This window comes from Narcine bancroftii, chromosome 11 (assembly GCF_036971445.1).
Source record: "Narcine bancroftii isolate sNarBan1 chromosome 11, sNarBan1.hap1, whole genome shotgun sequence".
Classification (NCBI taxonomy): Eukaryota; Metazoa; Chordata; class Chondrichthyes; order Torpediniformes; family Narcinidae; genus Narcine; species Narcine bancroftii.
Window position 1 is genome coordinate 41,151,561 of NC_091479.1, and position 72,089 is coordinate 41,223,649.

The 72,089-nt window shown below is 42.9% G+C and overlaps 2 protein-coding genes across 5 annotated transcripts; one reads left to right on the forward strand and one right to left on the reverse strand.

The window, feature by feature from the left end:
- Nucleotides 1–14,313: 14,313 nt before the first annotated feature.
- LOC138745737 (uncharacterized) lies at nucleotides 14,314–16,994 on the reverse strand. Its single transcript, XM_069903010.1, has 2 exons — nucleotides 15,059–16,994; nucleotides 14,314–14,725 (listed from the first exon to the last, which is right to left on the reverse strand). Exons 1-2 carry the CDS (start codon nucleotides 15,647–15,649, stop codon nucleotides 14,645–14,647), a joined length of 672 nt encoding a protein of 223 aa, XP_069759111.1. The 5' UTR covers nucleotides 15,650–16,994; the 3' UTR covers nucleotides 14,314–14,644.
- On the forward strand, nucleotides 16,538–50,891 carry LOC138745736 (uncharacterized). 4 transcript variants are annotated; one of them, XR_011346462.1, is made up of 5 exons: nucleotides 16,538–16,835; nucleotides 17,551–17,653; nucleotides 34,253–34,393; nucleotides 46,786–46,847; nucleotides 48,969–50,891. XR_011346462.1 is itself a non-coding variant. In XM_069903009.1 (2 exons), the coding sequence occupies exon 1, from the start codon at nucleotides 45,432–45,434 to the stop codon at nucleotides 46,377–46,379; it is 948 nt and encodes a 315-aa protein (XP_069759110.1). In that variant the 5' UTR covers nucleotides 45,179–45,431; the 3' UTR covers nucleotides 46,380–46,847; nucleotides 48,969–50,891. The 4 variants fall into 4 exon arrangements, 1 of the variants encoding a protein (XP_069759110.1); XR_011346461.1 differs by having other exon boundaries at nucleotides 16,538–17,653; XR_011346463.1 differs by lacking the exon at nucleotides 46,786–46,847 and having other exon boundaries at nucleotides 16,538–17,653.
- Nucleotides 50,892–72,089: the final 21,198 nt, after the last annotated feature.

The following is a 72,089-nucleotide window of genomic DNA, read 5'->3' on the forward strand; positions in this document are numbered from 1 at the left end:
TCTCTCACCATCAATGCTACCCCACTCCCTTTTCTTTCTTGCCGATCCCTCCTAAATATTGTATACCCCGGGATGTTAAGTTCCCAGGCTTTCCCACCTTGCAGCCATGTTTCTGTAATCCCAATCAAATCGTATTTGTTTGTCTCAATTTCCACAGCCAATTCATCTACCTTGTTCCGAATGCTTCTTGAATTAAGAAATAAAGCCTTCAAATTTACTTTTTTTACCTTCCCTGCTCTTTCTGATATTTTTACTTTCACTGTCCAACCTAACTTTTCCTATTTTATCTTTCCTGTCCTTTGCCCTATTATACAGGTTCCCATCCCCCTGCCAAATTAGTTTAAACCACATCCGATGGCTGTACCAAACCTAGCTGCCAATATATTGACCCCTTTTGGGTTTAGGTGTAGCCCATCCTTCTTGTAAAGGTCATGCCTTCCCCAAAAGAGATCCCAATGATCCAAGAAGCCAAAACCCTGTCTTTTACACCAGCCCCTCAGCCACACATTCATTTATCTTAACCTTCCATTTTTGTCCTCAGTTGCACTTGACACAGGTAGCAATCCAGAGATCACCACCCTGGCGGTCCTTTTTCTTAGGTTCCGTCCCAGCTTGCTGTAATCCTTTTTTAGTACCTCCTCCCTCTTTTTATCTATGTCATTGGTACCCAATGAGGCATGTACCAAGACATCAGGCTGCTAACCCTCTCCTTTCAGAATACTCTGGACCCGATTTGAGATGTCCCGTACCCTTGCACCAGGGAGGCAGCATGCCATGTGGGTATACCTATCTGGCTCACAGAATCTCTTGTCTGTACCTCTGACAATGGAGTCCCCAATGACCACTGCATTCCTCCTCACCTTTTATCACCTTGATCCTGAATGTTGAATGTGTATGTTCATGTAATTTCCCCGTCTCTGTCGGTTTCTCCCTCCTAATTAGAAGTGTAGAGGCTTGCCTAACATATCAACCCTGTTGTCCTGTTTCCATCCCCGAAATAAATGTGTGCTTTGTACCTCCGCTTTGGTCTGGTTCTTAATCTGTGGGACCCACACGAATCTGACAACAATGGAGGAGGGAAAGCAAAGTATGTCAAAATGTGTTATTGCCAATGAACAGAGGCAATAAAATATTAAATTTATGTTATACAGAATATAAGGTATTTTGAAGTCGCTACATGGAAGAAATTCTTCAAACAATTAAACACAAATACAGAGAGGCAAGTGGGACCTTCTTCTGTTTTCTCCTGCTTAGATCATTCTTAAGAGAAAGATAGGGACCAACATTGACTGCACCTAAAATTAGTGAAATGGAACAAAGAGTTGGATGGGAAATACACCCAAAGTTATCAATGAAATGTACGATGCTCTCCAGAGAGAAAATCCAAAACCAGGATAGCAGAGATCAGGAGAAAGATGGGAGTCGGGCTTGGATGTGACGATTTCAGAAAGAAGCTGTTCAGAGTGGTGTGAAGATTGAAATATACAAATTCAATAAGAAATAGGGTCAGGATTGTGTCAAGAGTGTTACAAATATGATTAATGCCAGATATAAAAATTAAAATCTCCACATCAATTCTGCTATACTACATATAAATTAAATGGACTTATCTCCAATTATTCCGAGAAATGTTTTCAATGTAATCAGGTGATTGAGACTTTTCTTTCCATTTGGTTTGGACCTGTGTAAAAGTGGAAGAATTTCAGTATATTATTAGGACAAATTATGAAGATTAAAATACAAAAGGATGTGAGAATATTTCTGCTTGGTCAGAGATATGAAGCAGATACAAAACTGAAGTTGAATAAATATCAAACACACTTTCTAAGTCCAGCCATAACAGCAGTGAAGAAATGTGCAGCATGAATGTGGAGAGCAGAGAGTTGTGTAACGAGAGATGGGACATTGAAATTAAAACTGTGTCACCATGTAACCATATAACCATTTACAGAGTGGAAACAGGCCATGTCGGCCTTTTGAGACCACTAGATCAATCCTCCCGATTTCCGCCAATATCCCTCCAACCCCCTCACCTCCATGCACACAACCAACCTTCTCGTAAATGACAGGAGGGACCCTGCCGCAACTAGCTCATTTGGAAGATCATTCCATTCTGCCTCCACTCTCTGAGTGAAGAAGCATCCTCTAAAATTTCTCCAGAAGTTTTTCCTCCTTACCATTAACTCATGGCCTCTTGTTCCAACCTTCCCTTCCCTCACGGGAAAGTGTCTGTCCCTGTCTCGTCTATCTATTCCTTTCATAATTTTAAATACCTGTATTGTCCTCTCTCATTCGTCTATGTCCCAATGAATAAAGTCCCAGTCTCCTTAATCTCTCCCTGTAATCTAGATGCTGTAAGCCAGGCAACATTCTTATAAATCTTCTCTGCACCTTCTCCACCTTATCTATATTCTTCCTATAATTTGGAGACCAGAACGGAACACAATGCTTTAAAAAGCTGCACTCTAGCCTATGCTATGATTTATGAAGGCCAGCATGTCATATGCCTTCTTAACTACCCTGTCTACCTGGGAACCCACCTTCAGTGAACTCTGTACCATAACCCCAAGATCCCTCTGTTCCTCTTCATTCCTCGATCCCCTCCCCTTAACTGCATATGTTCTATTTATATTATTTTTTCCAGAATGCAGCACCTCACACTTGTCAACATTAAATTCCATCTGCCATCTTTTCCAAACAAACCAAATCCTTTATTCCAAGAAAATCTACCTCACTATCCACCACTCCCCCTATTTTCATATCGTCTGCATATTTGCTTACCCAGTTAACCACACCGTCCTCTAAATCATTAATATTAATGATAAACAACAAGGGACCCAGCATCGATCCCTGAGGCACTCCACTTGTCACAGGCTTCCAACATGACATACAGTTGTCCACCATGACTCTCTGCTGTCTATCTCCCAGCCACTTCTGAACCCATCTCACTATCTATTAATCCCTAATGACTGAACCTTCCTAAATAACCTTACAAGCAGAACCTTATCAAAAGCCTGACTAAAATTCAATAGATCTCATCACCCACCCGACCTTCATCCACTTTTCTTGTCACCTCTTCAAAAAAATCAACAAGATTCGTCAAACATGACTTTCCCTTCACTAACCATGCTGGGTGCCCTTATCTATCTCTGCCTATCCAGATATTTGTACATACTATCTCGAAGTAAACCATCCATAATCTTCCCCACTCGGAAGTCAAAATACTGGCTGATAATTACTTGGCCTACACCTATTGCCTTTTTTGAACAACAGAACTACATTTGCAACCATCCAATCCCACGGCACCACACCCTCCTCCAGTGATCTTTGATAAATCACTGTCAGTGTCCCCGCTATTTGTTCCCTGACCTCCCTTAAAGTCCTGCGAAAAATCAAATCAGGACCAGGAGACTTATTCACTTTAATTGACACAAGAAGCTCCAAACCTCTCACTTTACTAATCCTTATCTTTTCCATAACTAAGCCCTTTGCCTCTCTCATTTCATATAGCCCAATGTCCCTTTCCCTCGTGAATACAGATGAGAACAAATTGTTCAATATTTCTCCATCTCATACGATTCCTGACATAGTTCACTGGTCCCATCATCCAGTCGACCTATTCTATGTTTAACCTTCCTTTAACTGTTCATATATCTGAAAAAACCCTGAGGATTCACCTTTGCCTTATTAGCTATGGACACCTCATCCCTTCTTTTTGTCTTTCTAATTTCCCTCTTCAGGTTCTTAAGAGTATGTCAAAATGATCACTGGATCCGAAGTTCTCCGTTACGCTCACCTCCGTCACCTGCCCCATTGCATTCCTTTTCTTTCTTTTTCAATCTTTTTATTATTATTATAATTTATAAACACATACAGTTCAAAGAGATATAAAAAATACATGGTAAGTAATGAATTAATACAGAAATATTAAACAATAATATTACAGAATAAAAATATATCATTAAAAAAAAAATTTAGATCAGTTTAGGGTGTGAACTATCTCTAAAAAAAAGATATAATTAATAACAATATAGGAAAAAAGAGAAAAAAAACCCAAAAAAGAAGAAAAAACAAATCTGAATTAAAAAAACTTAAAAAAAAACTTAAAAAAAAAACCTACAGATATAGCTAAACCACGCCAATCACTCCGATCTCATCTTACAGCCTAATTATCATACATAATCATAGAAAGAAAACAGAGCCAGATCAACTCACCACAAATGAAAATATTGAATAAATGGTCGCCAGGTTAACTCAAACTTAGAAGGGGATTCATAGACAGAGTTTCTAATTTTCTCTAAATTTAAACATAGTATAGTTTGGGTAAACCATTGGAAAACAGTGGGAGGATTAACCTCTTTCCAATTCAATAGTATAGATCTTCTAGCCATTAGTGTAAGAAAAGCAATCATACGATCCGCAGGAAGAGATAAATAAGTCAAATCTATCATAGGTAATCCAAAAATTGCAGTAATGGGATGTGGTTGTAAATCAATATTCAAAACAGTAGATATAATGGAAAAAAATTCCTTCCAATAATTCTGTAAAGAGGGACAGGACCAAAACATATGTGTAAGGGAAGCTATTTCCAATTGACATTTATCACATATAGGATCGATATGAGAATAAAAGCGATGGAGTTTATCTTTAGACATATGAGCTCTATGAACAACTTTAAACTGTATTAGTGAATGTTTTGCACATAGAGAAGAAGAGTTTACCAGTCGCAGAATTTTATTCCAATTTTCATTGGAAATATGAAGATTGAGTTCTCTTTCCCAATCATTTTTAAACTTTTCAAAAGTCCCAGAATTTATTTTTGTAATTATATTATATAATTTAGATATCACACCTTTTGGAGGGAATTTTGAATATAGTATATCCTCTAAAACAGTCGTAGTCTCCCGATTGGGAAAAGAGGGTAAAGTCGAAACTAAGAAACTCCTAATCTGCAAATATCGAAAGAAATGAGATCGAGGTAAATCATATTTCATGGATAATTGTTCAAATGACATGAAAGAGTTATCCAAGAATAAATCCGAAAAGCATGTTATACCTTTAACTTTCCAGAGTAAATAAGCTTGATCAATTAGAGAGGGATGAAAAAGGAAATTTAGTACAATAGGAGTTTCCAAGATAAAATGACTTAGGCCAAAAAATCTCCGGAATTGAAACCATATACGTAGTGTATGTTTAGCCATTGGATTATCAATTTGTTTATATAATTTAGTAAGAGTAAAAGGGAGAGCAGCTCCCAAAATAGAGCTAATTGAAAAATTTTGTATCGGTTTAATTTCTAAATTTACCCAATGGGGATTTAGAGATAATTCTGAATAATTCAACCAATACCTTAAGTAACTAATATTAATTGCCCAGTAATAAATTCTAAAGTTGGGTAATGCCAACCCTCCCTCTAGTTTAGATTTCTGTAAATATTTTTTCCCCAATCTAGGATTCTTGTTTTGCCAGATATATGAGGACAATTTAGAATCGACCTTATCAAAAAAAGATTTAGGAACAAAAATAGGTATAGCTTGGAATATATATAAAAATTTAGGTAAAATCATCATCTTAATAGCATTAATTCGGCCTATCATGGATAGGGATAATGGTGACCAATTGGTAAGTAAACTGCCGATCAGGTCCAATAGAGGGAAAAAATTAGTCCTAAACAAATCTTTATGTTTTTTAATAATCTTAATCCCTAAATATATAAAATGGTCTCTAGCTATTTTAAAAGGCAAACTATCATAAATAGGAACCCATCCATTAAAAGGGAATAATTCGCTTTTATTTAAGTTCAGTTTATATCCCGAAAAATTACTAAATTTGGCTAATAAAGATAAAACTGCAGGAATAGAATTTTCAGGATTGGAAATATATAACAATAAATCATCTTCATATAGTGATACTTTATGAATATCCCTGCAACGAATAATAACAGTCATATTGGGTGCTTCTCTGATAGCAATTGCCAAAGGTTCTAAAGCTAAGTTAAATAATAAAGGGCTAAGGGGGCACCCTTGCCTGGTGCCCCGAAATAATCGAAAATATGGTGATCTTTGGGTATTAGTAAAAACCGAGGCAACTGGGGAATTATAAAGAAGTTTAATCCAAGATATAAATATCGGACTAAAATTAAATTTTTCAAGAACTGTAAATAAATAAGGCCATTCTACTCTATCGAAAGCCTTCTCAGCATCTAGTGAAATAACACATTCTGAAGACTTATGTGTAGGAGTGTAAATAATATTCATCAATCTTCTAATATTAAAGGAAGAATAATGATTTTTAATGAATCCAGTCTGGTCTTCAGAGATAATATATGGTAATATCTTCTCTAGCCTTGTCGCTAAAATTTTAGAGAAGATCTTAGAATCAACATTAAACAAAGAAATAGGTTTATAAGAAGAACATTCGGTCGGGTCTTTATTTTTTTTCAAGATTAGAGAAATCGTAGCTCTGTAAAATGATTGTGGTAGTTTACCCAATGTGATAGATTCATCAAACATCTTAATCAGCCAGGGAGAGAGAGTAGAAGAAAAAGCTTTATAAAATTCGACAGAATATCCATCAGGACCTGGTGCTTTCCCCGAATTCAGTGAGAAAATAGTATTATTGATCTCTGAATCTGTAATGGGTTTACTTAATTCTAAGTTATCTTGAGGTAATACTTTTGGGAGTTTCAAATGTTCTAAAAAAATTAAACATATTACAAAGGTCTTGAGGGGATTCTGTACTAAATAAGGATGTATAAAAATTTTGGAAAGATTGATTTATCTCTTCCTGGTTAACAGTCAGTTCTCCATTCTGTTTGCGAATCTCCACAATTTGGCGTCTAGCTGAAATATTCTTCAGATGATTAGCCAACATTTTACCCGATTTCTCACTATGCACATAAAAATCAGATTTAGATCTTATCTTAATATTAGGAGCTGCCGTCTGAAGACATGGGGGTAGGTTTAGTATTATCTCTTCTTTTTTCTCTGATCACTCTCTGGTCAGATGGGGGGCTTTGTGGGTGGGGGGTGGGTTTTGTTTTTCTTTCAGGGGTTTTTATGTTTCATTTTCTTTCGTTTTTTCTTGATTTTTCTTTAAGAACTACAGATATGGCTGACATGTCGTCATTTCCGGTCCTTCCTTATATCTTAATCCTTCTTCCTGCTTTGGTTAACCCTTTATATACTGGAGGGTTGACCTAAGTAATGGATCAAAACATTAAATTTGTCTCTTGGAATGCTAATGGTCTAAACAACATGTTTAAAAGGAGGAAGGTCTTTAAAGTATTCCAGAGACTGAAAGCACAGATTATTTTTTTACAGGAGACTCATGTGAGGAAGGAGGATAATCTGCGTTTTTTTAAATGTTGGAAAGGCCCACAATTTCATGCCAACTCATGCTCTAAGACTCGAGGTGTATCTATTTTTATTGATCCCTCTATTACATTTGTTCAACATGACATCACTGTAGACCCTAACGGCAGATTCTTATTGGTTACTGGGTTATTATTCAATATTAAGGTTGTCATGGTTAATGTTTATGCCCCGAATGTAGATGACCCTGAGTTTTTTAGATCTTTGTTTACTATTTTACCCAATCTAAATGAATATCATTTAATAATGGGTGGGGATTCTAACTGTTGTCTGAATCCCCTGCTAGATAGGTCGAAACCTTCACAGCTCCTACCGAATAAATCGGCTACATATATTAACTCTTTCCTTACTAACTCTGGAGCTGTTGATATTTGGAGATTTCTTCACCCGACAGATAAAGAGTTTTCCTTTTTTTCTCATGTATACCATTCATACTCGAGAATTGATCACTTTTTTATTGATTCACGTTTTATTCCACTTGTAACTGCTTGTAAGTATGACATTATAGCCATTTCGGATCACTCTCCATTACAACTCTCTCTTAAATTCAAAGACTCTGTTTTGTACTATTAAGCACTGGCGTTTTGATGTTACATTATTGCAAGATTTAGACTTTGTTAAATTTATGAAAGAACAAATTAACTTTTTCTTTTCAACAAATTACACTACGGAAATTTCTTATGGAATATTGTGGGATACATTCAAGGCTTATATTCGTGGTCAAATTATTTCTTACTCAGTAGCTTTGAAGAAATGCATCAAAAACAAGATTCATCTATTGGTTGAGAAGATTAAAGACATTGATAAGAAATATGTGACTGATCCTACTGAAGAACTTTACAAACAAAGAATTGAACTGCAGATGGAATATAATTTGTTACTTACATTTTCGATTGAAAACCAGTTAATTAGATCTAAATCTGCATTCCCAAACAACAGATCGAACACTGCTCCCACTCTAGTTGGCGTCTCAACATATTGCTGCAAAAAGCAATCCTGAACACAATGCATAAATACTAAGCCATCCTGCCCTTTTACTGACTGTGTTTCCCAATCGATGTTTGGAAAATTGAAATCCCCAACCAACACCACCCTATTTTACCTGCATACCTCACCTATTTGCACATTTGCTCTCCTAGTTCCCTTTCCCCATTTGGAGACCTATAATATACCCCATAATAGTAACTTCACCCATCTTATTTTTCACCTCTACCCACACTGCCTCTCTTGACGAGCCCTCCAGTCTATCTTGCCTCAGCACTGCTGTAATATCCTCCCTGACATGTAATGCCACACCTCCCCCTCTTAATCCACCAACTCTGTCACATCTGAAGCAGCAAAATCGTGGAACATTCAACTGCCAGTCACAACCTTCTTTCAACCATGTCTCGCTAATGGCCACACATCATAATGCCACATGTCAATCCACACCTTTAGCTCATCCAGCTTCCTTACTACGCTCCTGGCATTAAAATAAATACAACTCAGGGATCTCCAACATCTTACCTTCTGCATATCCTCCTCTCAACCATTCTCACAATTTTCACTGCAACATCTGTTTACTACTTCCTGCTTTTCCTCCCTCAAATTATTTAAACTTGTCTCTTTCCTTATCCTACTAACCCTCACCCTACCGTCCTGCCTAACTTGAAATCCTGTCCCCAACCATAGTAGTTTAAACCCCTCCTGACAGCCCTAGCAAATGCCCCCGCCAGGAGACTGGTCCCTCTGGGATTAAGATGTCACCCATCATTATGGTATAGGTCCCAGTTGTCCAAGAATTGAAACCCAGACTCTGACTCCACCCCTTGAGCCACATGTTTAACCTCCAGCTAATCCTAGGTGCTCGCTGGAAGTGCTAGCTGCCTGATGTTACTCTCGGAATAAATGAAACAGGAAGGACCACAGTGCTAGCCTGAAAGAAAGAAGTTATCATCTGGAGAACCCTGAGGGGTCAAGTTTTATCAGCGACACATTGAGCTGACTAATGGTGGAAATCCTGGAACAATGGCAGTTGTGAAAATCCTGGAACAACAAACCTCTCTCTGCAAACCCTACAGAACTTTCCTGAGTGGCAAAGCCTGGTGAACTTTATACATGTTCAATTCCATGCACAGTATCAGAATTGCCTACAACCAATGAACTTGGAAGAATGAGAAGTGAGATTGAACTGTAAACCAAATAACTTTTCTTAAATTTACACACACATCATACACGTGCACTTAGACTTAGAAGGGGATTAAGGTTAGTTAAGTTAATAGAGATAAGTTAAAGTTTGATTCTGTTTTCATGTTTAAAGATAATTAAAAACAACTTATCTTTATATAACTACTCGTCCTGGTGAATGTCTATTGCTGCTGGGTTTTGGGGTCCTTTGGGCTCATAACACCATAGTCTGGCGATGTACATGGACCTCCTTCCCACTCCATCCATTTTGGATCCCCACATGAAGAGGGAAACTGCTCTGGTAATAGCCAGGGCAGAGTTGTGTGGGATGGGCCACGCCTGCATCACACGCAGCAGTACCGAGAGCACCTTGCACCTGATGACCAGGTTCTTCCCCATTACTGAGAGGGAATGTCATTCCCACAGACCCAATTTCTGGTGGACTTTTACAATCGGCTCTGACCATTTTTTTGTTGCATGCCTCGGCCTCTCCAAGCCAGATCCCCGACACCTTCAGGTAGTCAGATCTGACTGTGAAGAGGACAGCGGACTGATTTACCAAGGTGCATTCCTCGCTTTTGATCCAGTTTACCCTGGAACATAGATTTGTATACTTCCTGGTCCAGCCACTTACAGACTTGTGTACAACTCAGCCGTTCTCCCAGAACTGGGGGGGTCTCTGTGCTGCTCCCTGTCTCCTGGAGCTGGGGGTCTCTGCACTGTCCCTATCTTGCAGATCTGGGGTCTCTACACAGCTCCCTGTCTCCTGATATTGTTGTTTTGTTCTCCACCAGTCCCACAACACAACCCTGACCCCTGGACGGAATGTAGAGGTACAGAGGGATCAGTGAAAATATGGGTAGTTTTGCCAGGGTGGGGTCCATCCAGGAGCCTGATAACAGCAGGGAACCCGTGGAAGTGGATGGAGGGCATTCGATGGTGCACCAGCAGGACACTGCTGAGGGCGCGGATTCCCTGGGGCTCTCGAAGGTAGAAGGCGCAGGTTATTCCAATAGTTTAGGTGAGGCAGGATCCAAATTAGAGCTGGCGCAGGTCATCAAGGGTTGAAATAACAGGTGCCTGGAACTGTCATGAGGATACTAAGGGCTGGTAGAGGTAAGTAAGGAGGGGGTAGTTGTGTTCCGACGAGGGATTGCTGAGTGAGAGGCCACATGGATGGGACTTTGAGACAAGGGGCCTCTGATTGTACAGGGATGGGGCCTGTAAATAGACCCGCAGACATCCAGTACACAGCATCTTTGACCCACTACCATCAGGAAGGAGATATGGAGGAACAAAATCAGGCTGCCAGACAGGGAAATAACTTCTTCCCACAGGCCGTGAGATTGACAATGTAATGTGAGTTGAATGGGTCCGTGGAATGAAAAGGTTGACAGGGATATGGACTGTTTGCAAGCAGCTTGGCCATCAGAAAAGACGGGCTGAAAGGACTGTTTCGGACTTGTCTATCTGGACCAGTCTTTTGAGTTGAATCCTTAAATAATTCATGACAGGCTGGACTATCATTTTAGATGGAGATTTTAGATTGACACATGCAGCCCAAGAACAGGCCCTTTCAGCCTATGAGCCACAACCACTCAATTACACCAATGACCTACAACCCCCTGTACGTTTTAAATGGTGGAAGGACCAGGACCAGCAGACACGGGAATAACGTACAATTCCCCACAGACAGTGTCAAATTCAAACCCGGCTCAATGGCCCCTTAACAGCGTTGTTCAAACCGCGACGCTAACCTTGCTACTCTCAATGATTCCCAGGGTTCTTCCTCCTACTTTCCATGGGCTGCGATTGCTTCCAATTCCAGTGCCCTTGTTTCCCTGAGACTCTAACCCCTGCCCAGTGACTCTGTCCCTAATGCCTCTCCCTGGACAGATGATCACCAGTCTCTCCTGGCTCTCACCCAATCTTTCTTACCCAATTCCACCACCTACAACCCCCTCGTCATGGCCCACCCACTCGCCCACAGGGTCAAGGGTAACAAGGTGGGGGGAAGGTCCAGCCTGTAGTCACAAAGCTTGTCGAAGAACAGGTGAGAGCAGGAGTCCTGGGGAAAGAGGTGAAGGGCAGTGTGTACTGTAGTATCCACCTTCACAGGGTCACAGCCTCCAGGGTGGGGGGAGAGAGAGAACTGGCTCAGATGGGACAGATGTCCCGGTGCCAAGGGTCAGCGAATTCCCCAGCTCAGTGAAGGTCTGGGACACTGCCACCGGCAAGGAGACTGGACCACTGTCCTCCCCACATCTCCACCATCTGGGGGTCCCAGGAGCAGCTCAGGTTCCAAGGCCTGTCAGTGGGGGAAGGGGGGAGGTTCGGGAACTGGGGTGGGGCAGTTCTGAATGGTGATCGAGATGATCGGTCCAGTGGGAGGACAGACATGACAGACATGAGGGCTGGGGCTTCAGGACAGATCCCGTGGGGAGGAAGGAGCTTTGGGGACCTGACGGTGGGGGACAATGGCTTTAGAAATGGACCTGGTGGGGGTCAGGGGCTTTGGGGAGAGACCAGTGGGTTTGTGGGAGGACCTGTCAGGCAAAAGAATTAGTGACAGACCACGTTGGGAATGGCATTGGGGATGGACTCAGCAGGAGATGGGATTTTGATGGACCCGGCGGGGATGCGTTTGGGAATGGATCTGGTGGGGGATGGTATTGGGATGTATCAGGTGGGGGATGGTATTAGGGTTGGACCTGGTGGGGGACAAGATTGGGGATGGACCCAGCGGGGGGTGGGATTGGGGATGGACTCGGAGGGAGACAGGATTTTGGATAGACCCGGCGTGCACAGAATTGGGGATGGACCCGGTGGGGGACGGTATTGGGGACAGATCCAGCGGGGGACGGTTTTGGGGTTGGACCCAGCAGGGGACGGGATTGTGGATGGACCTGGCAGGGGATGATATTGAGGATGGACCTGGCGGGGTCAGTTTTGGAGATAGACATGCTGGGGGATGGACCCGGTAGGGGACTGCCCATTGATTCCGTCTTCAATGCCTCACACCAGCCGGATGATCACCGCTCTCTTTCCCAGGTCTAACCCAAAGTTTCTTACTCCAATTCCACCACCTACAAACCCTTGTCATGTCCCACCCACTCACCCACAGGGCCAAGGGTAACTAGGAGGGGGAAGCTCCTGGCTGTGGGCACACAGCTCGTTGAAGGACAAGTGGGAGCAGGAGTCCTGGGGAAGAGGTAAAGGGCAGTGTGTACTGTAGCAGCTAGCTGAACTGGGCCACATTCTCTAGGGTGGTGGGGTGAGAGAGAGAGAGAGAGGACTGGCTCAGATGGGATAGATATCTGTGTGCCAAGGGTCAGGGGATTCCCCAGCTTTGTGAAGGTATGGGGCATTGCCAACGGGAAGGAGATGGACCACTGCCCTCCCCACATCTCCACTGTCTAGGGGTCCCAGGATCAGCTCAGATACCAAGGCCTGTGGGTGGGGGAAGGGGAAGGTTAAAGAACTTTGGTGGGGTAGTTGTGATGGGTAATCGATTGGAGAGGGTCCCAGTGAGGGAACTGGTCTGGTGGGAGGACAGACCTGATGTTGGGCCTTTGGATACAGGTGAATTGGCATGGGGGACGGGGACAGGGACTTTTGGCTGGGCATGTTGTGGGACAGGGGCTTGTTGAAAGCCCTGGTGGAAGACAGGAGCTCTGGAGACGGTCCAAGCAATGGGTGGAGCATTGGGGATGAGCCCAGTGGGGAATTTTGCGGATGATCTCAGCAGGGGGAGGGGTTTGGGACAGGCCTGGTGGGAGATGAGGGCTTTGGAGAAGGGCCGGGTGAGTGACAGGGGACAGTATTGGGGAAGGACCCAGAGGACAAAACCACCCCGGAGCTTTGGTTTACCTCTGGTCACTCACCTTGGCCCACGGACGTGCTTTGATCTGCGGGAACCTGAATTCGGTGCAGTTTGGGTTCATCTCCCGGATCTGCTCCCTGGTTGAGGTCCCCAACACCTGTTGGGACAGAAACCACCTTCCCTACTGGCTCGAGGTGGGGGGAGCAAGAGGGAGACAAGGGGAGGGAATGCAGTGTATGCCTACCAGGTCAGGGACATGGGACAAGCCCTAGAACTGGGATAGTGGTGAAGGCTGAAACCTTAGGGGCATTTAAGAGGCTCCGAGTCACGTGGATGAAAGAAAAATGGAGGGTTATGAGGGAGGAAGGGGTTAGTTATTTTTATTTTGGTAGGAATACATCGGTCGGCACAACATCGAGGGTCGAAGTGCTTGTAGTGTGCTCTCGTGTTCTATGTTAAACGTGTCCTGTCAGTCTTTCAGCAAGCGGATATGTCGGGGAGGGACCGCTGCCGACTGGCACATTCCAGGCTGCAGGAGTCATGCTGAGGGATGCACGGAGGCTTGGCGTAGCCAACACGAAGGCACTATGGGGATGGATCATAATCCTTCCATAACTGTGCACTGAGAGGCTGAGACCAAGGGGAACTCCTCCAACAGCAGAGGGGGGCAGTAACCACAGGGTATCAATGTGGTGGCAATGAAGGTAAACAGAGACGTATGCAGCAATGTGCAGTGAAGGGAATATCTGGATACAACAGGAGGAGGAGAAAAGACTTGGAATGGTCTTCCTCTTTGAAAATATTTGTAAATAAAGTCAAGTTTGCGGGGTTGGGGGGAGGGGAAGAGAAAAGCCCTACTCAGTCAACTTTGCTTCATGAGATATATTCACCGATCCAGAAAATCTATTCTGCACCCACTCCAAAGTACAAGGTCAAATTTATTACCCTTGGATAGCACAAGTATGACCTTATAAAACAGAGTTCTTGGGGTAAACACACGCAAACACACAACCAAGCCCTCACACCAACAGACAAATGATACATGTGCAGCACGTCCAAAAAAATTACTCGATATTGATGAATAAATAGCAGAGTGGAGGAGTATTTGTACGAGCAGCTCATCAATCATTCCACGTTCTCCCTGCCTGGAGGGAGAAGCTGTTCCTGGGCCTCGAGGTACCGGCTCTGAAATTCCTGGATCTCTTTCCCGACGGGAATAGCTGGATGATGCTGTTGGCCAGGTGAAGGGGCCCTCGATGATTTTGTCAATGATCATAGTGGATCACATTGATATTTGGGGTGGTGGGGGGCAGGAGGGTGTCCCCAGTGTTGCTCTAGGCCACTTTAGGTCCTGTGGATTGACCTGATATTTTGAAAAAAAATATTTATAAATAACATCCTCAAAGAATTCACACAATTAATAATAACACAAATCAAATATAAATACACGTGTCATAGTTAAAAGAAAGAACAAAGAAATCCCCCCCCTCCCATAAACCATCCCATCTCCCGTCCATCCCCTTGCTAAAAGAAAAAGAAGAAAAATGAGGACAAGGGACCCCAACAGGAGAACCGGTTACTTTAACATTCCTTTTCAAAAACTGAGGCCTTAAGGAGAAAGGGAATGTTAGAACCACCCTTTGTAAATATGGGGTCCATTTTCTTCCACAATATATGGTTGTAGCGGCTTGCTCACCAGGACGAAAGCCAGTACACAAGATGGCTGACGAACGTGGTGACTGCACAGATCCTGCGGGAACCAATCATCTTCGTCCCAGGTGACATCCCGCATGGTGGGAAGCAATGAGCAATGGTGAGAACACCCACCAATCCGAGGCTGGCTCTGCCGTCTCGAAAGACCTGTCATCAGTAGCGGGAGAGTATATAAGCAGAGCTGCCAGTTTAACAAACCAGTCTTCGACTTCGACTTCATTGGTGTGTATCGTTCATTCCACACGTCACGGTGAGTGTGCAGGATATTGGTGCGAAGGAAGAGACTTTCACCATTGACTAACTCAAACCAGCACATCTGGACATTAGCAAACCGGACTCCACTCAGCCCCCACGACCCAGATATAGGTGACCGAAAGCAGCGAATAGCGCTCCAATCACTGCTTCTAGGGAGGTGGGGGATCATGCTAACTGGGATGCCATCCTGTACACAAGATGGCCGGTGAATGTGGCAACTGCACAGAGTCCACGGGGACCAACAACTTTCATCCCAGGGGACAATGCGCACGGCAGGAATTAAGAAGGAAGGGAACACCGACCAATTGGAGGCCGGCATGGATGTGACATCACTCCTGTCGACAGCAGCGGGGAGAGAATAGAAGCAGAGCAACCAGTGTAATAAAGGAGTCTTTGACTTTGATTTCTTGGGTGTGTGTCATCCTTTCCACCCATCACAGTAGCGCGCACGCTCCAATTTCACATCGAATGGTCTTGCTCATCTTACATCAGGAGTCATGTGTACAGTTTCCTTACCTGAAGCGTGATAAGTGCACAAAGATCGTCAGACTTGTTTCTGGGGTGTTTTAAGTGGGTGATAGGAGGAAAGTTTGAATATGGATCTCTTGGTCGTTGGTAAAAAAGGAGATGACCTGACAACATTATGAGAGGACACAGCAGCACGGATCGAGAGAGGATAATGCAAAGGAGCCGAACACCAAGTGTCACAATTTCCCAATAACCGATCGGCTGCTTGGACTTTAAGAAATGTCTCCAATGAAAATGTAATATCCTTGGAATTCTCTACCCTGTTGAAGGTTCATTTGAAATTGGGATCCATGGACATGTGATGAGTTTATTGCCATGCACATTCATAGAGGGATCATATGCATTGAAAAAAGTAGCTGACATTGAATTGGAAGCGGTAATAAATATGAAGGAAAGATTGAGAATAAATAGTCTCCCTTGCAGTTGGGGTACAATGTATTGCTTGAGATCAGAGGAATCCTGGAGCCAGGACAAAGTGATCCTGTGTTTCCCAAGGATTTGATTGTTGTTGGAGTAGTAAAAAGTGGAAGGGCCGAAGGGTCTTCTGCTCCTTCGACTGCTTGATTTCTGTCTTCTGATGCTGATTGGGTGCGCCTGTGTATTCGCTCGCTCGCTGATTGGTTGCTTCAGTTGCGCGAGCCAATGGGTTGATTCGGTGAGGCCGCTATTGGATTGGACGCTGAAGTCGGGTTGGATTGATGGGCGGGTTCGCGCCCTGATTGGCTCTTGCTGTAAGGAGGCGGGACATTTGCGGCGGCGTCGTCTGCTCGGCTCTGTCGCGTAGCCGCTGGTCCAACGGGACGAAGTTGGCGGCGGCGCCGGGACCTTCCTCAGCCGCGCGGTTCAGGGAAAGCGGGCGAACCGCAGCCCGCCGGGCCCAATCCGGGATCGACCGGCACCGGCGCGGTGTTTGGGTGGAGCCGAGGCGTCGGTGCGAGGCCTAATGGCGTCGACAGGGCGAGGCCGGAGGACGCTGAGTAACTGGCAGCGGGAAGGGGACGGGGGAGGGGCAAAGAGGAGACTTGCAAATCTGTTTTCCGCATGCGCGGTGGGTTCGCGACGGATTTCGGTTCGCGCATGTGCGGCTGATACGCATGTCCAAACTGAGGGCCACGAACCGAATCCTTTTTGCAAGCGCAAACTGACGACTCGCGCATGCGCACAGAAATTAAGATGGCTGCCCCCAGCCGATGGAGCCCAAGACGCTGAGTCACAAAGTCAATCCGCACATTTTGGGTTTTACGTGTCCTGTGTCTGTTCTCGTTTGTCAAATCATTTGATTTTAATAATAGGCACTAAGACTTCAGGGCTCCTCGCACGGGGGAAAAACTCCGACTTGCGTCCATTGTGGGATCTGACTCCATTACGTTCGCAAGTCGGGAAGGACCTGTCTTGGTCATTGGGTCGCTTAGGAAGGGAGGGAAAACCAATCCATTTTTCTTTGCTTCCCAATGCTCATAGAATGTGTCTGATTCCATCCGTTGTTCCTGTTGTTGTATCACATTCCTCATAAAGTTAGATGTTATTTTTTAAAGTTGACGTACCATGTGTTTAAAATGCAATGTTTCTCAGTTACTTGTCCGAATGCCTTGAAAAATATAGGGACTTTGGTGTTAACAATACAGAGTAAAGATTTCACCAATCCTTTTGAATTTATGATCTCTGGGATTTCTGGTTATATTTTCTATTTAGGTTGGTGTATCTTGCAGACCTGTTTGGTTGCAGCAAGTAAGAAGGTATCGTCTTGTAGCGTACGCTGCTGCAGTGCTACCAAATAAAGAGATGTCCACCCAAGGTGAGTGTAAAATAAAGACGGGCTTTACTGTTTTAAATTCCCCATGTGTGCTCGCTGGCCCACCCACTTCTGGTGACATATGTCCCGACTTCAAGCAGTGACATCATTGCGTAGTGGCATCACTCTCTGGCAGGCTGGCCGCTACGCAGAAGTGTAGGTCTCCTCAGCTCATATGTGCTGCTTGGTGCGGGCTCCTTCTCAGCAGTGAAGGGGAGTCCATCCCATCTTGGACTGTCCAAGTGTTCCTGTGATTTGGCCTTTTTTGCTTGCCTGGTTGCTTGACGCGCTACAATCTCAGCGTTTATAAGGGGGAAATTCTTTCAATGTTTCATTCAACTTTATTACAGAATTCTTCCTTGATTATCTGTGTAACATTGAATGTTATGGGTTTTCATGAACTGGGATCATGATTTTACTCATAATTAGGTGAGCCAATGAATGGGACATTTTTTGCTCATGCCCCATGGGAAAATAAAAATGAAGTGACAAAATTAGGAAGGTTTGTTGACTCTTGTTTTTAAGCAGGATGTCAGGGTGATTTTCATCATGCTTGCTGAAATTAAAATGTGATTTGTCAGTTCTAAATGGCAGCTGCCACATTGGCTTTGAAAGGAGAGATGGGAACTGAGTCAGGTCCTTTGTGGTCCCAGTAATGCAATGGAGAAAGATGTCATGGGGCTGAATGTTGTTTAGGGAGGGAGAGGGTATTCATTTTTAGGAAACATATGTGGCCAGCCACCCATCAATATTTTCCTCGAATGGAAACTCCTGCTGGTCGAAGCCATTTCCTACTTTGAACAGGTCCAATGTCATTATCTAAGCACATATTGTTATGAGCCCAAAGGATCCCAAAACCCAGAAGCAATAGACATGCATCAAGACAAGTGGTTTTTAAAACAAGTTATTTTTAATCAACTTTAAACATGAAAATAGAATGAAACTTTAACTTAACTCTATACTTATCTAATCCAAATTAACCCTCTTCTAATTCTTAGTGAACAGGTTTGTAATGTGTATAAATTTAAGAAAACTTCTTTGGTTCACAGTTCAATCTCACTTCTCCTTCTTCCAAGTTCTCTGGATGCAGGCAATTCTTCTGTTGTGCACAGAATTGAACGTGTATAAATTTCACCAGGTTTTGGTCCTCGAAAGGTAAATGTTTACCACTTAGGATGGTTCTTGTAGGGTTTTTAGAGAGAGATTTGTTGTTCCAGGATTTCCACAACTGAGGTACCACATTAGTCACCTCAATGTCTCAGTGATGAAACTTGCCCTGACAGAGTTTTCCAGATAATAACTTCTTTCTTCAAGCTACCACAGAGTTCCATTGCTCTTATTCCAAACAAAAGGTGTTCTTTCTTCTGCTCAAGCTGTTGTAAGATAAACAAAACCCAGGGGTGACTTTCCTGTAAGCATCCTGGCTCCTTTCCAAACAATGGTCATTCATTTTATGACATCAGTTCGATTAACACCTACTTGTGAATGTGAATAACATTCTCCAGAGATCTTCAATATTTCTTCAGTCTTTCAAATAAGATCTATTTTAAAATATGTATGCAACCTACTCTAAATCTTACCAAAATCCCAAGTATTTCCAAATTCTCCAAATATATTTATCCATTACAATATCACATAAAGAGCATTTAAGAGACTCTTAGACAGGCATATATGGGTGAAAGAAACACAGGGTTTTAGTAGGTGCACAGAGCGGTATTCACAGACATTTCCTGACACATCGCGGGCTAACAGTGCGGGGTGCCAAAGTACTGCGAGTGGCTCGTACCTTTCATTAACAGGCAGGGAACAAAAGGTCTGTGTATGTCTTCAATAAACCAGTCTTGAGATGACTACCTTTCTGTGTGTTTGCCTTTATTTAGTAGAATCTCCCGCAGTAGCCGCGACAGGGTATTTTTATTATTTTTTTGTTAGAAATATCTCGATCAGCACAGCGTCGTGGGCCAAAGGGCTTGTACCGTGCTGTAATATTCTGTTATTGCTTGACTTTGAATATCTCTTGTAAGCTCTGTGGGACTTCAATAATGTAGCAAATGTGCACAGCAACATTGCAGTCAGGAGTTTGTATCTCCTGGTTGACTTGAGCTTTTCTCTTTTTTACACAATGCTTTATAGTTCTGGTCAGTAAGAAAAGAAATATTGTGCATGTTGAATATGTCATTATGATTGAAAGTAACACTGGAAAAGAGTCAGTAACAACAAGGTAATTGGCACCCTGTAGTGGCTGGTGCAGTTTCCTGATGGGCACAAGTTATCCCTCAGTGGCTACAGTGATGTGAAAATGTGGATAAATTATTTTGTATATGATTTATACATGGAAAATTAGTTGTTGTTTGTTCCAATTTCAGATAGATGTGGTTGCAAAGTGGGTAAGGAGAGAAAATAGTTGGGGATCAACAACTGGGGCTTGCATTTGATGCTGTGTAAGTCAAAATGGATACTCAGAATAAGGCTAATCTGATTAGGCAAGCCACTGGCTCTTATACTTCCACCAGAAGTGAATCTAGAATTGAGTTTTGAGTCATTTACGGTGGGTAACTTCAAAGTCTGTTGATTGTAAGACTAAATTAAGAGCCCTTTTGCCCCTGGCTGTGCTGAAAGATTGTTTTGTTTATTAACTAAATCTTTCTGAGAAGGAAAATGGAGTGAATCTGCTTTCCTACTCGTTGATGATGAATTTTGCAGTAAGATCTTTCAACTAATTACAGACTACAAATTCCTCCCCATCCTTCGGCATTTTCTCCTGCAATCTGCATCAGTCACCACCATCCAGGGACATAAACAATCATTCACATTCACCTCCTCCAACCATGTCCATGCCCTCTGTGGCAGGAAACCGAATGCATAGTAAATGACAGATTGGTTGAGCACCTGCACTTTGATCACCATGGAAATCTTGGCTCATGGTCACAAGCCGTTTTAAGTACAATTCCCATCCTGACCTTTGTCTTCTGCTTCCTCCATTGTCAGGGTGAGGTCAAATCCAGAGGAACCATCTCTTATTGCACTTGTGACTTGATGGTATGAATATAGAATTTTGCAAGTTCATGTAACTTGCCCACCACCCCCCGTCCCAACTTCCCAGGTTTTACTCTCCTGCTCATTCATCCAGTTCCCCTTGTATTCTCCATTCCAAACCAGATGACTTATAAATATGGGCAGAGAAATGGCAGATGGAGTTTAATTTGGACAAGTGTCTTGCACTTTGAGAGGACTTGTAGTAGTGTTGCAAAGAGGGATCTTGGGGTCCAAGCACGAGCTCTTTGAAAATGGCAACACAAGTGTAGGGTGTTAAAGAAAGTATTCTTCATTGAGCAGGGCATTAAGTATAAATGTGGTTAGGCCACATTTTGAGTGTTTTCTGCAAATCTAGTTGCTGCATGACAAAAGAAGCTTATCAGGGGGTTACTTGGGTTTGAGCATTGGTTCTGAGGAGAGGTTGGATAAATTTGGATATTTTTCTCTGGAGCATTGGAGGATGAGAGATGACCTGGTTGAAATGTATCCAATTATTTTAGTCCTTGAGAGGGTAGATTTCTTCTTCCCCCACCCCCCCCATGGGAAATGTAAAAATACTATGATGTCTATATTGAACATGAGAGGGGAAAAGGAAAGAAGTGAGGCAGGGTTTCGCACAGTGTGGTGGAGGTCTGGCCCATGCTGCCAGGATAGTGGTGAAATCACCACGATTTAAGAGGGATTTGGTTGGGCACATGAACAAGAGGGAATGGGTGATGTGTATGGACCATGTGCTGACAGATGGGATTAATTTAAATGAGCATCATGGTCACCACAGACATTGTTCACCAAATGGCCTATTCCTGGGCTGCTCTGTTGGGTGATGATTCATCTCTTTTCAAGGATTGTTGCCAATGGGCAGTAAACTTTTCACAGAGGTCTATCTCCAATGAATGTATTTAGAACATTTCCATGAGTTAATTCCCTATAGAAACACCAGTTTATCATTCAAGCTGTGTAGCCACAGCAATAATGCAAAGTTTGAAGGCTTTCATTACTGAATCCATTTTAATCAGCCTTCACCCTGTACAATGTTCAGTTGAGACAAGAAAATCAAAATGCAACTTTTAACCTCTAGGAAAGATGAGTAATCCTCTGTACCACAGAATTATTGCTGAAAAAATATTTGGAAAAATTTGTGAATTCAGCTTCCAAAGAGGGGATGAAGAGGATCCACAACAAGATTTAAAAAAATTAAACCCAGAACATTTATTGGAAGATGTTTATCACAATAAACATGTTCAGGTTCAGTAATGATCGATTCTGGAATGGCATGTGGCAGTAATAAAAGGAATGCAGGTTAGATATATTCCAAGGAAAAATAAATGAATGATTTGGATTGTGGTTTAAATGGTTTTGTGGCCAAATTTGCAGAGGTCACCAAGATAGGGGACAGAAGGAAGTGTAGAAACCGTAAAGTTGCAGAAGGATATAAAGAGATTAGGAAACTGGGCAAAATGATGGCAGATGAGATTTAACACCGAGAAATGTACAGTTGTACATTTTGGTAGTGGAAATAAACAGGAAGCATACTATTTGGATGGGATGAAAATTCAGACCTTGGATGTGCAAAGGGACCTGGGTATCCTTGTGCAAGGAAACCTAAAAGTTAACGACCAGGTAAAATTGGTCATGAAGAAAGTGAATGCTATGTTGGCATTCATTTAAAGAGGAATGGTGTACAAGAGTAAAGCGGTGTTGATGAGGTTCTATGGGGTACCGGTGAGACCTCATTTTGAGTGCTGTGTACAGTTTTGAGCCCCCTATCTGAGAAAGGATGTGATGTTGGAGAGGGTGCAAAGGAGAATGACTAGGATGATTCCCAGAATGTTAAAGATAACATACGAGGAGTGTTTGACAGCTCTTGGGTTGTATTCATTGGAGTATCGGAAATTAAAGAAGAAAGCTCATGGAGACATTTTTTATTTTGAAAGGTTTAGATAGGGTGGATGCGGGTAAGATGTTTCCCTTGGTGGGTGAATCAAGGACAAGAAAATGAGAGGTTATCCATATAAAACAGAGATTGGGAAGAACTTCCTTAGCCAGAGGGTCATGGATCTGTGGAACCGCTGCCGCATACAGCAGTGGAAGCCTGATCCCTAGGAGTATTCAAACAAGAAATAGACAACTGTATCGTTAGTGAGGGCATGAAGAGATTATGGGGAAAAGGCTGGAAATTGGAAGGAGTGTAGAGTAGCTCTGTGTCGGTTTATGAAGCAGACTCGATGGGCCTGGTGACCTGGTTCTGTTCCTTTGTCTTGGGATCTTGTTCTCATTTGAGTGACATTATCGAAGGCAACAAAAATGGAAACATTCAAGGCAGTTGTTGGAGTAGGTTATTAGTTTGGCATCTCTATGTAAAATTCCAAAACTATCTGTCACTTTGGAGCAGTGCCGGTCCCTCTAACCCCTGAGGAACATAGACTTTCTAATATGTCATGTGTTCTTTCAGCTACAAATGGTTCTCTTATTCAAACATGGCCAGAGGTCACTCGCGTTTCATTTCAGCTTCACATCGTTTTGGGTGGGTTTTCAGTTGTAAATGTGGCAAATGCCATTTTGGGAGTGGATTTCTTGTCACATTTTTGAGTGATGTATTTGAAAAAATGCTGTTGTGTGGACTGCAAGTGTGTTGCATTTGTTGTCCTTCCAATGCCATCTGCTGCCTGACAAGCCTTCAACCTGGCTCCTGCCTTTTCCAAGCCTTGCTCAAGTGTTTCCCTCTTCTTGTGACCCCATCATAACAGTGCACAGACATGCAAAAAGCCACTATATAAAGGCAGGGTCAATGAAATGCAGGCTGATAATACCCCCAGATTTTCTTAAATTTGCAAAATTGGATTGGCAAGAGTTGGCCGAGGTCCACAGATCTGATAGATGCTGGGCTTCACGATTGTATGTGGATCTGAAATAAACTCTAGATTGGTGGCCTTGCAGAGATAATCGTGCCCTGAACAATTCAACCGTGCCTGACTGATACAATATTCCAAATTTACAAGACTTCTCAGCAAACCTCCTCGGCAAATATGCATTTGCCAAAATAGATGTAGTACGTGCTTACTATTAGAATGCATTTGAGTCTTTGGATATCACGAAGACAGCAGTGATGCTCCCGTTCGGCATGTGTGAGTTTCTGAGAATACCATTCGGTCTATGGAATGCAGCTCAGACATTCCAGTGGTTCATGGACCACGAACTCACCGGCCTTAGGTTTGTTTGGTGCTTGTGTTGAGCGAGGAGATTCTGGTTGTAAGTGTGGATGAAGAGGAGTACAAGAGCCACCTTATCTCATTGTTTCCGAGGCTTGAGGAATGTGGCATCGTGATCAATCCCAGGAAAGTGTTTCTGGTGCTTCTGATCTTGTATTTTTGGGAACGAGGAATTTTTATTGCTGTTTCCTGGTGAATGCCACAGCATCTCTATTACCTCTTGCTGAATGACTCAAAGGATCTGATGTCTGCTTCAAAAAGACCTTAACTTTGTGTATGCTCTTCATGATGTGAACACTGTTCTTACAAATGTCACTAAGCTTGTACATCAAGGGTCCAAGGCCTTGAACTCTTACCACAGATGCATCTGTCAGTGCTGTGGGAGCAGTGTTCGAACAACGAGTCTGTTGGCAATTGGAACTTCTGGCATTTTTTTTTCAGCCAAGCATTCACCGGTTCAGGCAAAGTATAGTACATTTGGGCAAGAACTCTTAGCTATCTATCTCGCAGTGAAACATTTCATCTTTAAAAAAATATTTTTAATTTTGTATACAGTTCAATATAATAATAGAATCGTATTCAAATGATACTTTAAATGATCAAAATAGAATAAAAAATAAATGGTTGAACTGTACATAAAAGTGAGAAGAGAGAAATAGTAGAAAAGAAAAAAATACAGATCTAGGTGCAAAGCTCCTGTGATAACTATTCCCTCCCAAAAGGAAAGGCAGGATATCAATAAAATAGTAGAATTAAACCAACATGATAAGGTTCAACCATTAAGATTAAAGAAAAGTGGTGGTGGGTTGGAGAAGTGAAAACATTAGATATCCAAACACATATCTAAATATGGTTTGCATATTTTGATGTATATATCATAACCATTTCTAATATAAAACATCAATTTTGATAAGGGAATACAATTTTGCATTTCCCCACAATCAATTTTAAGATGGGATTCAGATTTCCATGGAATTGCTTTTCAACTCCTGGCCACTGCCAAAGTGACTTTAAAAAATACTTAATTGATTTTTTGAGAACTTGAATTAGGCTTCTAAATCATTTACATTTCCCAAAAGTAAAAGCTCAGGTGTTAATGGGAAACATGTTTATAATTTGTTCCAAACACTTACTCACATCTTTCCAAAATGATGTCACCTTGAGACATGACCAGAGAGAATCTATATACGTACCAATTTCTGTGCCATATCCAAAACATAAATTTGAAAAATTTGGAATAAATTAATTGATGTGGTATTAAGTATAATTGATGAATAAGTTTATAATTAACTTATCTATCGAAAACATTAATTACTGTCCCAACAAATGTCAGACCAGCAAAATGGGTCAATTTCAGTTGTCAAATCCAATTCCCATGTTTCTTTTGATTTATTCTTGTCTGGGTTTGGAGATTCCTCTTGAAGTAGAAGATACAATTTGGAAATGTTTCTTTGTAATTCCCTCATGAATCCCAATCTCCAATCCAATATTTCATCTTTTTATTGGAAGGTCATCCTTTGACCATTTATACAGACCACCAGCCTCTTATGCATACTGTAAGTACAAGCACACATCTCTACTTGCCCAGAGAGATTCTGCACTTGGACTTCATCCTCCAATTTTCATTGGACACACAGCACATCTGAGGAAAGGCAAAGGATGTGGCTGGAGCCCTATCCAGGCATGACATTACATAAAATTACTGCCATCGATTTTTCTGTCATGGATCATGCACGGCATACTGATCGCGATTTGATACGGTGTAACCAGGTCAACTCTGGTCTCCATCTTCAAGATGTGACCCTGGATGAATTGGGTGAAGAATTGGTCTGTGATTTTTTTCCCCCAACAGGAAGGACTATGCCGTTTGTGTGGGCGGCTATGAGGCAGGAAATTTTCTCTTCACAATCTATCTCTTTCAGGTAGAACAGCATCAATCAAACTGGTTAAGGGACATCTTACCTGGCTTTGTGTTAAGCAGAATGTTGGATTATGGGCAAGGACTCGCTTGCTGAGTCAACACCCGAAAGTCACCAGGCACATGAAATTCAAGCTGGGGGATTTTGTTGTTGTGGATTCCCATTTCCAGCACGTGCACCTTGTGGCTTGGCAGGTCCACTTCCACCATCTCGACAATGTACTTATCTGCTCATGTGTGAGGACAGGACAGCCAGGTGGAAGGATGAAATTCCTATCATCGGCATCTCTGTAGAACAATTGCTTGAGCTTTTGTGGAGCATTGGATTCGATCTTTTGGTGTTCAGGGCCCAATTATAATAGATCGAGAGTCTCAGTTCGAGTCAGCATTGGTCCGAGCTTTCACAGATCCTCTGGGCACTACCGGAATTACGGCTAAGTATTTCAGGCCAACAGCTTCTTTGAGCATTTCCATCGTGGGGTGGGGGAAGGGGAGCTCCACATTTTTCCCACTGTTCAAAAAGTATGGGCGGGGTTGAAGGTCAATTGGGAGGCACAGGTTTGTGGGCCTAAAGGGTCTGTTACTGTGCTGTAACTAATCTTAAAGTATCGCATTGACTCTGATATGTCACTAATGTAAATCTTGGTAGTAATGGTGTGTATGATTCAGCTTTGTCTTGATCTCTGCGGCTATTGGCCTCGTCTCTTATGTGGAACCCTATAACTTGGGTGTTTTGGAATTACTTAGTTGTGAGCAGTATATCTGAATGAATAGCTTCACTAATTACTCACCATGTTCATGTTTAAAGTCCATCTATCCTTGTCTGCCAGGTCTGGACAGGAAAATTGCAAATGTTACTCCACTCTTGAAGAAGGAAGAGAGGCAAAAGACTAAATTTTAGACCATGTCTTCACATTAAAAAAATAATTATTAGGAAAATTATGTTATCTTTTCCAAACAAATACAAGCTTTCATTTTGCCAATGATTCATATTTAAATCCACATAATTTTTCCACGTAATCGCAATACATTTCCCAACCAATGCTAATGCAAACCGAATAAATTCAATTTGAGATTTATCCATTCTTAAACCCATTGTTAAAGTTGTAATATACCCCATTTAAAAAAAGCAGTGGATCTAACATTAAAGAAGTCTCAAATAAATCCACCAGAAACTCATTAATTTTTTTCTCCTAAAATACTTACTTTATCACACAACCAGACTGAATTGAAAAAAAAAGTATCAATTTGAGTCCCACAATGAAAACATAAATCTGAATGACTAAATCCATATCTTTTTAACTTTTCCGGCGTTTAATACAATTGATGTTGAAAATTATATTTCACCAAATTTAGTCACACTATCTTCACACATAGTTGTCCATCCTTCTTCGGATAATTTTAAGGATAAATCATTGATTTATCTAAATCCAGTTTAGCCATTTTCTCTTCCAACAAAGAATACATTTTTGAAATAAATCGCTTTCTGCCACATTTACAATTAAATTTTTTAATTTAGTTAACTTGGGCATCTTCAATTCCTGCCCAAAATTTTCACGACTGGAGCACGTACTTTAAAATATGCAAACAAAGAATTTAAAGGTACCTCAATTTTTTCCCCAAGCCTATCAATGTGTGTGACATTCCATTGGAATTGCGTATTGGCTTCCATTGCACAACCCATTATGGGTGCAGATTTTTTAAGGTCCCATGACTTGCTAGTAGACGTGAGGTGGAGGAAATTGGTTCATGCTACCACTTTTCAAACATACCCACTGGTCTGCAGCAAAGGGAGAGTTTCCATCTCGGGGTCCAGACCCTGCACAAAGATGCCTACGCTGCCCTGCTTAATGAATTTCCCGGTATTATCTCTCCGAAATTCAATACCTCCAAAACAGTACATCGAGGGCCATTGCCAACATCTCACATTCTTTAGCCGTCATTTATGGCCATTGGAGATGAAATATCGTGCATTGTATCGAGCCACACGGCACTTCCAATTTGTTTTGGAGGGTCGGCATTTCACTGTGTTCACAGACCACCAGCCACTCATTTTTGCCTTCAGCAAAATAACGGATCCACGGTCAGCAAGACAGCGGGTGTTTTAGTTTCTGTTGACGGTTCTGGGGGTGGGGGGATGTAGCAGTTGTCTTGTGGGTCGAGTGGACAAGGTTCTTTGGCAGACGCGTGAAGTCATAAGACAGACAGCTGGGAACTCATTCATTTAATTGACTGCCCACACGTGGTGCTGTGTGCTGAGGAATGGCACATTGATCTGTGGATTCTCCTGCCGAAAGGCATGGGACACTCTCAGGGCTTAATTTAAATCTGTGGTCCTGTGGATTGGCAGCAAACTCATGGAGCCCGGGACATGCAGTAAATTAAAGAAGGCTGTAAAGTCTGAATAAAGCAGTCTTGTGTTGACTAGCCTGGTGTGTGTGTGTGTGTTTTGCTTTAGTAGCTCTATCGAAGTAGCCGCTACATACATAAATATTTGGAGTCATTATTGCACTTATAGGATACTTTTCATCCATCTCAGAGCCTGTGGGAAGAAGCTATTCCCCAGCCTGGCAGTCCTGATTTTGATGATGGACGTGGTTAAAGATGCTGTGCACTGCACGGAAATGGTCTTTTTACTGTTCCTTGAGCCCTATTTGAACAACACTCCCAGTAAATGTCATCTACAGAAGGAAGGGACATCCCAGTGATCCTCACAACTCTTTGCATCATTCCTGACTGATGCTTTACAGCAACTAGACCATCCAAAAGTGTAGCCAGACAGGAGACTCAACTGCGCTCCTGTAAAATCTCAGGATGAGAGGCGTTGGCCTTGACCTCCTCAGCCTCCTTGGGAAGTGTAGGCCCTTCCTGACCAATAAGGAGGAGTGATTGTTTTGTGTATTAATACGTGTGCTGTATGGATGGGAATTTTATGTGATTGTATTGTTTATTCTTGCTCTTTAACAATCTTTAGTGGATAGAAGTAGTCATTGTACTTTAGGATGTACAATCATGTACAGATTGTCCTTAAATAGCCATTTGGCCCAGATGTCTATTCAGTCCAAGAATACTTTCCATCACAGGCAGATTTTGAACAATAACCCCATTCATTCTGCAACAACTGCCACTTAATTTTGCCAGTTGTTCAATGGTAAACTATATGGGGAAAACACCACTGTCAACTCTTCTACCTTAAAGGAGTAAATATATTCAAATGGGCAGTAGATCAAGAGATGGAAACAGTGAAATCAGACAGAGGTGAGTGGCTGCTTAAATTAGAAACATTCGTGTTCATGCTATAGAGTTTAAGGCTGCCCAGGAGGAATATAATGTGTTTTCTTTAAGATTGTTTGCCCTCACCCTGGTGAGGGATGGGGCTAACAGACATGTTGCGGGAAGGGTTCGAGAATTAATATGGTGGGTCACAGGAAGCTCAAGTTTAGATCCACAGAGCCCAGGTGTTTAGCAGAATGGCCACCCAGTCTGTATTTGGTTTTGCTGATATCGAGGTCAACTGAGTCATCCAAATGTAGGAGATTAGGATGGATGGGGTTCATGTGAAACTCTGCCTCAACTGGAAGGTCTGATTGTGGCCCTGGATGGAGGTGAGAGGAGATGTAGGGACAAGTTTGGCAATTTCTGCAGTTCCAATGGGGAGTGCATGAGATGGTGGTGGTTGGAGAGGGTAGTGCCATCGAGGGAGTCACAGAAAGATGTGCCCCTGTGAAAAGAGGATATGAGTGGAGTGGGTTAGATGTTGCAGGTTAGAGGATGGTGCTGAAGTTGGAAGTTTCCAACGATAACGTGTCAGATGTGGCAGCTGATGGTTGGTAAGTGAGAAACCTGTGGGATTCTGTCCTTGTTGTGCTGGAGAGGAGGTGTGGTAAGGGCAGAAAGAGAATTGGAGATATGGGTGCAGGCTTTTACAATGACAATATGGGGGAATCTGCATTTATTGAAGAAATAAGACATTTTGGGTGTTCTGGAGTAGAAGACCTCATCTTGGGACTGTTAAAGGCCAGGGGACCCCAAAACCTAGCAGCAATAGAAAATCACCAAGACAAATGGATACTTAAGCAAAAGTAATTTTTAATTTTCTTTAAACAAAAAAACAATCAACCTTTAACTTATCACTATTAATGTAACTGCCTAACATTAACCCCTCCTAATTCTGAACGCAGGTGTATTTAAAGTGTGTAAAGTTCTTTGACACTCCTACAAGTTCACCGGTATCTATTAATTCTTATACTGTGCACAGAATTCAACATTTATGACTTTTCACCAAGATCTGGTGCTTAAAAGTAAATGGTTACCCTCCAGGAAGGCTCTTGTTGGTTTCAGAAAGGGATTTCTTGCTCATTGGACACACAAAACTGATTCCCTCTGATCAGCCACTTTGGTGTCTTGCCAAAGAAACTTGCCCCATCAGGGTTTTCCAAATGATAACCTCTTCTGCAGGTCACCATTGAGTTCTTTTTGTTTCCCTTATTTCAAGTGAAACACCATTTCTAGCCAGCCATTTCCTCTTGTATGTAAAACAAGGTTTTTCAACAGGCTGAACTGAGAACTCACAACCCATCTTCAAAATGGGGTTTCAACAAGATGCCAGCTTGCCATCTCACTCTCTCTCTCTTTTAGAAAAAAAGCCTATTTGGTGTCTCCTCTCTGCTTGCAAAAGCACATGACCTTCTTAGAACAGAAAACTTCTGAGTCCATGTATTTGTTGCTTTAAAAACAATAATCCATTTACACCTACTTTTGAAATTATTTAGCAAAACACACAGTCATGCTCTCCTGCCCCCCCCCCCCACTACCCCAAACCCTGGGCCAAGTCACTGAGGGTCTGTGGATTCTCTTTCAATGCTCACAGACCAATCCAAGTCATTGGCAATGTTAGCTCCAATTTTGATATTCTGACACGATTAGGAACCCATTAGGACCCACTCTTATCCCAGGTCTGATACCTGACACCCATTTAGCCAATTTCCAACCAGTATTTAGCAATCCACAGTGTAGTGTAGGTTCTTTGTCCAGAAGCCCACAGCCTCAAGTTACCAACAGCCTGTCACCTATGTTGGTCCTTCAGTTGCAGAACCCCTCACTGGTCTGCTTCCATGGTCACTGACCCGTGTATTGAATCCTCTGCTTCTCAAATGTTGATGGGGTGTGGTCTTCATGTTTTCTTGTGCCCTGTGCTAGTCCTCTACTTCCCCAAAGTTCGCGGTGGCAAGGAAATCTAACACACCTAATTAAAAAATTTACATCTTAGAGGAGAATCTCACATGTGTGGAGGGATGGAAAGGGCATTATTACAAATTGAAGCCTAATATTTGAATATTCATGTGCCAAATTTGCAAAAGCATAGAGTATATATTTCTTAAGCTCTATGTAATTTTTTCTAAAGGAAGACAATTTTGAAATTTTGCATGTCATCTTGGCATCCCTAAAAATTTATCTGATTTCCGAGTAAGTTCAATACATTTCCACATCCCTGCTAATGCTAATTTAACAAATTTCAATTGATATATTACTAGTTTTAATTTGGGCCTTATTCCCTCAATATTACTAATAAAAATAATGTTGGATTTTGCAGATAAACAACTGTAACTTGTTCCAAAAAATTTGTAATTCTCACCAAAAAGATCTTGCATTAGGACAAAGCTAAGTTGAATGCAAGAAAGTTGCTACATCTTCACCACACTTCAAACATCGATCTGATAATTCTGATTTTATTCTATTCAATTTCTCTGGTGTAAGAAGTAACTGTAGAAGAAAAACGAGTTGTGAATTCCTTCCTCACTGCTGCAGTGTGGAACTCTGGTCAATAGTTCCAGACTGCTGAGTTGAAGTGAATTAATACAACTCCCCTGGATCAAGTGATCTCTGTTGCCAAATCAGCTTCCTGTCGAGCTTTTCAAATCCAACTGCCTGAGTCAACTGACTCCAGATGCAGCTTTCAGATAAATCCTTGCTGACATTTGCTACATTACTAATGTAAAAACAATTATGCTGAACTAATTTGTGTCAAACATTGAGAAACTTATATGGATCTGCCCATATTTGCCAATCAACTACAATATTCAGATCCATTTCCCACATTTGTCTATACTTATGAACTCCTCATTTAAAAGTTCCTACTTGTAATCAAGAGGACATCATAGAAGTAAACTTTTTAATAATTCCTCTTTATAAGGAATTTCTATTTCAATACAACATGGTTGGTCCCAACTTATCCTTCAAATATGCTCTAAGTTGGAAATAGCAAAAATGATTGCAATGAGTTATACGATATTTATTTCTCAGTTGCTCAAATAACATTAATTGACTCCTTTCATAACAATCTTCAACATTTATAATCCTCTTACGAAACCAGCTGTCCAGAAATTGATGATCCTTTGAAAAAGATACGAGGATTTTGAATCAAAGCCATTCTGGGTGATGTACATCCACTTACACCAATTTCATCATTTATTTTAATCCATATATTAATCAAATGTTTCAACAATGGTGTATCTTTTTCAATTCCCACTTGTATATAAATTCTTCTGCCTTTCTCTCTCCTATTTTATACATTTTAAAGGCAATTTTTCCCTTTCACAAAAAGAAGCAAGAAATCTCATTTGAGCTGCTCGATAACAATGTTTAAAATGAGGAAGCTGCAATCCTCTGAATGCAGAATCTGGTTTGGGTCACATGTAACATGGGATTCAATCAGAAATGGGTTCACGTGACGTAAACTCATGATGCAGACTTTTTTCTGAAAATGGAATACAAGAGGAGGGTTGTCTAGGTCTTTCACAGGATATAGATCACAAGATAAAGGGGAAAAGTAGGCATATTGAGTCTGCTCCACCATTCTTCCACTCACCCCCACTCCCCAGCTCTCTCCCCATTACCTTTGGTTCCTTGACTAATCAACTACCTGTCAATCTCTGCTTTAAATACACCCAATGACCTCAGTTCCACAGATTCACAACCAAATGACAAAATCAATTTTGCCACATCTGTTTTAAATTGACACCCTTTTATCCTGAAATTATTCTCTTCTGTCCTAGAATCTCCTACCATGGGAAACATCTTTGCCATATGTACTCTGTCCAGGCCTTCCAGCATTTGAAATGCCTCTGAGGTCCCCCTTATCCTTCTGTATTCCAACTAGTACAGTCGAAGAGTCGACAATTTTTCCTCATGCACTAACCCTTTCATTCCTGATATCGTTCCAGTAAATCATCTCTGACCTTCTCCAACACCAGCACATCTTTTCTCAAATACGGCACCCAAAACTCTAAACCTGATTGAATGGGAAGGCAATTCTCTAACGACACAAACACAACAGTGAAATGATATTATGTCTTGTTGATATTTACAAAAATTATTGAAGAGTCAATTCACAGTGATGTACAATAAATTCTGGCCTATAATTCTAGCCCATTAATGGACTATTATCATAACCTAAAGAATGAGGGTTGTTCTGAAGCTTGGTTCTGTGTTACGAGACCAGAGGATCCCAAAACCCAGCAGCAATAGATATTCACCAAGACAAATGGTTACTTAAACAAAAGCTGATTTTAATTATCTTTAAACATGAAAACAGATAACACTTTAACTTATCACTATTTTACTCTTTTAACTTACTTTATCTAACTTACCCCCCTTCTAATTCTAAGTGGACGTGTGTGTAATGTGTGTGTAAGTTCAGAAAAGTTCTTTGGTTCACAGTCCAATCTCACTTCTCATTCCTCCAAGTCCACTGTTTGCAGGCCATTCTTATACTGTGCACAGAATTTAACATTTATCAAGTTCACCAGATTTTGGTGCTCAAAATGTGAATGATTACCACTGGGAAGTTTTTTGTTGGTTTTCAGAGAGAGGTGTGTTGTTCAGGGAAGCATTAGTGTTTTTGTGACTCAATGTACCAGCATCTGAAGTCCGCTATCTCTTCAGAAAAGCTCTGATAGCTTTAGCATGGAACAGAGCTGAACCAGGACTTTGCAGGTATTTAAGGGAGTGTGTGTGCATGGTTTGTTCTAGACCAAAAATCTCACCAAATGACTCTGCTTGAAATCAAGATTCAAAGCATTTTGAGGAATACAACAGGAATTGTTCAACAAGAGCCTGGTTTTCCCTGAGGAGTTTTCTTTCAATAGTGGAAATGATTTTTTTTTTTAAAGCCCATTAATCTTCCTGATACAAATCTTTGCATTTAACTTTCAGGTTGCTATCTGTTGTTAACTTGGAGGCCTTTAATGGGGTGTCTGGGTGGAATCTTTGCTTTAACCAAGCAGTTCGCTTGCAATTTTCCAGCTGTAGGATGCGGTGCAGTTGCTTGCAAGTTTAGCAAGTGGGATTATGATGTGAAACTGCAAATCACAGCGTCATTTTTGTTTTTGAAAATGCAAATGTGAAAATGTTAACTTTGGTCTCCTTGGTTTCCTTAAGTTTACAGAGGAGACGTTGGGTCAAGCTGAGAAGACAGAGTTGGATGCCCATTTGGCGTATCGGCTGGGCAAAGCAGAAAGCACAAAACAAGGGACTGAAAAAATAATGAAGCAGACTGAAGTGCCGTTGAACCAAACCCAGGTAAAGAATTTAATTTTGTGCAGTGTACTTAAGAGACCAAACGATTTGGGCTTTTAGTGGTGACCTATTTAAATGAACAAAATCTGATTAGAATAGAAGTTTATGGAATGTTTGGGAGTTGCCACAACAAAATGGAGCATATAAATTAGATGTTGTAATTAAGATAAATGAACAATGCAATGAGCCTGGTGTCACAGTATCTGCCTCCCTCTACCGTATATCACCATTAATCCTTCTCCCCAATATGAACCTGATATCACAGTATAGACGAGAATTTATTGTACATCACTGTTAAACCTTCTCACGACAGTGAATCCGGTGTCAGAAGTATCTGTCAAAGTTAACTGTACACCACCTTCAGCATTCTTCCCACTCTGAACCCCGTTTCACAGTATCTGCCACAGTTTATCGTACATCACTTTTAAACCTTCTCAGTACTGTAAACCTGGTGTCACAGTACCTGCCACAGTTCATTGAACCTGACTGTTAAACCTTCTCATGAATCTAAATCCTGTCTCATAGATTCTGTCTCTGTCTATCGGACATCAACGTTAAACTTTCTCCCCCCTGTGAACCTGGTGTAATAGTATTTGTCTCAGTCTACCGTCCATCACCGTTTAACATTCTGCCCACTGTAAACCTGGTGTCACAGCATCTACCTCAGTCTCCCATACATCACCCTTAAATCTCCTCCCTACTGTGAACCTGGTGTAAATGTATCTGCAATAGTGTTATATGCATCACTTTTAAACCTTCTTCCCACTGTGAGCCTGGTTTCACAATATCTGCCACAGTTTATCGTATATCACTTTAAAACCTTCTCAGTACTGTAAACCGGGTGTCACAGTACCTGCCACAGTTCATTGAACCTGACTGTTAAACCTTCTCACTAATGTAAAATGGTGTCACATTATCCTTGTCACACCTCCATACATCACCGTTAAAGCTTCAACCCACTGTGAACCCGGTGTCCACAGTATCTACCACAGTTTATCGTACATCACTGACACAACTCCCTACTGTGAACACAGTGTCACAGTATATGCCTCAGTCTACCGAACATCACCATAAAACCTTCTCTCAACTGAGAAACCGGTGTCACCCGATCTGCCACAATTTATCCTCCATCAATGTTAAACATTCTCTCCACTTTGAACGCAGTGTCACAGTATCTGCCTCAGTCTCCCATACAGGACACTTAAACCTTCTCCTCACTGTGAACCTGGAGTCACAATATCCGCCTGAATATACCTTACATCACCCATAGACTTTCTCTCCACTGTGAACCTGATGTAACAGTATCTGCCTCAGTCTCCCATCTATCACCATTAAACATTCTCCCCACTGTGATCCTGTATATGCCAGAGTTTATTTATACATCACTGTTAAACCTTTTCACTGCTCTGAAACCGGTGTCACAGTTTCTGTCCCAGTCTACTGGACATCAGCATTAAACGTTCTCCACACTGTGAACTCAGTGTCACATTATATGCCACAGTTTATTGTACATCTCGTTAAACATTCTCCTCACTGTGAACCTGGTGTCACAGTATCTGACACAGTTTATCGTACATTAATGTTAAACATTTTCACTCCCGTGAACCCATTGTCTCAGTATCTATCTCAGTCCACCGTACATCACCGATAAAATTCTCCCCCCAGTGAAGCTGGTGTCAGAGTATCTGCGTACGTCTATCGTACATCACCATTAAACATTCTCCCAACAGTGAAAACAGTGTCACTTTCTCTGCCACAGTTTATCATACATAACTGTTAAACGTTCTCCCCAACGTCAACCCCGTCAGTGTCATAGCATCTGCCTCAGTTTCTCGTACATCACCAGTAAACCTTTTCCCCACTGTGAGGCTGGTTTTACTGTACCTACCACAGTTTATCGTACATCACCATTAAACCTTCTCCGCACTGTGCACCTAGAGTCATGGTATCTACCTCAATTCACCATATATCATCATTAAATCTTCTCCCCACTGTGAACACAGTGTCACAGTATCTGTCTCAGTCTACCGTACATCACTGTTAAACCTTATTCCCCACTGTGCACCTGGTGTCACAGTATCTATCTCAATTTACCATACATCACCATTAAACCTTATCCCCAATGTGAACCATTTGTCAAAGTTTCTGCCAGTGTTTATCGTACATCACCGTTAAACCTTCTCCTCACTGTGAACACGGCGTCACAGTATCTGCCTCAGTCTACCATATATCTCCCGTATATCTCAATTAACCCTTTTCCCATTGTGAACCTGGTTTCACAGTATCTGACACAATTTATCGTACACTGTTAAACATTCTCAAAACTGTTAACCTGGCATCAAAGAATCTGCCTTACTCTATCGAACATCACTGACAAAACTTCTGCCCACTACAAACCCAGTGTCACCGTATCTGCATCAGTCTACAGTATATCACCATTAGAACTTCTTTCCACTGTTAACCTAGTGCCACAGCATCTGCTATATTGTTCATCAATGTTAAACTTTCTCACTACTGCTGGAAACCAGGTGTCACAGTATCTGCCTCAGTCTGCTGTACCTCACCGTTAAACCATCTCATTACTGTGATCTCGGTGTCTGATTACCTGCCTCAATCTACTGTACATCACTGTTAAACATTCTCCCCACTGTGAACCTGGTGTCACATTATCCACCACAGTTTATTGTACATCATTGATAAACTTTCTCATTGCTGTGAACCTGGTGTTACAGTATCTGCCACAGTTTATCGTACATCTCTGATGAACCTCCTCTCCAGTGTGAACCTAGTGTCACAGTATCTGTCTCAGTCTACCGTACATCACTGTTGATCTATCTCTCAACTGTTAATCCAGTGTCACAGTATTTACCACATTATATTGTACATCACCGTTAAACCTTTTCCCCACTGATGACCTGATGCCACAGCATCTGCTGTAGTTTATTGTACATCACTGTTAAACCTACTAATTACTGCTGTGAAACCAGTCACACAGTATCTTCCTCATTCTTCTGTATAGCACCGTTCGCACATCTGTTTTAAACCTTCTCTCTTCTGTGAACTAATTTTCATGGTATCTGCCAAAGTTTACCATACATCACTGTTAATCCTTCTCACTACTGTGAATGCGGTGTCACTTTATCTGACCCAGTTTAATGTACATCACTTTTAAACCTTCTCCACACTGTGAACCCAGTGTCACAGTATCTGCCTTAGTCTCCCGTGTATCACCATTAAACCTTCTCACCTCTGTGAACCTGTGTCACATTTTGTGCCAGAGTTCGTTGTACATCACTGTTAAACCTTCTCCCCACTGTGAACCTGGTGTCACAGTATCTACCTCAGTCAACCATACATCACCATTAAACCTCCCTTCTGTGAACCCAGTGAAATAATATCTGCCTCAGTCTCGAGAAAACACCATTAAAATTTCTCCCCACTGTTTACTCTATGTCTCTGTATCTGCAACATTGTATAGCGTGTCACCTTTACACCTCTTCCGCACTGTGAACCTGGTGTCACAGTACCAGCCACAGTTAATTGAACCTGACTGTTAAACCTTCTCACTAATGTGAACCCGGTTTCACAGCATCCGTCTCAGTCTCCCATACATCACACTTAAACCTTCTCCCCTCTGTGAATTCATTAAAACAGTATATGCCCGAGTTTATTATACATCACTGATAAACCTCCCCACTGTGATCCGGGTGTCATAAATCTGTCTCCATGCACTGTACATCAGCATTAAAGCTTCCCCCCACTGTGAACCTCATGAAACATTATCTGACACATTTTATCATACAACACTGTTAAACCTCTCATTGCTATATAACCATATAACCATATAAAGCACACAAAAGGCCAGTGTGGCCCTACTAATCCATGCCGGAACAAAATCTCCACCCTCCTAGTTCCACTGACCAGCACCTGGTCCATACCCTCCAAGTCATCATCCAGTCTTTCCTTAAATGTAAATAATGTCCCTGCTTCAACCACCTCCGCCGAAAGCTTATTCCACATCCCAACCACCCTTTGCATGAAGAAATTTCCCTCTCATATTCCCCATATAATTTTCCCCATTCAACTCAAACCATGGCCTCTGGTTTGAATATCTCCCACTCTTAATTGAAAAAGTCTATCCATGTTGACTCTGTCCCTTTTAAAATCTTGAACACCTCCATCAATCCCCCCTTCAATCTTCTATGCTCCAGAGAAAAAAGCCTCAGGCTGCTCAACCTTTCTCTGTAACTCAAACCCTGACATCCTGTCAACATTCTCGTGAACCTTCTCTGCACTCTCTCTATTTTGTTTATATCCTTCCTATAATTTGGTGACCAAAACTGCACACAGTATTCCAAACTTGGCCTCACCAATGCTTTGTACAATTTCATCATAACTTCCTAACTCTTGAATTCAATACTCCAATTTATGAAGGCCAACATTCCAAATGCCTTCTTCACCACTCTATCTACCCGAGTATCAACTTTGAGGGTACTATTTACCATAACTCCTAAATCCCTTTGTTGCTCTGCTCTCCTCAATTGTCTACCATTCAATGTATATGACCTATTTAGATTTGCCTTTCCAAAATGCAACACTTCACACTTAACTGTATTAAATTCCATCAGCCATTTCTCAGCTCATTCCTCTAGCTTTCCTACATCTCTTTTTAAGCTATGGTAATCTTCCTCACTGTCCACAATACCACTAATCTTTATATCATCTGCAAACTTACTTATCCAATTCACCACCCCTTCTTCCAGATCTTTAATATATATAACAAACAATAGTGGACCCAGGACCGATGCCTGAGGAACTCCACTAGTCACCGGCCTCCAATTTGACAAACAATTTTCTACCACTACTCTATGACACTTCCCATCCAACCATTGCTGAATCCATTTCACTACCTCCTTATTTATACCTAATGCCTCTACCTTTTCACCTAACCTCCTGTGGGGAACTTTGTAATAATAATATAATAATAATAACAATTACAGCACGGAAACAGGCCATTAGGCCCTTCTAGTCCGCACCGAACCAAACACCCCTTTCTAATCCCACCTCCCTGCACAATGCCCATAACCCTCCATCTTCTTCTCATCCATATACCTGTCCAACCTTTTCTTAAATAATACAATTGACTCCGTCGCCACTATTTCTCCCGGAAGATCATTCCACACAGCTACCACTCTCTGAGTAAAGAAGTTCCCCCTCATGTTACCTCTAAACCTCTGCCCCTTAATTCTTAACTCATGTCCTCTTGTTTTAATCTTTCCTCCTCTTAACGGAAATAGTCTATCCACATCCACTCTGTCTATCCCTTTCATAATCTTAAATACTTCTATCAAATCCCCTCTCAACCTTCTACGCTCCAAAGAATAAAGACCCAATCTGTCCAATCTCTCCCCATACTCCAGATGCTTAAACCCAGGCAACATTCTGGTAAACCTTCTCTGCACTCTCTCCACTCTGTTTATATCCTTCCTATAATTAGGCGACCAGAACTGCACACAGAACTCCAAATTAGGCCGCACCAACGTCTTATACAATCTCAACATCACCTCCCAACTCCTATATTCCATGCAATGATTGATAAAGGCCAGCATACTAAAAGCCTTCTTCACCACCCTATTCACGTGAGTTTCTACGTTCAGGGAACGATGTACCGTCACTCCTAAATCTTTCTGCTCTTCTGTATTCCTCAATGCTCTCCCATTTACCACATATGTCCTATTCTGATTCTTCTTACCAAAATGAAGCACCTCACACTTATCAGCATTAAATTCCATCTGCCATTTTTCAGCCCACTTTTCTAAGCAGCCCAAATCCCTCTGCAATCCTAGAAAACCTTCTTCATTATCCACTATTCCACCTATCTTAGTATCGTCTGCATATTTACTAATCCAATTCACCACCCCATCATCTAGATCATTAATGTATATAACGAACAACAATGGGCCCAATACAGATCCTTGAGGCACACCACTGGTCACCGGCCTCCAACCTGACAGACAATTATCCACTACCACTCTCTGGCCTCTCCCTTTCAGCCAATGTTCAATCCATTTGACTATCTCAAAATTTATACCTAAAGACTGCACCTTCCTAACTAACCTTCCATGTGGTACCTTATCGAAGGCCTTACTGAAGTCCATATAGACAACATCCACTGCGCTACCCTCATCCACATTCCTAGTCACCTCTTCAAAAAATTCAATCAGATTGGTCAAACATGACCTTCCTCCCACAAATCCATGTTGAGTACTCCTGATCAGACCCTGTCTATCCAGATGTTTATAAGTACTATCTCTAAGAATTTTCTCCATTAATTTACCTACCACAGACGTCAAACTTACAGGCCGATAGTTGCCAGGCTTCCTCCTTGAACCCTTTTTAAATAACGGAACCACATGCGCAATGCGCCAATCCTCCGGCACTATCCCCATATCTAATGACATTCGAAAAATTACCGCCAGAGCCTCTGCTATTTCCTCCTTCACTTCTCTCAATGTCCTGGGGAAGATCCCGTCTGGTCCTGGAGACTTATCCACCTTTATATTCTTCAAAAGCCTTAAAACTACACCTTTTGTAATCTCTATATTCCCCATATTTACCCAATTTGCTTTTTTTATCCCACATCTCCCAATATCCTTCTCCTTAGTGAATACCGAAGAAAAGAAACTGTTCAATATCTCCCCCATTTCTCTAGGTTCCACACACAGTTTTCCACTCTGATTTTCTAAGGGACCAATTTTGTCTCTAGCTTTCCTCTTACCATTAACATATTTGTAGAACTCTTTTGGATTTGTTTTCACCCTGCTTGCCATAGTTTTCTCGTACCTTCTTTTAGCTTTCCTAATTCCTCTCTTAAGATTCCTCTTACATTCAATGTATCTTTCAAACATCTCCTTAACTCCATGCTTCTTATATCTAATGTACGCCTCCCTTTTTCTTCGAACCAAGTTTCCAATATTCCTTGAAAACCACGGCTCTCTCAAACCTTTTGCCCCTCCTTTTAACCTAACAGGAACATAAAGCTTTTGCACTCTCAAAATCTGATCTTTAAAAGACTTCCATCTCTCTACTACATCAAAAGCATTACTAAAGTCTAAGTAGACAACATCCACAGCTTTCCCTTCATCAACCTTTTTTGTAAGCCCCTAGAAAAACTCTATAAGGTTTGTTAAGCATGATCTACCCCTGTCAAAACCATGCTGACTACTACCTATCAATCCCTGTTTTTCCAAATATTTGTAAATGCCATCCCTCAGAACACTTACCATTAACTTACCCACCACAGACGTCAGAACTAAGTGGGAAGGAGGATGCAGGGCATTCGATAGCAGGACATTGTGAGAGAATGGATTCCTCGAACTCTTGAGGGGAGAAGGTGCGGATCGATCCATCGGTTTAGGTGGGGCAGGGTATAGACATGGCAGCTGACTGGAATTGTCAGCGGGTTACTGAGACCTGGGAGAGGAGGGGAAGGAGGGTGCAGTAGTATTCTGACGAGAGAGTGCTGAGGGAGAGGCAACATGGGTGGAACCTCAAGGCAAGGGACCCTTGATTGTTTGCAAGGATGGGATTTGTAAATAGATATCCAGCACAGAGCCTCTTTGTCCCCCTGCCATCAGGAAGGAGATATGGAGGAATAAAATCGGGACAGCCAGGCAGCTTCCTCCCACAGGCCATGAGATTGACAAGGCAACATGAGCTGGCTGGGAGCAAAGAATGAAAAGGGGGAGAGGAATATGGACTGATTACAACAGCTCAGCCAGCAGGAGAGAGGGGCTGAAGGGCCTGTTTCTGTGTTGTCTATCTGGACCAGCATTTTGAGTTCAAGCTTAAAAAACCCAACCATTTTTTAATTTAATAATAATGGTACAGAATGAATCAAGAGACAAGATGTCTGTCCAGCAGCAAGCATCGAAGGCACTTTCTGAAACGGAGGCTCTGAAACCACAGGGAGATTCTGGCTGGAATGAGGCCCGACTTCTGCTAGAAGGAGGAGAGGAGAAGCAGGGATAATGTAGGGGAATGGGTGGGGAAGGGAGGGGGTAGAGATACCTTCCTCCATTCACCTCCCCTTTCCTCCACCCTGTTCCCTGTCCTGGGTAAACTTGTACCTCTCACTTTGTTCGTTTGAGATTGGTCACAGTGTTTGAGCTACCATAAGAAAATAGACACCCACACTGAGAGCAGTTCAGTTTAAACAAATGTTTATTACAAATTCAAAAGCTGATTTCAAACTAAATTATGCAAGCCCTTCCCAATTATACTTATCAACGCCTGGACTGGTCCCAACTGCCAAAGCAAGGCAATGACTGCACACGTGTCATAGGTTGTCGGGGAACCGATAGCAGCTTCTCCACCTCCCTCGACCGGGACGTTAGCTGGACTCTAGAAGTTCTTCTTGCTGAAAGACGTTGCCACCTCTCGGAGAGTCTCTCTCTTCAGCAGCGGGACCATGGCTTATATTACCCAAAAACTGCTTACCCAAGCACCTATTCCCAGCACAGTAAGAAAGATAAGCGAGCAAGCTAGCATGCTAGGCTTCTAGCAAATAACATAATTTTCAGCTTATCACTTTGAATACAATGGTTATTTTGCATCAAGGCTAGGCCTCTGACAGTCTGTGACCAAAACAAGCAGGAAGATTAAATGTTCTTGGTCTACAGATGTCCTTTTGTCAGATAACTGCATCTCTGGCCCCTCGGTGGAATTTAGCTTAAGTCTGCAGATACTAAAAAAAACAAGCAGGTTCTCAGCCTTGCAGAAGCAAAGGTTGCAAAAGTAAAAAAAAAAACACGGTTTAAATCTTCCATTACATTCCCCTGCCCATTACCCTCCCCATTTCCTTCCCCCGCTCACCTCCCGGTTCCTCTCCCTCTTCCCATTCTCCTACTCCTAACTCTAACCCCTAACAAACCCTAACCTTAACACTACCGATACCCCCTATCACTACTCCACGTCCCTTAACTCTACCCCTACCCCATCCCCTAACTCTATCTCTACCCCTACTCCGTCCCCTAACCCCAACCCTAATACTACCCACCTTCCTCTACCCCAAACACTCACCCCACCTCTACCTCCTACTCCTACCCCCTTCCCCTAAACCTAATACAAACCCACTTCCCTGAACTCTAAACCTAACCCTAAACCTAGACCTAATCCTAGCCCATTTCTCCTAACCCTAACCATGATGTTGTTAGAAATAGAAGTACCTTAACAGAAATTGCTCGAGACAAAAATTGAGAACAAAGAACATTTATTATAACAACAATGCAAAGTTGTGTGCTTCCCCTTATCCTGGGAATACACACACACACTGGGGCTCACCCAACTTTTATACAGTGAATTTCAGTATAGGAATACCCTCCCCCTTACATTCTTCTGCCCCCTGGATGGGTTTGGCATAAGGCAATCCTGCCTGCCTACGTGCTGTTTCTGTGCACTTGGAGTATCCTGTCAGTGTCTCATCATGTTATTGTCCTTATTCACACCTTCCTGATTCTCGGAGCTACAGTCCCTTCATATGCAGAGTTCGCTAATCCTGTCTAGGGTTGACTAATTTAATATGTATAACTTTGTAAATCTATGTAAGGTTAACTAATTATATATGTAGAACTTGGTACTTCTGTCTAGGGCTAGGAGACCCTTATCTCATCCAGACGACCTCTACTTCCTACATTCTATTATTCCTTACCTCTCCTTATCTTATTCATACGGTGGGCTCACTGATCCTGTCGAAAAGACTAGAAGATTCTTATCTGACAGAGGCTGACTCTGCTTCCTGCATTCTAATTTCCATGCTTAGCCTGTTCATACTGGTTTAATCCATCACTCCACATGTCTGCACTAGTTTCCCCATCTTTCATATTTTATGTCAAGTTTCCTCATCTCTCACAATGTTACCTCTATCCCGGTCCTTGCCCTTACTCTCATCCAACTCAAGCCTAAACCCTACCCCTATCCCCTACACCTAACTCCTTCCTCAAAACATACCCCTTACCCCTATCCCATACCCACACCCCCAAGCCTACCCCTTACTCACCCCACTTCCATTACCCCCTTTCTCCTACCCCCATTCCCCTACCACTCCTTCCCCTAGGTTAGGGTAGTGTGAGAGATGGGAAAATTGATCTAAAATTATGAACATGGAAGAAACTAAAATTCATCAGTTAATGGCTGTAACCAGTACAAACAGGATAAGCTTGGGGGTTAGGATGCAGGAAAGCAGGGTCAGCACGATTAACATAAGAATCTTCTAGTCTTTGTGACAAGAGCCACCATAAGACTAAGAAAAGGAGTGGTAAGGAACAATAGAATGTAGGAAGTTGAGGTAGTCTGGATCAGATAAAGGTCTCCTAGCCCTGGACAGAAGTACCAAGTCCTACATATCTAATTAGCTAACCATACACAGATTTATACATATGAAATTAGCCAACCCTAGATAGAATGAGTCAACTCCGCATACCAAGAGATTGTAGCCCCGAGAATCAGGAAGGTGTGAATAAGGACAATGACATGATGGGGCACCCACAGGATACCCCCTGGTCCTCCAAGTGTACTGAAACTGCACGTAGGCAGGAAGGATTACCTATGCCAAACCCATCCAGGGGGCAGAAGAATTTAAGGGGGAGGGCACTCTAATACTGAAATTGACTGTATAAAAGTTGGGTGAGCCCCAGTATGTGTGCGTATTCCCAGGGTAAGGGGAAGCACCCAACTTTGCATTGTTGTTGTAATAAATGTTCTTTGTTCTCAATTTTTGTCTCGAGCAATTTCTTTAAAGGTACTTTAATTTCTAACAAATGGGGGCTCGTCCGGGATCACACTCCCTCCACTGACAGAGTACCCCGACGACGAGAGTAGGTGCACCCCGGCTGATTCAGCTGGACTCACAAGCGACGGGTGGCTGGTCAGTGGAAGAAGCGAGTGATATCCGAGAAGAGGCATTGAGAACAAACGACGGAAGGAAGCGCGCTAGAGCATTGCTACTGGAACACGGTAAGAGTAATTTTACTTGTTTATAAGTATGGGAATAATGAGTAGCAAGGAAGAGAGTCCTGGTTCAGGATGTGAACACCAGATAGCTACGTACAGCCCGCTTGGGTTGATGTTATCTGAGTGGGGCACGGGAAAGACCCGTGGGAAAGACAAACTGACAATGGTCGGGTATTGTTGTATTGAATGGGTTAAATACCCGGTTAAAGGGAGCTCCGTGTACTGGCCAAAGTTCGGATCCGAGGATGAATGGATGTGTCAAGCTTTGAACATCTGGCTCTATCAAAACCAGAAAGACAATGTTGAGAGCAGGGAATATGCAGCCTGCTGGCTCAAGGGACCCATTGAACAACTGGTTTTGAATGAGAAAGAATTCAGTGATAAGAGAGAGGAGGAACCTTTTGTCCCTGAATCACAGGGTTGGGATGTGTTACATTCCCTCCCTCCACCTTATGTTCCTCCTATGCCGGCTCCTATCTTTCCTTCCCCTCCTATGACCTACCCTTCTGCACCTCCCCCTCCTCCCCCACCACTAGAGAAGAAAGAGGAGAACCGGAGTGGTATGGTGACTCGCTCACAAAGCGCTCGATTACCACCTCCGTTGACAGTAGAGGTAGAACATTGTAATTCAGAACAGCGTGAGATCCCTCAGGAAGAAGTGGCAGAACCCTGCGATTCACTTCTCAGGGAACAGGAACACAAATCTAAGAAACCAGAAATTAGCTGGATGCGACCCCTGCGGGAGGTTCCCGTGGGAGAAGGTCTGGGGTTCGTAAATGTGCCCCTGACCAGCACTGAAGTACGTAATTTCAAGAAAGAATTAATCTCCCTGATAGAAGATCCCCAGGGATGTGCCGAACAGTTAGACCAATTTTTGGGACCAAATATATATATTATATGGGGGTCTCGACATAGAATCCCCAGCAGGGGAACAATTGGTACTAACAGGTTTTGTTACCAACTCAGCCCCAGACATTAGGAGAAAATTACAAAAGACAGAAAATTGGCATGAGCAGGGAATAACCCAGCTTCTACAGATCACACAAAAAGCATTTGTCCAGACATCTGAGGATAAGCAGAAAGCAAAGGCTAACATTTTGATGCAAGCAGTTAAAGGAATAGTAGATGAGTAACATGAAAAAGGCAGGGACTGTGTGCCAGCTCCTCAATGTTGGGAGAAGCGTCGGGAGTGGGAGAGTAGAGACCAGAGATAATTTCATAAATCACGACTTCCCACTTCAGTCACTGACCAATATTGATTAAAATTCATGCTAAAAATTAAATGTCATAAATGATCGTTTTTCAATACTGTAGAATTAGCGAATTTAACTACCAGTTAATTCCAATTCATGAAATAAATTGTATTCAAATGTGATTTTGCACAGGGAGTACCTGAGAGCTGAGTGATGTTATAACATTTGCAGGGAGAAATGTTTGCGCAAATAGGGTGAGTTCTATACATCTTAACTTTAAGTGTATGTGAGATAAAGAAAGGATCTGATGTGTAAAGTGGCTGGTTCAGCCAGTTGAAGGGGGAGTGTGCATGTCCCTTTAAGTGCACTGTGGCACTTGAAATTGAGGCTCCAGGCACCTGTCTTGCAGTTAGAGGAATGGAGCCCTATCAATAGATTTAGTACATTTGTTCTACACATTCAGCAGTCAAGGTCCGTGAGTTTAAAGATCACCCACCTCTGGGGATTCCTATGGGGATTCCTATAAGTTTAATCATTCATTTCTCTGGTGCATTTTCCTCCGGAGTGAAATTAATGCCTCGGCACAATTTCTCTGTATTGCCGCTGTTATTTAATTCATGATAACTTTCCCCATTCATCAGGTTTATATTTAAATCCGGTAGTGTGGAAGTTACATTGTAAATAATCACGGAGGTAAACCCTGCGCGACTGGATTCAGCTTAATGGAGAAATAAACCTGCGAACTGGTCTATGGTGGTGTGTGAGTACTGCAATAGGTGGAATATGATTTAAATTGGTGGCATCGTTCAGAACAATTGGGCGCATAGGAATAATAGCATTAATTACTCACAGATCTTGTACCTGATACTATTCACTACATCCCGGCTTCAGGACTGGGAAATTGGCATGGTACAGAGAAATTGCCATGGCACCAATATTTCTTGATTCACTAATGACTCCACAAGCTCCAGGATTCATGCAGCTAAACTTTAAGTGCAATATTATAGAAACTAGCCGGTACTTAAATGATTGTGTGTGCAATCAACATTGGAAAAATATGAAAGGTAATACAGGTGCTCCCCTACTTATGATTTTACGATGACACAATAGCATGACTGTCATTTACTTTCATATAATGTGTTAAAGGTCATCACAAGCATCATTGATTTTTCCAATAAACTTTGATAATTTCTCTAAGGTGAATTTTTTGTAGCCTCGTTGGTTAATCACATTTTCGGAAAGCTTACAAGGACTGTTGGGAGAGAGCAGGGTAGTGAGATCAGTATGAGGACTGATACAGTGCTGTTAATGTTAGACAAGGTACCTCTCCAATTAAGATTTTTTTTCAACTTAAGCTGGGTCTGCTGGAACGCAACCCTATCGTAAATTGAGGAGCACCTGTGATGTTCTTCTATCTAAAGCCAGCTTTAGATAAACTCTTATCATTCTGACAAATCCAGGACTAAGTCTAATTTTCCTCCAGCCTTTGAGCAAGCGCTTCCACTGCTGCATCTTACTGATCACCTCCTCACCAATGAATCAGGAGACCATGGTGTATGGCACTCACTGCACAAGCAGTCTGAAAATGTGTACAAGCCTGTTCAACTTCATTTTACAAAATCAACAATCGGTTCCAGGCTCCCCAATGCTCTCTGTGGAGAGAAAATTTCCAGATTTTTACCCTTTTAATGCCCTTGGTTATGTTTGCCTCTTCTCAAAGATTACATGGCTGCACAGAGGAGCAAGGCTGAAAATGCCTTGAAGTAATCTGTTGGCTGCACTTGTGACCTTTAGTCAGAAAATGCATGGGCTCTTGTCTCACTTTGGGTAGTGCAGCGGTTAGTTCAACTATATTACAGTGGCACTGATGAGTACATGGATGTGAGGGGGTTGGAGGGTTATGGGCAGGGAGTAGGTAGGTGGAACTAGTTGGAGTTTCATGTAAATCGGTGCGGACTAGAAGGGCCAATATGGCCTGTTTCAGTACTGTTATTGCTATATGGTTATTATATGGAATATGGTTGTGAGCTGTGGCACAAGGCATTTTACTTAAGGCAGAACTAAAGGTTGAATATGTTTCAAGTTCTCTTGCAGAGGCTCTTGTGCTACAATGTCTGTTATGTACTCTAACAAATTGGAGGGTTGTGCCCCATACAGACAAGCAGCTCCAACTGCATTTTAATAAGGTCTAACATATTCAAAACCCATGCAAATATGGTTTGTGTTTCATTTTACAATTTTTATACTAACACAAAGGAAAGTCAGATTGTTATTCATTTTATTAAAATCTAGTGATTGGATATATGTAAAAGCATGGCAAGAGGATCAACTAAAACCTGCCTGGGATGGTCCCTGCTGTGTACTTTTAATTACAGACACCGCAGTAAGAACAAGAGAGAAAGGCTGGACCCACATTCAAAGAATTAAACCAGCTTCTGAACCACAACATCACGACACACAGATTCAACCCTCAACCTGGCGTGCAGTTCCTCATCCTTCAGACCTGAAACTTACACTGCGCCGTGACAAAGTGCCGTAATGTTACATTTATTGTTGTATTTTTTTTAACTGTTTATACATTTATTGTTGTATTTTTAACTGTTTATTTTTTTAACTGTTTATTCATTTATTGGGGTATTGTTTGTTAACTGTTTATGTCACTTCATTACTCGCTATGTTTTAAGTCCTCCTGGAATAGGGGCAGCAGAGGTTACAATTGTGCTCCTTTAGAATGTAGACAGGGCATAGATTTAATGTATAGTCATAGTGGGATATGGGTTAACAAGGGATTCCAATACGGACCAGGGGAACTGAACAGCTTTAGTGGAGTACATCTAATTTGTTTCTTAGCCTACACAGGTATTAAAGACAGAAGTTTTGAGGCGATAGCACAAAGGACATGGTGGGACAAAGACAGACAGAATGGTAGTCAGGATTGTACATGTAGCAGAGAGAGAGAGTTAATACATATGCTAATGTACACAGACAGGCTGCAACTCACAAGTTCAATGATACCCATGCTAATGTTAGCAGACAAGCTGCAACACACAGTTAAATCACAAGAAACAATCCCCCCCCAGCTTGGTCTCTTTTCATCACCCTGTGAAGGGGAGCACCAGTTACCAACAACGTGAGCTGCTTGACACTTTAATATCAGGCTCCAGACAGCCTTCGGAGATCGGTGGCCCTAGGGTTCGGGGCTGAAGAGGACATCAGATACTAGCCACAATTCAACGGAACCGCCTGACTACTGCTACTCGTTCGCTGCTGAAGGCAGCGTCTCTCACAGACTTCGTCAGGACAACGCTTACAAAAGTCGGGTGGTTCAAAGACACTGCTTCAATGTTTCAACGTGAATCTGCCCATGCCCATGTCCAGACGTGGCAACTTCGGACTGATGTGGGATGGACTAGACTCTTTACTGAGAACTGGAGCCTGATACTCACAACCCTAATAAGCAGCTGGACTCGCTACTCTGACTTTCATGGTGCTCCCCTACCTAAAGACTTTACACAGGTGTTACATTTCGGTTATTGACCAGCTGGGTAAAACTACACCTTACACTTGAAAGATCAGTATTACTGATCTAAAAGAAAAGTGAGGAAGGGGGGGGGGGATCAGTCACACTGACACTAGTAACCAAAGATCAGTAACACTGATCATGGTGAAAGATCAGTATTACTGATCTAAAAGAAAAGTGAGGATTGTGAGAGATGGGAAAATTGATCTAAAATTATGAACATGGAAGAAACTAAAGTTCATCAGTAAATGGCTGTAACCAGTACAAACAGGATGAACTTGGGGATTAGGATGCAGGAAAGCAGAGTCAGCACGATTAACATAAGAATCTTCTAGTCTTTGTGACAAGACCATAAGACTAAGATAAGGAGTGGTAAGGAACAATAGAATGTAGGAAGTTGAGGTAGTCTGGATCAGATAAGGGTCTCCTAGCCCTGGACAGAAGTACCAAGTCATACATTTCTAATTAGCTAACCATACACAGATTTATACATATGAAATTAGCCAACCCTAGATAGAATGAGTCAACTCTGCATACCAAGAGATTGTAGCCCCGAGAATCAGGAAGGTGTGAATAAGGACAATGACATGATGGGGCACCCACAGGATACCCCCTGGTCCTCCAAGTGTACTGAAACTGCACGTAGGCAGGAAGGATTACCTATGCCAAACCCATCCAGGGGGCAGAAGAATTTAAGGGGGAGGGCACTCTGATACTGAAATTGACTGTATAAAAGTTGGGTGAGCCCCAGTGTATGTGTGTATTCCCAGGGTAAGGGGAAGCACCCAACTTTGCATTGTTGTAGTAATAAATGTTCTTTGTTCTCAATTTTTGTCTCGAGCAATTTCTTTAAAGGTACTTTAATTTCTAACACCATCATCTTATACAACCTCACCATAACTTCCCAACTCCTATTTTCTTTTTGTTAATTAATGAAGGCCAAGATGACAAAAGCTGGCTTTAGATCCCTGTCGTCCTGTGACACCACTTTCATGGAATTATGCAACTGTGTTTTATCTCTTGCTGCCGATTTCTATAACTTGGCTGTTCAATTTCATAATGTTGGCTTCTGGACTATTTTATTGTGCCCCTTGATCTAGAGAGTTCTGGCAGAACAAAGCAATTTTGTTTTCTTTTGTCAGGTCAAATTTTGTCACATTGATCCAAAAACAAATATTTTCACCATTCCTTCATTTCAGATTCTCTGCAGCTGTCGTATTGAACCTCACAGTGACGGCATCATGTTTGTCTTGTTTATCCTTTCCCCCTCCATCCAGACAGATGTGCTGATCAACGAGTCGACTCCACTCATCCAGCACCACTGCCATTTCTGCTGCTCGGGCTTTTCATCCCACGTATTCAGTTTGTTATTTCTCCTCTTCTTTTTCTCAGCAAAGAGAATCAGGTTTGTTTGAATATCTTTCAGAATCCCAGTGAAAGGTTATCGACCTGAATGTTTTAACTCCGATTATTTTTCCAGTAGATGATCTGCTGAGTATTTCCAGCATTGAGATTTTATTTTACTTTCTTGGTGTATTACTGAGTGCTTTGAATGGGAGAAGAAATGTGGGTTGGGTTAAGTTGAGATGTCTCGATCATGGAGTGAATTTAGAAAAATAGACGTAAAAGTGGAGGGTGCATGGAAATTGTTCATTAATCTTTTCAAATTGATTTTGGAGCTATGATTGTTTTCTGATGTATGCACAGTGTTCAGAATTAAATTTTTTTGTGATGAACATGTCTCAAAATTTGTCATATTGTGGCAACAAAACAGGTGCAAATATTGTTCTAAATTACATTTTAAAAAAAGAAATTCATTTGTGCAAAATGAAGAGGAAGTGAGAGTGACTGTGTTTCCTTGTCCATTCGGAAATCTGATGGCAGTGGGGGAGAAGCTATGTTTGTACCTTTGGGTGTTCATCTTCAGGCTCCTGGACCTGTTTTCCTGGTGATCACAGTGTGAAGAAGGCCTGGTCTGGGTGGTGAGGGTCCCTGAGGATAGAGGTTGTTTTCTTGAGACTCCGCCTCTCGGAGAAGTCCTTGATACATGGGCCAGAAAGCGCGGGATACTCACATGGCTTAATTTAAACCTGCTGGCAGCAAACTCTTAATGATGTCCCACCTTGTCCCGTGGAGCCCGGCACACTATACCCATATGACAGTTTACAGCACGGTAGCAGGCCATATCGGCCCTTCGAGTCCGTGCCAGTTCACATGAACAACTCCACTAGTTTCCCCCTCCCACACTCTGCCCATATCCCTCCAACCCCTTCATATACATGTACACATCCAACCTTCTCTTAAGTCACAGAATGGACACTGCTGCAATTATCTCTTCTGGAAGATCATTCCATTCTGCCACCACTCTCTGAGTGAAGAAGCATCCTCCAACATTTCTCCTAAAGCTTTACTCCTTACCCTTAACTCATGCCCTCTTGTTCCAACCTCCCCTGCCCTCAGGGGAAAGACTCTACTCATATCTAGTCTATCTATTCCCTTCAAAATTTTAAATACCTCTATCATAACCCCCTTCAACCATCTACATTCTAATGAATAAAGTCGCAATCTCCTTAATCCTTCTCTGTGCTCTTGATGTTGTTAGTCAGGCAACATTTTTGTAAATCTTCTCTGCACCCTTTCCACCTTATCTATATCCTTCCAATAAATGGAGATCAGAACTGAACACAATTCTCCAAACTTGGCCTCACCAATGCCTTAAACAGCTATACTCTAGACTATGCTAGGATTTATGAAGGCCAGCATGCCCTGTCTACATGGGAATCCAACCTCAGTGAACCATGTACCATAACTCCAAGATCCCCCTGTTCCTCTTCATTCCCCTTAACTGTATTTGTCAACATTAAAATCCATCTGGCATCTTTCAGTCTACTATTCCAAACAAACCAAGAAAACCTTCCTCACTATTTTCGTATCTTCGGCATATTTTCTCACCCAATTAACCACCCCCGCATCCAAATCATGAATATAAATGATAAACAACAGGGGACTCAGCACCGATCCCTGAGGCACACTGCTCGTCACAGGCTTCCATCCTGACAGACAGTTGTCCACCATGACTTTCTGCTGTCTGTTTCACAGCCACCTCTGAACCCATCTCACTATCTATTAATCCCTAGTGACTGAACCTTCCTAACTAACTTTACATGCGGAACATTATCAAAAGCCTTACTAAAATTCAAATAGATCTCATCACCTGATCTACTTTTCTCATCAAAAAATTCAACAAGATTCATCGAACATGATTTTCCCTTCACAAACCCATGCTGGGTGCCCCTGATCCCTCCCTGCCTATCCAGATATTTGTACATACTATCTCGAAGAATACCCTCCATAACTTTTGCCACCACCAAACTCAAACTTATTGGCCGATAATTATTTGGCCTACACCTTGAGCTCTTTTTAAAACAGCGGAACTACATTTGCAACCCTCCAATCCCGCAACACCACACCCACTTCCAGTGATCTTTGTAAAATCACCATCAGAGCCCCGGCTATTTGCTCCCTGACCTCCTTTAACGTCCTGAGAAAAGTACCATTAGGACCAGGAGACTTATCCACCTCCATTGACCCTGGAAGATCCAAAACCCTCTCTTTAATAATCCTTATCCTTTCCATAACTAAAGCATTCATCTCATTTATCTCACATAGTCCAGTGTCCCTTTCCCTCGTGAATAGAGAAGAGAAAAAAAAATGTTCAATATCTTCCCCATCTCATACAGCTCTTGACATACACATCGCCCACCGTTACCATTTTCCAGTGGACCTACTCTATCCTTCAACCTCCTTTTACTGTTCATGTATCTGTAAAAACCCTCATGATTCACGTTCACCTTATTAGCTATTGACACCTTATACCATCTTTTTGCCTTTCTAATTTCCCTTTTGAGGTTCTTTCTGCAATCTAAGTAAGGATCAATCTTTTGTTTCTTATATTTAGCATGGGCCTCCCTCTTATCCTGAACCGTTCCTAATTTTTCTAGAAAACCACGGCTTCCTTGGAGTCTTGCCTTTCGGCCGATCTGGAACATGAAGATCCCTTACTCTCAAAATCTCACTTTTAAATACCCTCCAATTTTCTTCTAGATCATTTTCGACTAAAAGATCAGCCCACACAACTCTCTGCAAATCTCTTCTCATTTCTTCAAATCTGGCCTACCCCCACTCGACGATCTTCAACTTTGAACCCGACCTATCCCCTTCCATAATTAAGCTAAATCTAAAGGACCCATGATCACTGGATCTGAAGTTCTCCCTAACGCTCACCTCCGCCACCTGCCCCATTTCATTCTCTTCCCACAGATCGAACACTGACCCCATCTCGTGGACATCTCCACATGCTGCTGCAAAATGGTCCTGAACACGTTATCTAAACTCTAAGCCATCCTGACCTCTCACTGACTCTGTTTCCCAATCGATGTTAGGACTTCACTTGCCTCCTTTCTGGACCCATCAACCTTGCGTATAACTTAATCAGGCTGAAACCTAGTTTTGTGTTGTGGCATAATGGCAGAGGACATGACATTCTGGTACATAGTAGGTGCATTGGACGCTGCTACAGGATCTCAAGTAAGAGAATTTGTTGCCAATCCCCTGGTGGAAAACCAGTACACCAGGTTTAGCCAATTTCTCCTGGACACACTGGAATTGATTAGACATGAGCGCAGCTTGCGGCTTTTAAATATGGAGGGCTCGGGTGAGAGGAATCTATCTGATCTAATGGATGAGATGGTTGCATTAGCAGATGGTCATTCTCATTGTATACTTTTTGAGATTCAATTCCTGTCCAAACTCCCAGGTCGTGTCGCAATACCAATCAGTAACATGGATTTCCATGTAGCGCGGGAGGCTGATAGGCTCCATCATACTCCCATGCAAGAGTCTGCTCACGTCCAGACTGTTTTTGCAGCAGATCTATATCCCATTTCCTATGAGCCTCCTGTATCTACAGTTCAGTCAAAGAAGGATGAACACATTGATGGGCAGCGAGAATGCTGTTTTTACCATCGCCAATGGGGATAAAAGCCCATAAATGTGTCCTGCATGTACCTATTACAGAAAAATGGTAGGAAATGAAAAACCCGGCTACCATTAATGGCCTCGGCATCTGGCACAAGTACGGGCCCATTGTGTCTTCAAGACGACACTGGTAAGCACAAGTTTCTTGTAGACACGAGTGCTGAGGTCCGTTTGCTCCCACCCAACCGATTTTGAAATAAAAACCACGTAAATAACAACACCTGGCTCTTCAAACAGCAAATGGGATGAAAATTCCCTGCTTTGGCACACGACGAGTCACGATTTGGATAGATGTGACATTCCATTGGAATTGTGTATTGGCTTCCATTACACAGCCCATTATGGGTGCAGATTTTTTAAGGTCCCGTGACTTTCTAGTAGACGTGAGGTGGAGGAAATTGGCTCATGTTACCACTTTTCAAACATACCCACTGGTCTGCAGCAAAGGGAGTGTTTCCCATCTCGGGGTCCAGACCCTGCACAAAGATGCACATGCTGCTCTCCTCAATGAATTTCCCTGTACTCTCTCCCCAAATTCCAATCCCTCCTAAATGGCCCAGGGTGTGTCCCATTACAGAGACACTTCAGGCCTGCCGAGTTACACCAGGTCTCGTCCTCTTCCACCTGATAAACTGCGCAGGCTTTTTGAATTTCATAGGATGCCACTTGGGTTGAAGAATGCCGTTCAAACCTGCCAGCAGCTTATTGGCACTTTGGGCAGAGATTTAGAGTTCCCTGACATCTACTTGGATAATGTCCTCATAGCCAGTCAGGATATCACCAACTGCATTTACTCTGCCTGTTCCAAGGGCTGGGGGAATTTGGTCTTCCCATCAACCCTAGCAAATGTCAATTTGGCAAATCCACCATCAGCTTCCTGGGACACAAGATCACAGCCAACGGTGTCTTTCCCTTATCCAGCAAGGTAAAGGCAGTCCCTGCTTTTCCAACACCTACCACGGATTAGGGCCTGCAGAAATTCTTGGGCAGGAGAAACTTCCATCACCGGTTCATTCCAGCAGCTGCTGACATTCTTTGTCCACAGTTTCCGATCCTCACCACAAAGCACAGGGACGTTCCCTGGACAACAGAGGTTGAATTTGTGATGCTCAAGACGCTTTAGCCAATGCAGCAACGCTCCCCCATCCTAACCCCGACACTTCCTTGACATTTAGTTCTGATGCCTCGAGTACGGCCCTGGGTGTGGTTGTTGAGCAGTACGTCGATGGCCATTGCCAACCCCTCGCGTTCTTTAGCCGACATCTATAGCCATTGGAGATGAAATACAGTGCATTGTATCAAGCGACACGGCACTTCCGATTTGTTTTGGAGGGTCAGTATTTCACTGTGTTCACAGACCACCAGCCACTCGTTTTTGCCTTCATCAAAATAACGGATCCATGGTCGGCAAGACAGCAGGGTCACTGTCATACAATTCAGAATTTACCATGGATGTGCACTATATTTCTGGTAAAAACAATGGCGTCACGAATATGCTGATCAGACTGACTGTAAATCATATTCAGGGTGACATTGATATTCCGGAATTAGCCAGTGACAAGGCAATGGACCCCGATGTTCAGGCATACAGTACGGCCATGACTAACCTGGACATACAGCAGGTGGCAGCACAACTGGGCTGCCAACCTTACTTTGTGACATGTCTTTGGGCTACACTATACCAGTGATTCCGCCATCTTGGAGGCAATGCCTTTTTGACCAGATACACAGCTTGTCTCATCCGTCCATCAGAACATCTGTCAAGCTCACGTCAAATAAATATGTATGGCATGGTCTGAAAAAAGGCATTGCACAATGTGTCTGCACATGTTCCTCCTGCCAGACTGCCAAAATTCAGTGCCACACTAAGGCACCTCTTCAACCTTTCCTGGCGGTACACAGGTTGTTGTAACACGTGCAAGTGAACCTGCTCGGACCATTGCCAGTATCTCAAAACATGAGATAGATTCTAACAGTCATAGAACGTTTCACGTGCTGGCCAGAGGCCATCCCATTGCCATCCAGTGACACTGAGACAAGGGCCAAAAAATTCATCATCTTCACACCCTAAACTGATCTAATTTTTTTTTATGATATATTTTTATTCTGTAATATTATTGTTTAATATCTCTGTATTAATTCATTACTTACTATGTATTTTTTATATCTCTTTGAACTGTATGTGTTTATAAATTATAATAATAATAAAAAGATTGAAAAAGAAAAGAAAGAACATTCATCATCAATTGGATGGCTAGATTTGGTTTCCCGACCCACGATTAGTTCAGTCCGCAGAACACAATTCACCCACAGTCCAACGGCCTTGTGGAACGTTTCCACCGGCAACTGAAGGCCCGATTCACCGGTCTAAATTAGGTCGATGAGTTGCCATGGGTTCTATTGGAGTGCGCCCGGCTCCAAAGGAAGACATGTCTGCATTGTCCGAAGAGTTGGTTTATGGTACGGTCCTTACAGTTTCTTGGGACATTTATTTCACAACGAACTCTGATCTGAACGTTCTTCAGCAGCTTCGACGTGGTGTTGCGATCACCTTTTCCTACCCACTGGCATGGAACCTCTAAACAGAATGTACCCCCATCACTCCTGGACACTGATTTTGTTTTTGTGTTCAGACTGGTCCCACGAATGCCGTTACGACCATATGAGGGCCATTGTCGTGTGGTGAAGAAGGATGGGGTTGTGTATACTATGGACATTGGGGGACATTGTAGCTGTTTCATGTGGACAGACTCAAGCCTGCCCATGTAGATCCCACTTCACCCATTCAGTGCCCCCTGCACAGACGGCGAGGGCGTCCACCTAAGGTGCATGCAGCAGGTGCTTTAGTTTCTGGTAATGGTTCTTGGGGGGCGGGTAGCAGCTGTGTAATGGGCTGAGTGGGCACGGTTCTTTGGCGGGCGTGTGAAATCATAAGACAAACAGGCATCCATTTAATTGACCATCCTCGCGTGGTGCTGCATGCCGAGGAACGACACGTTGATCTGTGGATTCTCCTGACAGAAGGTGCGGGACACTCACAGGGCTTAATATAAACCTGCGGTCCCGTGGATCGGCAGCAAATACATAATGATGTCCCATGGAGCCCGGGACACGCTGTAAATAAAATAAGCCTGTAAAGTCTGAATAAAGCAATCTTGTGTTGACTAACCTGGTGTGTGTGTGTGTGTGCGTGTGTGTGTGTATTGCTTTAGTAGCTCTATCGAAGTAGCTGCTACGTATATAAATATTTTGGATGATTATTGTACTTACAGGATACTTTTCATCCATCTCACAGCCTGTGGGAAGAAACTATTACCCAGCCTGGCGGTCCTGATTTTGATGAAGGACCTGGTTAAATATGCTGTGCATTGGATGGAAATGGTCTTTTTACAATTCCTTGAGCCCTATTTGAACAAGACTCCCAGTAAATGTCACCTACAGGAGAAAGGGAGACCCCAGTGATACTCACAACTCTTTGCATCATTCCTGTCTGATGCTTGCCAGCTACTAGACCATCGAATGATGCAGCCAGACAGGAGACTCAACTGCACTCCTGTAAAATCTCAGGAATAGAGCTGTTGGCCTTGACCTCCTCGGTCTCCTTTGGAAGTGTAGGCACTTCCTGACCAATAAGGAGGTGTGATTGTTTTGTGTATTAATACGTGTGCTGTATGGATGGGAATTTTATGTGATTGCATTGTCTATTCTTGCTCTTTAACAATCTTTAGTGGATAGAAGTAGTCATTGTACTTTAGGATGTACAATCATGTACAGATTGTCCTTAAATAGCCATTTGGCCCAGATGTCTATTCAGTCCAAGAATACTTTCCATCACAGGCAGATTTTGAACAATAACCCCATTCATTCTGCAACAACTGCCACTTAATTTTGCCAGTTGTTCAAAGGTAAACTATATGGGGAAAACACCACTGTCAACTCTTCTACCTTAAAGGAGTAAATATATTCAAATGGGCAGTAGATCAAGAGATGGAAACAGTGAAATCAGACAGAGGTGAGTGGCTGCTTAAATTAGAAACATTCGTGTTCATGCTATAGAGTTTAAGGCTGCCCAGGAGGAATATAATGTGTTTTCTTTAAGATTGTTTGCCCTCACCCTGGCGAAGGATGGGGCCAACATACATGTTGCTGGAAGGGTTCGAGAATTGATATGTTAGGCCACAGGAAGCTCAAGTTTCGATCCACAGAGCACAGGTGTTTAGCAAAATGGCCACCCAGTCTGTATTTGGTCTTGTTGATATCGAGGTCAACTGAGTCTACCAAATATAGTAGATTAGGTAGGATGGGATGATTGTGAAACATTGCCTCACCTCGAAGGTCTGATTGTGGCCTTGGATGGAGGTGAGAGGAGATGTAGGGACAAGTTTGGCAATTTCTGCAGTTCCAATGGGGACTACATGAGGTGGTGATGGGTGGAGAGGGAAGTGCCATCAAGGGAGTCACAGAAAGACGTGCCCCTGTGAAAAGAGGATATGAGTGGAGCAGGTTAGATGTAACAGTTTAGAGGATGGTGCTGAAGTTGGAAGTATTCAAGGATAACGTGTCAGATGTGGCAGCTGATGGGTGGTAAGTGAGAAACCTGAGGGATTCTGTCCTTGTTCTGCCAGAGAACAGGTGGGGGAAGGGCAGAAAAAGAATTGGAGATAAGGGTGTAGGCTTTATCAAAGACAGTATGGGGGAATCTGCATTTATTGAAGAAATAAGACATTTTGGGTGTCCTGGAGTAGAAGACCTCATCCTGGGACTGTTACCGGCCCAGAGGACCCCAAAACATAGCAGCAATAGTAAATCATCAAGACAAATGGTTATTTAAACAAACATTTTTAAATTTCTTTAAACAAAAAAACAGATTCAAACTTTAACTTATCACTATTAACTTAACAGCCTTACATTGCTCTCTTCCAATTCTAAGTGCAGGTGTATTTAATATGTATAAAGTTCTTTGACACAACTCCAAGTTCACCGGTGTCTATCAATTCTTATACTGTGCACAGATTCAACATTTATGAATTTTCACCAAGCTCTGGTGCTTAAAAGTAAACGTTTACGCTCCAGGAAGGCGCCTATTGGTTTCAGAGAGGGATTTCTTGCTCATTGGACACACAAAATCTGATTCCCTGTGATCATTCACTTTGGGGTCTTGCCAAAGAAACTAGCCCCATCAGAGTTTTCCAAATGATAATCTCTTCTGCAGGTCACCATTGAGTTCCTTTTTCTCCCTTATTTCAGGTGAAACACCATTTCTAGCCAGCCATTTCCTCTTGTATGGACAACAAAGTTTTTCAACAGGCTGAACTGAGAACTCACAACCCGTCTTCAAAATGGGGTTTCAACAAGATGTCAGCTTGCCATCTCACTCTCTCTTTTAGAAAAAAAGCCTGTTTGGCCTCTCCTCTCTGCTTGCAAAACCACATGACATTAGAACAGCAAACTGGAACCAGCCAGATGACTGCACCTGACCCAAACTTCTGAGTCCATTCATCTGTTGCTTTAAAAACAATAATCCATTTATACCTAATTTTGAAATTATAGCAAAGCAGTCTCCTTGTTTTGCCTTTGCAAAGGCTCTCGGCGCCTGCATGACTCACTCTCAGCAAAGCTCTTGCAATTTATATAAGCTGTTTTGTGAAGTGTTTGTGTTTGTTTGTAACCTCCACGACTCCTACAATCCATCTCTTTCAAAAACATATCTATATACAATGTAAAATATATAATCTGTCACAGGAGAGATGCAGCAGAAGAGTTGTGATAAAATCAATGGTGTCCTTGCAAAAAAAAAATGGGAAGAGGTATTATCCAGGTAGCTCTGGTGAGTGGAGTTTGTAATAGTTTGAAACTTGAACCTCTATCTCTATTTCAGGAGACAATTTACTGTCATGTAATTTAAAAGTGTCATATCACACAAAATTGTTTTTTTCCTGCTTTAAGGCAGACATTCACCATTGGTAGAAATTGCCTGACATGCCTTTTGCAGTGAGAGAAAGAAGCAAAAGATAGTCGTGCTCTCTCTCTCCCCACCCCCCCACCCACTATCCCAAGCCCTGGGCCAAGTCACTGAGGGTCTGTGGATTCTCTTTCAATGGTCACAGACCATCCAAGTCATTGGCAATGCGAGCTCCAGTTTTGAACCTCTGACACAATTAGGAACCATTTAGCACCAACTCGTATCCCAAGTCTGATACCTGATACCCTTTTAGCCAGTTTTGAACCCGTCTCTAGCAATCCACAGCCTAGTGTGAGTTCCTTGACTGCTTTCTCCAGAAGCCCATAGCCTGCGTGGGTTTCTCTCCTCAAATTACCAACAGCCTGACAGATATGTTGGTCCTACAGATGCAGGACCCCTCACTGTTCTGCTTCCATGGTCACTGACCCGTGGAATGAATCCTCTGCTTCTCAGATGTTGATGGTGTGTGGTCTTCCTGTTTTCTGGTCCCCTGTGTTGGTCCTCCGCTTCTCCAGAGTTCGTGGTGGCGAGGAAATCTAACACATCTAAATAAAAATTTTACAACTTAGAAGAGAATCTCGCATGTCTAGAGGGATTGAAAGGGCATTTTTACAAATTGAAGGCTAATATTTGAATATTCAGTGCCAAATTTGCAAAAGCATAGAGTATATATTTCTCAAGCTTTAAGTAATTTTTTCTAAAGGAATACAACTTTGAATTTTTGCATGTCATCTTGGCATCCCTAAAATTATATCTGATATCCAATAAATGCAATACATTTCCTCATCACCGCTAACATTAATTAAACAAATTTCAATTGATACTTTAATAGTATTAATTTGGGCCTTGTTCCTTCAATATTTCCTAATAAAAATAAGGTTGGATTTTGTCGAAAAACAGCTCCTATAACTTGTTCCAAAAAATTTGTAATTCTCCCCAAAAAGATCTTGCATTAAGACAAAGCTAAGTTGTATGCAAGAAAGTTGCTACATCTTCACCACACCTCAAACATTGATCTGATAATTCTGATTTCATTCTATTCAATTTCTCTGGTGTAAGAAGTAACTGCAGAAGAAAAACTAGTTGTGAATTCCTTCCTCACTGCTGCTGCAGTGTGGAACTCTGGTCAATCGATCCAAAATGCTGAGTTGAAGTGAATTAATACAACTCCCCTGGATCACGTGATCTCTATTCCCAAATCAGCTTCCTGTTGAGCTTTTTAAATCCAACTGCCTGAGTCACCTGACTCCAGGTGCAGCTTTCAGATAAAATCCTTTCTGACATATGCTATGTTACGGGTGTAAAAAGAATTATACTGAACTAATTTATATCTTACATTGAGATCCTTATATGGACCTGCCCTTATTTGCCAATCAATTAAAATATTCAGATCCACTTCCCACCTTTGTCTCGACTTATGAACTCCTCGTTTAAAAGTTCCTACTTGTAATAAAGAGGACATCATCGAAGTAAATTCCTTTATAAGGAATTTCTATCTCAGTACCACATGGTTGATCCTATCTTATCCTTCAAATATGCTCTTAGTTGGAAATAGCAAAAAAGATTGCGATGAGTTATACGATATTTATTTCTCAGTTGTTCAAATGACATTAATTGACCCCTTTCATAACAATCTTCAAGATTTATAATTCCCTTTCGAAACCAGCTGTCCAGAAATTGATGATACTTGGAAAAAGATAGGAGGATTTTGAATCAAAGCCATTCTGGGTGATGTACATCCACTTACACCAATTTCATCATTTATTTTATTCCATATATTAATCATATGTTTCAACAATAGTGTATTTTTATCACCAACCTTTAATTTTGAATCCCACGTATAGAAATTCATCTGCTTTCTCTCTCCTATTTTATTTGATGGCAATTTTTCCCTTTCAAAAAAAGAAGCAAGAAATCTCATTTGAGCTACTTGAAAACAATTTTTAAAATGAGGAAGCTGTAGTCCTCTCAATGCAGAGTTTGCATTGGGTCACTTGTATCATGGGATTCAATAATAAATGGGTTCACATGACATAAGCTCATGATGCAGACTGTTTTCTGATAATGGAATACAAGAGGAGGGTTGTCTTGGTCTTCCGCAGGATATAGATCACAAGATACAGGGGCAGGTAGGCCCATTGAGTCTGTTCAACCATTCTTCCACTCAGCCCCCACTGCCCAGCTCTCTCCCCTTAACCCTTGATTCCTTGACTAATCAAATACCTGTCAATCTCTGCCTGAAATACACCCAATGACCTCAGTTCCACAGATTCACGACCCACTGACAAAATAAATGTTTCCACACCTGTTTTAAATTGACACCCTTTTATCCTGAAATTATGTCCCTTGTTCTAGAATCTCCTACCATGGGAAATATCTTTGCCATATGTACCGTGTCGAGGCCTTCCAGCATTTGAAATGCCGCTGAGGTCCCCCTTATCCTTCTGTACTCCAACTAGTACAATCGAAGAGTCGACAATTGTTCCTCATACACTAACCCTTTCATTCCTGATATCATTCCAGTAAATCATCGCTGACCTTCTCCAACACCAGCACATCTTTTCTCAAATACGGCACCCAAAACTCTAATTTTGATTGAATGGAAAGGGAATTCTCCAACAACACAAACACAACAGTGAAATGATATTATGTCTTGTTAATATTTACAATAATTATTGAAAAGTCAATTAATAATTTTCAAAAGATGACCAAAGGATCCCAAAACACAGCAGCAATAGATATTCACCAAGAATGGTGACTTAAACAAAAGCTGATTTTAATTAAACATGAACACGATTTACACTTTAACTTATCACTATTTTAATACTTTAACTTAATTTACTTAACTTACACCCCTTCTAATTCTCAGTGCACGTGTGTGTAATGTGTGTGTAAGTTCAGAAAAGTTCTTTGGTTCACAGTCCAATCTCACTTCTCATTCCTCCAAGTTCACTGGTTGCAGGCCATTCTTATACTGTGTACAGAATTTAACACACATATATATATATATATATATATATATATATAAAATATATGTATAAAGTTCACCAGGTTTTGGTGCTTGAAAGGTAAATGAGCACTGCTCAGGAAGGTTCTTGTTGTTTTTCAGAGAGAGGTGTGTTGTTCAGGGAAACATTAGGGTGTTTTTGACTCAATGTACCAGGATCTGAAGTCCGTTATCTCTTCAGAAAAGCTCGGATAGCTTTAGCATGGAGCAGAGCTGAACCAGGACTTTGCAGATATTTAAGGGAGTGTGTGGGCAGGGTTTGTTTTGGACCAACAATCTCACCAAATGACTCTGCTTGAAATCAAGATTCAAACCATTTTGAGGAATACCACAGGAATTGTTCAACAAGAGCCTGGTGTTCCCTGAGGAGTTTTCTTTCCATAGTGGAAATGATTTTTTTAAACCCTGTTAATATTCCTGATACAGATCTTTGTATTTAACTTTCAGGTTGCTATCTGTTGTTCACTTGGAGGCCTTTAATGGGGTGACTAGGTGGAATCTTTGCTTTAACCAAGCAATTCTCTTGCAATTTTCCAGCTGTAAGATGTGGTGTAGTTGCTTGCAAGTTTAGCAAGTGGGATGATGATGTGAAACTGCAAGTCACAGCGTCATTTTTGTTTTTGAAAATGCAGATGTGAAAATTTTAACTTTGGTCTTCTTGGTTTGCTTAAGTTTACAGAGGAGATGTTGGGTCAAGCTGAGAAGACAGAGTTGGATGCTCATTTGGCGAATCGGCTGGGCAAAGCAGAAAGCACAAAACGAGGGACTGAAAAAATAATGAAACAGACTGAATTGCCGTTGAACCAAACCCAGGTAAAGAATTTAATTTTGTGCAGTGTACTTAAGAGACCAAACGATTTGGGCTTTTCGTGGTGACCTATTTAAATGAACAAAATCTGATTAGAATAGAAGTTTATGGAATGTTTGGAAGTTGCCACAAAAAAAAATGGAGATATAAATTAAATGTTATAATTAAGATAAATGAACAAAACAATGAGCCTGGTGTCACAGTATCTGCCTCCCTCTACCATATATCATCGTTAAACCTTCTCCCCAATATGAACCTGATGTCAAATTATCTGACACAGTTAATCGTACATTCACGAATGTGAATCCTGTCTCATAGTTTCTGCCTCAGTCTATAGTACATCAGCGTTAAACCTTCTCCCCACTGTGAACCTGGTGTAATAGTATTTGCTTCAGTCTACCGTCCAGCACCGTTTAACATTCTCCCCACTGTAAACCTAGTGTCACAGTATCTACCTCAGTCTCCCATACATCACCCTTAAATCTCCTCCCTACTCTGAACCCAGGGTAAATGTATCTGCAATAGTGTAATGTGGATCACTTTTAAACATTCTTCCCCCTGTGAACCTGGTTTCACAATATCTGCCACATTTTATTGTACATCACTTTTAAACATTCCCTGTACTGTAAACCCAGGGTCACAGTATCTGCCTGAGTCTACTGTACATCAGCATTAAACTTTCTATGCACTGTGAACCTGGTGTAACAGTACCTGCCACAGTTTATTGTACATCACTGTTAAACCTTCTCACTAATGTGAACTCGGTATCACAGTATCTTCCACAGTTTAGCGTACACCACTGATAAACTTTCTCCCCCTTGTGAATCAAGTGTCACAGTATCTGCCTCAGTCTTCGTACATCACTGTTAAATATTCTCCCCACAGTGATCCTGGTGTTACAGTACCTGCCACAGTTTATTGTAACTGACAAGTCCGAAGCGGGACAGGCAGACACGATTGCAGCGGTTGCAATGAAAAATTGGTTGGTTGGGGTTGGGTGTTGGGTTTTTCCTCCTTTTTCTTTTGACAGTGAGGTGGGCTCTGCGGTCTTCTTCAATGGAGGTTGCTGCCCGCCAAACTGTGAGGCACCAAGATGCACAGTTTGAGGCGATATCAGCCCACTGGCGGTGGTCAATGTGGCAGGCACCAAGAGATTTCTTTAGGCAGTCCTTGTACCTCTTCTTTGGTGCACTTCTGTCTCGGTGGCCAGTGGAGAGCTCACCATATAGCACGATCTTGGGAAGGCGATGGTCCTCCATTCTGGAGACGTGACCCACCCAGCACAGCTGGATCTTCAGCAGCGTGGATTCGATGCTTTCGGACTCTGCTAGCTCGAGTACTTCGACGTTGGTGATGAAGTCACTCCAATGAATGTTGAGGATGGTGCGGAGATAACGCTGGTGGAAACGTTCTAGGAGCCGTAGGTGATGCCGGTAGAAGACCCATGATTCGGAGCCGAACAGGAGTGTGGGTATGACAACGGCTCTGTATACGCTAATCTTTGTGAGGTTTTTCAGGTGGTTGTTTTTCCAGACTCTTTTGTGTAGTCTTCTAAAGGCGCTATTTGCCTTGGCGAGTCTGTTGTCTATCTCGTTGTCAATCCTTGCATCAGATGAAATGGTGCAGCCGAGATAGGTAAACTGGTTGATCGTTTTGAGTTCTGTGTACCCGATGGAGATGTGGGGTGGGGTGCTGGTAGTCATGGTGGGGAGCTGGGTGATGGAGGACCTCAGTTTTCTTCAGGCTGACTTCCAGGCCAAACATTTTGGCAGTTTCCGCAAAACAGGATGTCATGCGCTGGAGAGCTGGCTCTGAATGGGCAACTAAAGCAGCATCGTCTGCAAACAGTAGTTCACGGAGAAGTTGCTCTTGTATCTTGGTGTGAGCTTGCAGGCGCCTCAGATTGAAGGGACTGCCATCTGTGCGGTACCGGATGTAATCACCGTCTTCGTTGTTGAGTTCTTTCATGGCTTGTTTCAGCATCATGTTGAAGAAGATAGTAAAGAGGGTTGGTGCAAGGACGCAGCCTTGCTTCAAGCCGATGTCAATGGAGAAGGGTTCGGAGAGCTCATTGCTGTATCTGACCCGACCTTGTTGGTTTTCGTGCAGTTGGATAACCATGTTGATGAACTTAGGGGGGCATCCGAGGCGCTCTAGTATTTGCCAAAGACCTTTCCTACTCATGGTGTCGAATGCTTTGGTGAGGTCAATGAAGGTGATGTAGATTCCTTTGTTTTGTTCTCTGCACTTTTCTTGGAGCTGTCTGAGGGCAAAGACCATGTCAGTGGTTCCTCTGTTTGCGCGAAAGCCGCACTGTGATTCTGGGAGAATATTCTCGGCGACACTAGGTATTATTCTATTTAGTAGAATCCTAGCGAAGATTTTGCCTGCAATGGAGAGCAACGTGATTCCCCTGTAGTTTGAGCAGTCTGATTTCTCGCCTTTGTTTTTGTACAGGGTGATGATGATGGCATCACAAAGGTCCTGGGGAAGCTTTCCTTGATCCCAGCAGAGCTTGAAAAACTCATGCAGTTTGGTATGCAGGGTTTTGCCGCCAGCCTTCAAGACCTCTGGGGGGATTCCATCCATACCTGCTCCTTTGCCATTTTTCAGTTGTTCAATTGTCTTACATGTCTCTTCCTGGGTAGGGAATTCATCTAGCTCCAGCCTTAAGGGCAGTTGAGGGAGCTGGAGCAGGGCAGATTCTTGGACTGAGCGGTTGGCACTGAAAAGAGATTGGAAATGTTCTGACCATCGGTTGAGGATGGAGATCTTGTCGCTGAGGAGGACTTTGCTGTCTGAACTGCACAGTGGGCTTTGGACTTGGGGTGAGGGGCCGTACACAGCCTTTAGAGCCTCATAAAAACCCCTGATGTCACCAATGTCAGCGCAAAGCTGGGTTTGTTTGGCGAGGCTAGTCCACCACTCAATTTGGATCTCCCGGACTTTGAGCTGAAGATGGCTGCATGTGAGACAGAAGGCTCATTCTTTTCCTGGCCAGGATGGCTTTGCAAGGTGAGCCTGGTGGGCAGCTCGCTTCTTTGCCAGCAGCTCCAGGATTTCCTGCTTGTTTTCATCAAACCAGTCCTTGTTTTTTTTCCTGGAGGAGAAGCCCAGTACCTCTTCAGTGGATTGCAGTATGGCCGTTTTCAGCTGATCCCAGAGGGTTTCAGGGGACGTGTCCATTAGCCAGTTTGCACCCTCGAGCTTTGCTTGGAGGTTTGCCTGGAAGTTTCCTCTCACCTCGTCTGACTGCAGGTTTCCAACATTGAACCTCTTTCTGGGAGCTCTACTCTTCCTGAACTTTGGCTTGAAGCGAAGGTTGAACTTGCAGCGGACAAGCCGGTGGTCAGTGTGGCATTCCGTGCTGGGCATGACCCTGGTGTGGAGCACATCTTGTTTGTCTCTTTCTCGCACCAAGACGTAGTCCAGGAGGTGCCAGTGTTTGGATCCGGGATCTATCCAGGTAGACTTGAGGCTGTCCCTCTGCTGGAAAAGGGTGTTCGTAATGACAAGCCACTGTTCTGCGCAGAGTTCCAACAGGAGGTGCTCATTGTCATGGCACTTGCCGACACCATGCTTGCCCAGGATTCCTGGCCAGGTTTCTGACTCTTTGCCGATGCGAGCGTTGAAGTCGCCAAGGATGACAACCTTGTCGGCTGTAGGGGTGTGTTGGATGAGGTTGCGCAGATCAGTGTCGAACTTGTCCTTTTCTGCTGGCTCCGCCTGGAGGGTTGGGGCATAGACCCCGATGAGGGTGATGCGTCGCTTGTTTTGAAGGGGGAGTCGCATGGACCTGATCCAGTCAGAGTGGCCTGTTAGGAGGTTTTTGAGTTTGGTGGCAATGGAGTTCTTGACCATGAAGCCTACACCAGATAGGCGTCGTTCAGCCATAGGCTTGCCTGACCAGTAGAGTGTGTAGCCTGCGCCGCATTCTTGGAGACTGCTTGCATCTGCAAGGCGGACTTCGCTGAGAGTGGCTATGTCAATGCCAAGTCTGAGGAGTTCTTGAGCGATGAGGGCAGACCGACATTCAGGTCGGTGGCTGTCAGCCTTGTCTAGCATGGTTCTGATGTTCCAGCATGCTAGCTTGAGCTTGTGTGCATCTATTGAGGGGGAGGACGTGGACATGTCCTCAGGCCTGCGCAAAGGAGCTTTTAGGTGGAGTGCAGTGTGTGCAGTACTGGCCCCACCCTTTACACCCATGGTTCGATGGCGGCGCCCGTGCAGCCGTCCGTGCAGGTAAAGCAGTTTGTTTGGCCTTAAAACCTTCCCTGTGCCGGGAAGGAGGTAACGGCCCCGGTTCGGGCACAGGGAAGGCGGCGGCCCCAGTCTGGGAAGAGGGGAGGAGGAGGCGGCGGCCCTGGCCTTGGCAGAGGGAAAGCTGGCAGAGGCCCCAGTTCAGGCAGAGGTAAAGAGGCGGCAGCCTCGGTCAGGGCAGAGGAAAGGCGGCGGCCCCAGTCCGGGCTGAGGGAAGGCGGCGGCCCCAGTCCGGGAAGAGGGGAGGAGGAGGCGACAGCCCCGGTCTCGGCAGAGAGGAAACAGGCGGAGGCCCCGGTCCGGGTGTAATGAAAGGCGGCGGCCCCGGTCCGGGCAGAGGGAAGGTGGCGGCCCCTGTCGAGGCAGAGGGGAGGTGAAGGTGGTGGCCCCGGCCTCGGCAGAGAGAAGCAGGCAGAGGCCCCGGTCCGGGCAGAGAGAAGAAGGTGGCCCCGGTCCGGGTAGAGGGGAGGAGGAGGCAACGGCCCTGGCCTCGGCAGAGAGGAAACAGACAGAGGCCCTGGTCCGGGTGCAGTGCAAAGCGGCGGCCCTGGTCCGGGCACAGGGAAAGGCGGCGGCCCCGGTCTGGGCAGAGGGAAGGTGGCGGCCCCGGTCCAGGCAGAATGGAGGTGGAGGCGGTGGCCCCGGCATTGGCAGAGAGAAGCAGGCGGAGGCCCCGGTCCGGGCAGAGAGAAGGAGGCAGCGGCCCCGGCCCTGCCATCTTGCTCATTTAATGCCTGGAACACGAAGCAGAGCCAATATAGATTGGAAGCATAGAGCAATCAGGCTGAGCCCAGGGTGCTCCACCCCATGACTGAGGACAGCGGCCGTGGATCTCCAGGTATCGTTCGGCCTAAGAGGGGAGGCAGGCCTCTCCAGCCCGGTTAAGCAACCTGCATAGGAGAAGGATACTCTGATATAAAACCTACGACCCAAGGATTGTACATTACTGTTAAACCTTCTCAGTGCTGTGTACCCAGTGTCACAGTATCTTCCACAGTTTATTGTACATTACTGTTAAAACTTCTCACTGTTGTGAAGCCATAATCTTAGTATCTGCCTCAGTCTACCATACATCATTGTTAAACCTTCTCCCCCTTTAAACCACTAAACCTGGTGTCACAGTATCAAACAGTTTATCGTATATGACTGTTCAAATGTCACAATATCTGACACAGTTTATCGTTCATCACAGTTAAACCTGATCCCCACTGTGAAATTGGGGTCACAGTATCTGCCTCATTCTTCCATACATCACTTTTAAACCTCTCCCCACTGTGAACCTGGTGACACTTTATCGACCACAGTTCATTTCACATCATCGTTAACCTTCTTCCTATGGTGGTGAACATGGTGTCACAGTATCTGTCACAGCTTATCGTAAATCACTGTTAAACCTTCTCACTAGTGTTAATTCAATGTCACATTATCTGCCAAAGTCTAACATACATTACTGTTAAACATTCTCCCCACTGTGACATTATCTGCCTCAGTCAACTGTACATCACCGTTAATCCTTCTCCTCACTGTGAACCTGGTGTCACAGTATCTGACACAGTTCATCACTGTTAAACCTTCTCCCCTCTGTGAACCTGGTGTCACAGTATCTGACACAGTTCATCACCGTTAAACCTTCTCCCCTCTGTGAACCTGGTGTCACTGTATCTGACACAGTTCATCACTGTTAAACCTTCTGCCCACTGTGAACCTGGTGTCACAGTATCTGACACAGTTCATCACTGTTAAACCTTCTCCCCACTGTGAACCAGGTGTCACAGTATCTGACACAGTTCATCACTGTTAAACCTTCTCCCCACTGTGAACCTGGTGTCACAGTATCTGACACAGTTCATCACTGTTAAACCTTCTCCCCACTGTGAACCTGGTGTCACAGTATCTGACACAGTTCATCACCGTTAAACCTTCTCCCCACTGTGAACCTGGTGTCACAGTATCTGACACAGTTCATCACTGTTAAACCTTCTCCCCACTGTGAACCTGGTGTCACAGTATCTGACACAGTTCATCACCGTTAAACCTTCTCCCCACTGTGAACCTGGTGTCACAGTATCTGACACAGTTCATCACTGTTAAACCTTCTCCTCACTGTGAACCTGGTGTCACAGTATCTGACACAGTTCATCACCGTTAAACCTTCTCCCCACTGTGAACCTGGTGTCACAGTATCTGACACAGTTCATCACTGTTAAACCTTCTCCCCACTGTGAACCTGGTGTCACAGTATCTGACACAGTTCATCACTGTTAAACCTTCTCCCTACTGTGAACCTGGTGTAACTGTATCTGACACAGTTCATCACTGTTAAACCTTCTCCCCACTGTGGTCTACCGTCACATCAAAAATAAAATTCTACCCTCGATGAACCCGGTGTCACTGTATCTGTTGCAGTTTTTCTTACACAACTATTAAACCTTCTCCACTCCATGAAACTGGTGTCACAGTATATGACAGAGTTTATTGTATATCACTGTTAAACCTTCGCACTACTGTGAATCCTGTCTCACAGTATCTGCCTCAGTCGACTGTGCAGCACCATTAAACCTTCTCCCCACCGTAAACCTGGTATCACAGTATCTACCTCAGTCAATCATACATCACTGATAAACCTTCTCCCTACTGTGAACCCAGTGAAATAATATCTGCCTCAGTCTCCAGAAAATCACCATTAAAATTTCTCTCCACTGTGAACTCTGTGTCACTGTACCTGCAACAACGTATTGCGTGACACCATTAAACCGCCTCCGCACTGTGAACCTGGTGTCACAGTATCTGCCACAGTTTATTGTACATCACTCTTAAACCTTCTCACTACTGTGAACTCGGTGTCACAGTACCTGCCTCTGTCTACTGTATATTACTGTTAAACTTTCTCCCCACTGTGTAA

What these genes read in the sequence shown, in the direction of transcription:
- LOC138745737 (XM_069903010.1), bottom strand. Translation starts at nt 15,649, where the DNA reads ATGCCGGCCTCCAATTGGTCGGTGTTCCCTTCCTTCTTAATTCCTGCC. An exon ending in GTGTACTGGCTTTCGTCCTG is followed by an intron (nt 14,726 to 15,058) that starts GTGAGCAAGCCG and finishes TCAAAATATCAG; the next exon opens with GTCAATCCACAGGACCTAAA.
- LOC138745736 (XM_069903009.1), top strand. Translation starts at nt 45,432, where the DNA reads ATGGGAATAATGAGTAGCAAGGAAGAGAGTCCTGGTTCAGGATGTGAA.